Source organism: Budorcas taxicolor, chromosome 2, assembly GCF_023091745.1.
Source record: "Budorcas taxicolor isolate Tak-1 chromosome 2, Takin1.1, whole genome shotgun sequence".
In the NCBI taxonomy this organism is placed as follows: domain Eukaryota; kingdom Metazoa; phylum Chordata; class Mammalia; order Artiodactyla; family Bovidae; genus Budorcas; species Budorcas taxicolor.
In genome coordinates this window covers 40,225,024-40,283,431 of record NC_068911.1, presented here as the reverse complement: position 1 = coordinate 40,283,431, position 58,408 = coordinate 40,225,024, and the positions used below count along the sequence as shown (strand labels likewise).

Below are 58,408 nucleotides of genomic sequence, written 5' to 3'. Positions count from 1 at the left end.
AAGAGAGATCTTAAGCGTTTTTATCACACACATCAGGTAACATGTGAGGTGATGGATGTGTTAATTAACTTCACTGTGGTAAATATTTTACAATGTAAATGTATATATCAAACTCATTGTATACCTTCAATATACACCATTTTTATTTGTCAGTTATATCTCAGTAAAGCTGGAAAAAAAAGATAATGGACTGGATCAAGGTATACACAAAACAAGTTTTTCTATGAGGTGATAATGTCTTAACTGAACACATTATACCAGTTTTCTCTGCTTTAGTTCTTGCTTGAAATAGTCCATAATGAAGTTTTCTCTTTTTTTAATCCATGCAATCAATATATGCCTTCATCCTCAAGGTAAAAATCTCCCAAATTTCAGGGCATAGTGGAGAGTAAAATTAGAGACCTCCTCTACTGCATACCCACAGAGGAGATGATCGCTGAGGCTTTGTCATATATATAGATGCAAAGATATTACTTTGCCATCAAAGGTCCTTATAGTTAAAGCTGTGGTTTTTCCAGTAGTCATTTATGGATGTGAGAGTTGGACCATAAAGAAAGCTGAGCACTGAAGAATTGATGCTTTTGAACTGTGGTGTTGGAGAAGACTCTTGAGAGTCCCTTGGACTGCAAGGAGATCAAACCAGTCCATCAGAAAGGAAATCAGTCCTGAATATTCATTGGAAGGACTGATGCTGAAGCTGAAGCTGCAATACTTTGGCCACCTGATACAAAGAACTAACTCATTGGAAAAGACCCTGATGCTGGGAAAGAGTGAAGGCAGGAGGATAAGGGGACGACAGAGAATGAGATGGTTGGACGGCACCACCAGCTTGATGGACATGAGTTTGAGCAAGCTCTGGGAGATGATGATGAATAGGGAAGCCTGGCGTGCTGCAGTCCATGGGTTTGCAAAGTGTTGGACATGACTGAGTGGCTAAACTGAATTGCTATATTTCACGGGCTTCCCCGGTGACTCAGTGGTAAAGAATCCGCCTGCAATGCAGAAGCTGCAGGAAATACGGGTTCGATCCCTGGGTTGGGAAGATCCCCTGGAGATGGGAATAGCAACCCACTCCAGTATTCTTGCCTGGAGAATCCCATGGTGGTCCATAGCATCACAAAGTCCATAGGGAGGTCAGACCCACCTCCCAGAATATTGGAAATAAAAGCAAAAATAAACAAATGGGACCTAATTAAAATTAAAGGCTTCTGCACAACAAAGGAAACTCTAAGCAAGGTGAAAAGACAGCCTTCAGAATGAAGAAATAATAGCAAATGAAGCAACTGACAAAGAACTAATTTCAAAAATATACAAGCAACTCCTGCAGCTCAATTCCAGAAAAATAAAAGACCCAATCAAAAAATGGGCCAAAGAACTAAACAGACATTTCTCCAAAGAAGACATACAGATGGCTAACAAACACATGAAAAGATGCTCAACATCACTCATTATCAGAGAAATGCAAATCAAAACCACAATGAGGTACCATCTCATGCCAGTCAGAATGGCTGTGATCCAAAAGTCTACAGGCAATAAGTGCTGGAGAGGGTTTGGAGAAAAGGAAACCCTCTTACACTGTTGGTGGGAATGCAAACTAGTACAGCCACTATGGAGAACAGTGTGGAGATTCCTTTAAAAACTGGAAATAGAACTGCCTTATGACCCAGCAATCCCACTGCTGGGCATACACACCGAGGAAACCAGAATTGAAAGAGACACATGTACCCCAATGTTCATCTCAGCACTGTTTATAATAACCAGGACACGGAAGCAACCTAGATGTCCATCAGCAGATGAATGGATAAAAAAGCTATGGTACATATACACAATGGAGTATTACTCAGCCATTAAAAAGAATACATTTGAATCAGTTCTAATGAGATGGATGAAACTGGAGCCGATTATACAGAGTGAAGTAAGCCAGAAAGAAAAACACCAAATACAGTATACTAACACATATATATGGAATTTAGAAAGATGGTAACGATAACCCTGTATGCAAGACAGCAAAAGAGACACAGATGTATAGAACAGTCTTTTGGACTCTGTGGGAGAGGGAGAGGGTGGGATGATTTGGGAGAATGGCATTGAAACATGTATAATATCATATATGAAATGAAAAAAAAGAAATTGTATGATAACATATCTGATACAAATTTAAAAAATAAAGTAAAAGCAAAGTCCATAGGGTCACAAGGAGTCGTACATAACTGAAGCGACTATATATATATAGTATTTATGCACATAGTTCTCTTTTTCCTTTTAAAGACCATGAACGAGAGTCTTCTGATCCTCCAGCTCTGGGCTTACTTCTCCTACTTTCCCAGGCACCTGGGGTCCTGTCATCCCTTCTCAAATCAGGAACTTCATCTCAATGCAGCATCTCCCACCATCATATGTGGCCTGCCGAGAACAGTGACCACAGAGCGATCCAAGCTGCCAGTGTTTCCCTCTCTGACGTCTCTCCCTGCCTTATGGAAGGGAGTGTCCTCGGGGCCCTCTCGGTGGGGTGGTGGGTGTGCTCATAAATATGGCAGACTCGCTGAAGCACTTCTAACTTGCAGAGTCTGAGTTCCTTTCTCTACATGATGCCAGGGACAGTCTTGAATCCTAATCCCCTTAAACATAGGCCACCACTGAGTTCAGTGCTTAGCCAACCAACCAAGAGACACTCAGCTGCATGAATAACATTTAAACACAGGCTTTAGCCACTCCTTTGCAGTCAGCCTGCTCTCATGTTTCAGGAGTGTATTATCCTCTGTTATTTAATAAAAGATCTTTCTGCTAAAAAAAAAAAATTAAGAAATAGACACAGGCTTGCTGGGACATACGCCCAGAGCAATAACTTCACTAGATTCAAAAATCACATCCCATCGTCTTTATCCTAACATCGTCAGATCCATTCCCAAACACATTCCCTAGTTTTCTGCCAGCATCATTCTTTTGGCATATGAATGAGTTCCTCCCAGGCCAGCCTTTTGTACTTGTTCCTGCAGCGTGCTGATCTAACTGTAGTTATGGGACAACCAGCGTTAGAGGGTAACAAGGCTGGCTGGTGTGGGCCTTGAGGAGAACTCTCCTCCCCTTGCAAGACAACCACTCCAGGTGAGATTTTTATGGTATATTCATCAGAGGAAAGCTACTTTCCCCAGATATCAGAGAACAGTCTGCTTTCACTGGCAAGGGAGACTCCAGGTGACTCAGGGGTTCAAGATCTTAGCTTAGTCCAAGACCACCTAAACTTCCCCAGGCATTGGCTCCACTCCTTCGTAATCAATGCCCTTCCTTTCACCGAAAAGGTCTCTCGAGGCTGTGAGCTCAACTGACAGTGTCACCCTGCAATATACATTATTCAGTTATGTGTTTCATTTTCAGCAATGTCAGCCCTGCAGCTATACGATTATTTTATGGCTGACAGAAAATATCCCTGGATCTCTGGGCATGACTTAGGCTGAAAGTTTAAAGGCCTGATCTTGTCATTTTCTTTCTTCAAACAAACAGGCGCACCCAGGGGAGGCCTTCCCACATCACAGTCCTTGTGGTCACCTGCTGCAACAGTCAAGTGCAGCAGCCACGTGGTCCCCCAGGGCACCTGCTTCTGTCGGCACTTCATCATAATCAACCACGTGATAGGCGGCTTGATCACGGTGCTGCTGCATGTCAGGAGTTACCAGTTTCCCATTTTCCGCTGGCAAGGAGCTCAAGTCCAAATTCATTACCAAACCAGGGTCCAGGCAGCAGTCAATAAACCCTCCAGTGGGAGGGTGGGAGTAATGGGAAGAGATTGTTATAAGGATACAAAGTTTTAATTATAAGATGAATAAGTTGTGGCGATCTGATGTACAGCATGGCAACTATAGTTAATAATACCTTATTGTATACCTGAAATTGTTAAATGTAGACCTTAAGTGTTCTCAACACACACACACAAAAGATTATTTTGTGAAGTGATGGGTGTGTGGCTCGGCATGTGGGATCTTAGTTCCCCACAATGTTCATGAGCTGAACACCCACCCCACGACTCCCATCCCTCACGCTGTCTTTAAAACCTTTCCCTGAAAGCCATCTCTGGAGTTTGAGCCTTCTGAGCACTAGCTTCCTGGACTTCTTGCTTGGAGTCTGTAATAAACTCCTTCACCACAACTCAGCATCAGTAGATTGGCTTTGCTGCACGAGGCTGAGCCGACTCAAGTTTGGTTCCGTAACAATCTCATTCTTAGAGTGTTTCCAACTATTTTAGGACATATTTCCTAGAAAAGCTGAGACAGGGATTTTTGTGTAATCGGTTCGTGAAGGGAACACTCTGAGGAGGCATCTGTAAGGGAGAGGAGGACACAGGATAGACAAATGGGCTAGTTTTTAAATTTATCTTTCCGGCTTCATTGTGGGAGCCAGTTCTTTACAATCAGTCATAATCTCTCCCTAACTTTCCCCAGAAAGACAGACTATAACAGAACTCTGATGAGTACAGTGGGGTCCGCCTCTTTTGGATGAGTAGGGTGCCCCAATCCAGCCACCAAGAGAGACACGACCTGGCAGGCACCTCCCCAAGCCCTCTTCTGCCTCCCTCTTACCCCCACCTTGGAACCTAGATCCCAGATGACCCAACATCCTGAGAGCCTCAGGAGTGGCGTCACTAAACTTTCCAGCTCCCCTGTCTCACTCTCAGAAAGGAAGTCACATCCTCACTGCTGCTTCTTGGGGAGCGGGGGACCTCACCTCTAACTGAGGTATCCCATGACTTCCAGCTTTCTTTCTACTTTATAAAGGAGATGAGGGGCTCCCTTCCCTGCTCATCTCCCCCAGGAGGGAGGAAAGCCGCAGCGGATGCAGGTGGGGACACACAGGGTGGGAGGAGGCGAGGCTCCTGGCTGGGGATCACCCCTGGATACAGACGGAGCACCGTATAGGTCCCCGCGCAGGGCCAGAGTTAGCTGAAAATCCATCTCCAAGTCTCCGCTTGTTGCTGTCGTTCAGTTTGTAGAACCGAGACTGATCTCATAAGAAAGTGGGTTCGAGTCCTAGTTTTGGGGGCAATTCTTGGCCTTGCCGGCATCTCAGGAATTGCAAGAAAATTCCTAGAGGAAGACCCCGCGAGCCGTAACTAAGACCTACTGCAGCCAAATAAAAAAAAATTTTTTTAAGTTCCTAGAAAAGGATCACTAAGTTTCAGCTTTTAAATTCCAAAACACATACAATGAAACGAAAATGAAACAAGATGCTCTGCTGAGACTCAGTGTGCCAGTCTCCCTGGTCTAGCAACTTCGAACTCAGAAGGAAGCCCCGTGGTAAGAGGATTAGTTTATATGGACCTTGTCGTCTCTAAAATCACTTTTGCGTCCCTCTCTAAAATCACTTTTGTTTAGCTGTAAAGCCCTAGGGGCAAAAGCTGCGCCCAACGTGGGGCTCGAACCCACGACCCTGAGATTAAGAGTCTCATGCTCTACCGACTGAGCTAGCCGGGCTCTTGGGGAACGGTGAGCTAACAGTTCTCCTGAACTTCGCTGAACCTAAAACTGGTAGGGACACTCTGAATCCCGCACACACCGCCTCTCTCTGTTAAGGTGTGGGAGGCGCCGGGTTTCAATCACGGGCGACTTCTCATTTTCAAACTCTCAGCCCCTTTCAGGAGAGGTAGCATGGCAATCCACTCCAGGATTCTTGCCTGGAGGATCCCAGGGACGGGGTCGCACAGAGTCGGACACGACTGAAGCGACTTAGCAGCAGCAGCAGCAGCAGCAGTATTAAGCCGATCGGGAAGGCTTGATGGCCTCGCCTCCGGGACAAGGCGGAGTGGGGGTGGGGTGGGGGGATGTGTATCCCTTGCTCGTGCAAAAATTTGGAGCAGCTGCCCTTCGGGGAGAAGTGAGCACCACCCCCAGTTCTGACCCCTACATCAGGTTCCAGATCCGTGAGGGTTTCCTGCGGCCGAGCCCAGACCAGGAGGGACCCGGAGAAGCTTGAGGGTCACCCCGGACAGGCCGGTTGGGAGGTGGCCGAGTCTCATTCTCCTTGTGTCGCATGTTGGGTGAAATTTCTGTCCTGGGGTCTACCATGGGAGACCACATTCGCCCGGCCGCACGGTCCCTCCCCGCTCCTCCTTGTCACCTGCCCCCTCCTCTAGCTGCTGCGGACTGGGTGGCCCTCGTGGCCGGGGAGTAGGGGCGGGGGTCTGGCTCCGCGGCCCGGGGGCCCGAGCGCGCGGGAGCCCCTCACCCCGAGATTCCGGCCGCGCTGCTCCTCCTCTCCTTCTCGAATCGAAACCAAAACCATCCCCAGGATCTGGCTGCGGATTATCAGCCCGGGATCCGAGGGCGGAGCCGCGATCTCAGGCCTCCAAGGACAGGCACCAGGAGCCACTGTATCGCCGGCTCGTTGGTCTAGGGGTATGATTCTCGCTTTGGGTGCGAGAGGTCCCGGGTTCAAATCCCGGACGAGCCCAGCTCTTTTTTTTCCCCCTTTCCCTGGACACCAGCTAGTTTTCGGTTTGAAGACTCCGGAACTCTACGGAATCCTGAGCGACTGAATCGTGGTTCCCGCCGGCCGCGATCCGATCGTCCGCACTCGGTTCTGTTCTGCCAGGTGGCCATCACTGCGCTGGGGTCGCACGCAGGGGCGGCGGCCTCCTCGAGCTCTGGGTCTGGCGCTGGGGGAGGAGACCGAGATGGGTCAGTCTCGGCTCTCGGGAGACCAGCTCCGTGTGCCAGACGGTCACTGGACTGGGTGATGATGTGACGTGGGGCGTGTGTTTATACTTTGGGTAATAAACTCAAATTTTATGACCCAAGTAAAGGACAAGCCCACGTTTCAATGTCTTTCCTGTTTGAGGGGCTGCCCAAAGGGGCTTCCATGACCCAGGCAAGGAAGGAAACCGCGGAGGAGACTAAGCATAGGGCCGCAATAGACCACCAGCCTCCACCGGGGTCCGGGGGGCGGTGCTCCAGACACCGGGTCTCCTCTCCTCCTAGAAGAACCGGGGTGTTTTCGTAGGTTTTATTATTATTTTCTGAGGCCAACAGACCAAGCCACTGAGAAGATGGCTTATCACAGTTTCCAAGAGGAGGCGGCACGTCTCCGTGGGGGGAGAGGGGACGGGGAAAATGTGGGCAGGACACTTTCTTGTGGTTTCAGGGAAGGTGAAACAGGTCAGGCAGGGAAGACAGGTTTAAATGGCTGGCTGAAATAAGTTCAGTGGGCTCGCGGGCACAGGTGCTGTCCCTGGTTGTCTGTTTCCTGGCCTTGAGGTGATTCTGCAGGTGGATTGTGGCCCAGAGGGTGAGAGTTTGATAAAAACAGGTGGTCATGGGCTGTGGACCCTGGATTGGTTGGTTTACCTTTGAAAAATGCCTGCTGACAGGGGAATTGTTTGCTATATCGAAGAACTGACCAGATCGGTGGGTCTGGAAGATCCCCTGGAGTAGGGAATGGGAACCCACTCCGATATTCTGGCCTGGAAAATTTCCATGGACGGAGGAGCCTGGCAGGCTACAGTCCATGGGGTCGCAAAGAGTCCAACACGACTGAAAAACTGGGCACAATTGACCAGGGAGGAAGGTTCAAGAGGGAGGGGACATATACACTTATGGATGATTCACATTGATGAATGGCAGAAACCAACACAACACTGTAAAGCTATTATCTTCCAATTAAAAATTCAAAAATAAAATTTTAGAATGTAAAAAAAAAGAAAAAAGAATTGACCAACCTTGGGAGAGGCCTTTGCTTCAGAGTCAGCAAGGCTCCAGACATCTAAACAACAGAATACAGAAAAGACATGGCTCATACAGGAAGGGACTGAGACTTTGGTTGGAATCTGAGGGCCCCCAGTCTAGGCGGCTTTCTGATCGCAGGCCCAGAGTCGGGCCTCCCCAGGGTATTAAGGCACAGAGCCCCTGCCAGGCGAGCTGCCACAGGGCCAGAGCTGCCCAGCACGTGCAGAGGGGGCAGGGGGCTGGTGACCCTCTTCTCTGATTTAATCGCCCCAGTTTCTCTGGTTAAGCCTGGAGTCTTGCATGTTCGGTGCCCCTTTCATGCCTCCTGACTCTCAAGTTGGAGAAGGAAATGGCAACCCACTCCAGTACTCTTGCCTGGAGAATCCCATAGACGGAGGAGCCTGGTGGGCTGCCATCTATGGGGTGGCACAGAGTTGGACACGACGGAAGCGACTTAGCAGCAGCAGCAGCAGACTCTCAAGTCTCCTAGTGAGTGCATTTCCTGAACAGAACCTTGGGTCCCATTTGGGTGTCCAGGGAGGCCTCTCTGGCCTTTGAGGCCTAGTGGGTGTCAACCAGGGTAACCAGGCTCCTTGGCCAGCACTTTGTTCCCCCACAGACAGAACCTTTCACGACTCCCATTCCTTGAAGGGAAACCACCACTGCCTCCAGCAGCAGGTCCACTCCTCTCTGTGTCGGGGTGCCCCTCCCTCCGACCTGCCTCAACCCACTCCCCACTTGGGCACCCAAGGTCTGCTGTCCTCTACAGAGAGCCCTGAGTCTCGGTCCTGCCTGCAGCTGGGGTCTGACTGTCATCTGTCCAGGGAACAGGAAGTGAGCACTGCAGAGGAAGCTCCCTGTGGAGCTTTTTGGCATCAAATCCCCAAGGAGCCCCGTTGCTTTTTCTGGTCACTTTAGGGCTGAAACAGAATGCCTGGCAGAGCAGGTGTGGGTCCTGGGCCTGTGAGAATGGATCATGGGGCAGGCGCAGTGGGTGGTGGACCCAGACCCGCTGGATGCGAGTGGCCAGAACAGGCCTGGGCACTGAGGTCAAGTGTCCGTGTGTGTTCAGTGGACAGGGAGGCACCATGACCCAGGTCACACCAGTGGAAACAGCATCTTGGGGCATCTTTTCTGAGCAACTTCCTCCCTTATTCCTTTACTCCCTACTTAAACCCCCACTCATCGCTGGGGCCCCTTCCTGGCTGCGGTCTGCACTGGGATTCGAGTCTGGAACTCTGGAGGTGGTTCTCTGGGCTGGACCAGCTGTGAGACCGGCAACCCCTCGGCAGGTGTTTCCAGTGGGTGCTGGGGGAGCCAGGCAGTCCCGGAGGTGTCTAGGAGCCCGCGACATCAAGGACGGGATGCGAACTCTACTCCCAGCTTCATTCTGCAGCCCAGGCCTCAGCCTGGTGACAGAGGCGATCTGGGGGCACTCTGCTGAGCTGATTGCCTCAGTTTTCCTTGTACAGAGAAGGATAGGGGAGGAGCCGAACCCTCCAAAACCTGCATTGGAACTCACCAACTTGCAGCCTCAGCGTGGGGCAATGCGGAAAGTCCCATGTCCCCCAAACCCCTACTCCCACCCCAGTCCACGGAATCAAATCCTTCCACTCATGACACTCACGGAGAAAAGGGAACCATCCATGGACTGAGGAAACAGGGACAGTCCCAGACCAGGGAGGACAGAGCCAGGTTGAGTTCAGCAGGAGGGGAGAAGGCTCCCATCATGTGGCTCGTTGGTCTAGGGGTATGATTCTCGCTTAGGGTGCGAGAGGTCCCGGGTTCAAATCCCGGACGAGCCCTGCTTTTAATAAAAGGCTGTGTCCTGGGGACTCAAGGCTGTGTCCCGGGGACTCACTGTTGTCACATTCACCGGATATGGCTATTCCCACCTCAGCTGTCATCCTCATCCTTCCGGGGACTCACTGTTGTCACATTCACCGGATATGGCTATTCCCACCTCAGCTGTCATCCTCATCCTTCCTTCCGAGCAGTGGTCTGGGCTGCTCAGATCTACAGGGCCACTCCTGGTAGAAAGAAGAACTCGGTTCTCCTCTGACTCCCAGAAGAGCATCCTGGTGTAAGTTGAGCTTTTTATGACCGTGGACATGTTGTCCTGCAGATTCAGAGATAATAGTAGCTGGCTCGCTTGCTCCCCTAAATAAACCAAAGGAAAAACTGGTGGGTGGGTTTGGTCTAGAAGCCAGGTTCAAATCTTTAATGGATCTATTTGTAGGATTCCTTTGGCTAAAGAAGTTGAGGAACCTGGTGAGTTAGCGGATCCACTGTAAGGAGTGGACACTTCGGGCTTATGAGGGCTTGGGCAGGGTGGCATGGTGCAAGGGCACAGGCTGTGTGACTTCACCTTTGGTGCATTTTGTTCCTAAACACCTAGAGATCCTGTCAAAAAGACGCCCAACGTGGGGCTCGAACCCACGACCCTGAGATTAAGAGTCTCATGCTCTACCGACTGAGCTAGCTGGGCGCATGTGAGGGGAAGACTCCAGCCAAGCTTCAGGAACTTGACTGGCTGTGGATCACCCCAAATGACTGGGTGGGGTACGTCCCTGGGTCAGCAGGGATGTGGAGTCCTCTCAGGGCTTTCTGTGTGTTTAGACTGCCCAGAATTCTCCGAATCCGCAGCAGGAAGGCAGCCTTGGGGGGGGGGGATGGGGGAGTCAGGGAAAGTGGGGAGAGTCGAGGGGAGTAGTGGGGCTGGGATAGAGTGGGGGACATGTGGGGTGAGATGCCACACTGACAGAGGGACAGACAGACAGCTGTTCAGCAGCCACCAGGAGCCCTGCAGCTGGCACAGAACCGAGCGTGGACCTCCCCAAGGCGATCCCGATACTCCTGGACGAGGGGACCAACTGAAATCGGGCAACGGCAAGGGACCCACCACTGCATTTGCACAAACAAACCCGTGAACTGAAAAGAATTCTTAGACATGCTGGATTCTACTGGGTTCTATATTCACATAACACCATCCATGCTTCCTGCACATTATCTAAAATAAACTTTTTTTTATTTAAAGTTTTATTTTGTCCCAACCCTTCTCGGTCTGTCCTTTGGGTGATCTTGAATTGTTGTAACCAAGGACCTGGTGGTGGATTGCTGGAAGGGGTTGGAGACCCCGGGGCACCCACCAGGACACCTACCCTGCTCACTCCTGTTTTGGCCAGTCTCCTGGGATTCAGAATCAGAAGTGAGGTGGCCCTGGAGGAAGAAAGCAGATGCTTGTTCCGCACTCGTGAGACCTGTGTAGGTTGAGGATGAGGCTACCCTGCCACATCCCCCTCCCAGCTTGCCTCTCTAGAGCAGAAAGCTACTTCAGATATACAGTGGACTGGGAGTGAGGGCAGAGGTTATCTGCTCCCCCCCTCCCGCTACCCCAAATTCTGGAGACAGGGTGCCTCCGAGAATTATCTGAGGATTCCCTGAGATTTCAGACTCCACCAGTCCCCATGTGCAGAGCTGGCCTGCATCCTGAAACCAGCCAGCCAAATGCAAAGGGAGGTTAGGAGGCAGCAGGAGCCTGCAGGCACTGAGCACCATAGAATACTGTGGCGCCATCCTTAATGCTGTTGGATGTGCACATGGCATTAGATTATTTTAAAATGGAGGACTTAATTTGTAGAGTTAAGGAAAAAAACTTTTATGGGTGGAACAATGTCATACACAGGTTTCAAATATGCACAGAGATAGGGGACGCTCCAGTGTGTGTGTGTGTGGGGGGGGGGGTGAAGGGTTATGTGATTCTGCTCCATTTTTTTTTTCAAAACTTTAAAAGTAAGGTTTATTTTGAAAACTTTATTCTTTGATCAAACAATGGAGAGGTGCAAGTACATCCTTTCTAAATTGTATTTATTTTTTCATTTCTCTTTTTCTTTTTTTAGTTACTATTTCTTCTAACACTGTTTAGCCCCATCTTTCTCTTCTTAGGTCTTTAAGACTCCAGTACTATATATTTTGTTAAAGCCCCACCAAGCCTTGAGGCTGTGTTACTTGGTTTATTTTTTTAAGTTTATTTTCTCTTTTCTTGAGATTGGGTAACATCTATTGTTCTATCTTCAACTGATTCTTCTGTTGATCCTGCCATTGCCTGTCAATTAAGTTTTTTATTTTGATTATTGTATGTTTCAGTTCTAAGCTTCTCAGTTGGTTATTTTTTATCTATTTATTTGAGACTTTCACTTTTTAAATTTGTTTTAAGTGGCTTGTAATTGCTCTTGAAGCATTAGTACATGGCTACTTAACCACTTTTACCTTCCTTGGCTGATGGTTCCAACATCTGAGTCAGCTTCTCTTGATTGCCATTTCTCCTTCAAGTTGACATTTTTCTGGTTCTCAGTTTGATCAGTGATTTTCAATTGCATCTTGGAGTTTCAGCATTATGTTATGAGACTCTAGATCTCATTTAAATCTTCTGGGTTAGCAGCCTTCTCTGACAAGGCGCCCTCTGGTAGGGAAAGAGGGAGTCACCCTGTTGCTGTCTGGTGAGGGCAATTCCCACAGGATGGGACCTGCTGGGTCCCACACTGCTGGGCTGGAGTGAGAGCTCATACTGTCCACTAGGCTTTCGCCGATGGGCCCTTGGAGGAGGCAGGAGGGGCGCCTCCTACTGCTCCCCGCGTGGACAAAGAGAAGGCCGGGGGGAACGTTAATGTCCATCATTAGAAGCTGGATTAATGCAGGGCGGGGGAAGGGGGGACGCTGCTACTAGGTGCTGGGCCAATGGCCCTGACGTTTCAGGTCCCAGGAGGGGAAAGGGGAGGTGAGGAGACACTTCGGCCGAAGTTAAGGGGTCCATTTCCTCAGGTGGATGCCCGGGGCAGTCCTGCCCAGCCTCCCTATTATCTCCTTTCACCCATGGGAAGGGGGGTGGTAGTCCAGGGGGCTCCCCAACCCCGCTGCTGCTGCTGCTGCTAAGTCGCTTCAGTCGTGTCCGACTCTGTGCGACCCCAGAGACGGCAGCGCACCAGGCTCCCCCGTCCCTGGGATTCTCCAGGCAAGAGGAGTGGGTTGCCATTTCCCTCTTCAATGCATGAAAGTGAAAAGGGAAAGCGAAGTCGCTCACTCAGTCTTGTCCAACTCTTAGCGAGCCCATGGACCGCAGCCCACCAGGCTCCTCCGTCCGTGGGATTTTCCAGGCAAGGGTACTGGAGTGGGGTGCCCTTGCCGTCTCCGCCCGACCCCGCACCGGTCATTAACAACAGCAGCAGCACAGCGGGGCTGCCAGAGGTTCCCCCGGCCGGAACGCACCCGGGAGCCTTCGCAGACCAGGGCCGGGAGGAAGCGCCGCTCTTCACCGCGCGGCAGCGTTGGCGCGGCGCGCCCCCTGGCGGCCAGCCGGGGAAAACCACCTGCCAGTGCCGCGCGGCACAGGGACGCGCGCAGGGTTCGGCGTCGCAGGCGGGAGCTGTGGCCGCCGGCTGTGCCTGGGGCTCTCTCTTCATAATTCCCACCCGCTAAGCTATTTAATGTGGAGCCCAAATTCAGGACTCAGATTGTGGACCTCTAGCCCTTCCGCTCGGGCTAGCGGGCTGAGTGGATGGGGCGGGCGGGTGATGGTACATCAGACCACACTTGATGTCCACAGGAGGCCCTGGAATAGGTACACTGGGAATTCTGGGGATAAAAAGCTGGGCTCGTCCGGGATTTGAACCCGGGACCTCTCGCACCCTAAGCGAGAATCATACCCCTAGACCAACGAGCCACAGTAACTCTTACTTTGCCCATTCCATATTATCGTCACATCACTTCCCTGTCCAGCCTCAGGGCCACGGCTACCCGCTTCCGAGCCGCTTCACAAAGGCCTCCGGTAAGTTCAGTTCTCTGGCGTTTAGAAGACGAGAGTGCAGTGTCGCCGCCCGTGTGCGCACCAGGTCCCAGAGCCTGATCACTCTGTGCATCTGGGACTCCGTTCTGCCTCCCCTAGTCCTGGCTGGACCGGCAACGCCAGGCCACCATCACTGAGGCCTCCACCGCAGAGGAACTTGAGAGTCCTTTCCTCTCTTTGCCAATAAAGCCTGGGGACTGGGGACAGAGCTGGAGCCGCAGTGCCTGGATTCCTCTGGTCCTGACAAGACCACGAGCTACACAGCTGTCAGTCTTCTGCATGGAAGAGAATTATATTCAGAGAAATGTGGGTCTCCTGAGGCTTAGGGGCCAGGTGCACTGGTCACCCCAGAGAAGCAACTAATGTGGCCTGGGCCTTTCTCAGGGCGCTCCCGCGGGAGCTTCCATCCCTGAGCTGGTGGCCTTGTCCACAGGCCACCTGCCACCACCACCATCCCCGGCCCCCTGCCCTGGAGGCTCTGCCCTCTTCAGAGCTCGGCAGAGGGCCTGCTCTTCCCTGTATACCCAAGCCCAGGCCCTAAAACATTCAGAAGAGCTCACGGCTAGATTCTGCTGGGACTTGTCAGACCTGAGATACCACCCTTGCATGTCCCTGTTGACTCTGTGACCTCAGTGACCCTCCTCCCCACGTGCATTCTGACTCACCCCACACACTCCATGCACCATGCCCTGTGCTGAGAACTCTGCAGGGGCCAGCTCTGAGGGCACCAGCCCCAGTGGGGGAGACCATGACCTTTGAGCAGAGACACACACACCTGGAAGGGCAGGGAGGCTGGTCCAAGTGCTGACCTGGGGCAGAGAGAGGAAGGGAAGACGTAGGACAGAACAGAGGGGTTGGGGTTGACTGGAGTGGGTGTTGGAAGAGGGGCTGATGCAGGGTCCATGGGTGGAAGGATGGGAAGACTCAGCCTTGTTGTGGGGGAAGGCTCAGGGCCTGCTGGGTCTCGCTGGCCTTTTAAGCCAGGGATCGTGGGCCTGGGTTCCACTGGGAGCGGGGACAGTGTGTTGGGTCTTGGAGAAGGTTTCTATTGCCCGGGTTTGGGGCAAATGGAGCTTCAGCTTTGGGTATTAGCATTTCTGATCTCCTCCAATGGACCTTCAAAGCTAGAGCTGTCACTTGGTACTGCGGGGGGGGAGGGAGGCAGGGAAGGGGTCCCTGGAATGTCCCAGTCTAGTCCTTCTGACTTTTCAGTAGCGGCAGCTTTTCTAGACTCTGGAACTTTGGGGGGAAGAGGAGAGAGGTCAAGAACAGAATCCCACCCAGGATGGGTTTTCCAAGCTCAGAAGGAATGGTAAACAATGTGCCCCCCATCCCAGAGAACTTCTGAACAGACGAACCATCCTGGGAGGGACCCAGGATCAGTTTCTGATTCTTCCAAGATTGTCCCAAGACACCGGTGGTCGTGGGCAGAGCATTGGCTCCCTGGAGTCACAGATGCGAGGACCCTACAACAGGGGCAAAGGAGGGCCCACGAGCCCTCCCCTCTGGGACTCTGTGGTGCTGTGCATAGATCAGAAGAGGCCGCAAGGGGCTGATCCTTAAGGTCATTTTAAACCGCTGAAGTGATACATAGATAGGAGCTCAATCATGAGTTAGATTCCGGATTATATAGGCAGAGGGAGCCATGATCCAGACTCCTCTGAGCCATACTTGGACCCAGGAGAGGGGCTGTTCCTTGCCCCCACCCTCAACCCCCGAGGACCACCCTGACAGACCCTGACCCAGGGCTGTGGCTAATGGCCCCAGGCCAAAAATTCCACTTCAACAGTAAGAGAAAGAATCCCTGTCTGCCGACAACTGCATGAGAAAGGGGGTAGCGGGGAGAGGCGGCGGAGGGCGCGGGGAGGGGGACGATGCCCGGCTGGACATCCAGGGACTGTGCCAACCACCTGAATGCCCAGAGGGCAGGCTTCGGGACACCCACACCTGTGACGATTTTTTTTTTCTTCTTTTTTTTGCACGACCCGCCTTTGGGACTCAGCTGCGCGGAGTCAAAGACGACCCCATTTAAGCTCGCCTAGCTCAGTCGGTAGAGCATGGGACTCTTAACCTCAGGGTCGTGGGTTCGAGCCCCAAGTTGGGTGGGTGCTTTTGGATGATGAAGAGGCCGCACGGGTGGAAAATACTAAGAATTAACCATTTCCAGAGGTTTTTAGCGATACAGGCAGCCAGGGGACCTACGTTGCCATCAACCTGATCGGTTCCCTGGATTGTCACCCATTTCAGCCGCAGACTTCCGTCTCCACCTTGAGCGAGACGGTTCAGACCTTCGGCCCTCCAGCTAGCTTTTGAATACCTGGCCCGAGAAGATGCCTAGCCCCTGGATCTTGGGTTTAGTAAACCCCGAGAGACCGGCGTCGCTGCACTTGACTAGGGGCTCATAGAACCCCGGACTCCAGGAACCCCAGGGCCCCCGCCGACCGGGGTGTGGGTGCCAGCGGCGGGGGTGGGGAGGGCGGGGATGGAGGGCAACTCTCCGGGCCCGGAGCGCTCCGGCCAGTTCCAGGCACCGAGGTTTGGGGAGCCCCATTAGGAGGCTCCTCCGAAGCAGGGCTCCCCGCGTGCCTGAGAAGGGGCTGCTCAGAACTTCCCTCCCCAACCCGCCCCTCACCCCCGGCACCGGCAATAGGTGGTCTCTTATTTGGCGGAGACGGCGGGGGCGGGGGGGTGGGGGCTCTCAACTTTGCTCCACTCTCCCCAGTAAAAAGGACATGGACACGGGGCGTTTGGCTTCCGGATTTGGGGGAAAGCGAGGAGGACGGGATACAATTTCCATCAGCGGATTTTCTTGTTTTCTTTCAAGGGTCTAGCCTTCTAAAAGGGCAGGCTGGGTGTTTGGCCGGAGCAGATTTGCTTTCTTTTTTGGTGGGAACCCAGGCTTTTCTTGGAGTGACATCAGCGAGGCTGCCCCTGCCGCTCCCCCGGACCCTTGGAACTCGAGTTCCTAGGACCCAGGCTGCTGCTCCGGCCAGACTAAGGCACACTTAGTCTCAGGAATTTCTCCTGGTGTTCTTAGGTGAAAAGAAAGAACGGTCTGGGGTACAGAATAGTTAGGTCCATATAACCTTAGTAGCTTTATGGGCGGGGGGAAAAAGGCTTACCTTCAGGACCAGTGTTAGTCAGCTGTGGTTGCCCTAACAAATTACCACAATCTGGGCAACTTGTGTGTGTGCGTGCTAAATCGTCTCAGTCGTGTCTGACTCTTCGCGACCCTATGGGCTGTATCTCGCCAGGGTCCTTTGTCCGTGGGATTTTCTCGGCAAGAATACTGGAGTGGGTTGCCACTCAGAGGATCCTCCTGACACAGGGATGGAAACTGCGTCTCTCTGTCTCCTGCTTTGGCAGGCAGTAGCCCCATCTGCAGACAGGTGTGGCTAGGATTCTGTGAATGCTTGCTCCACACGGAAGAATCTGAATTCCCTTACCAGCTTAACAAAAGCTGCGCCCAACGTGGGGCTCGAACCCACGACCCTGAGATTAAGAGTCTCATGCTCTGCCGACTGAGCTAGCCGGGCTGCTTGTTTACCCTGTCTCTTCTTAACAGATCGATCCCTGTCCATAGGTCCCTGCTGTGAACAGCTTGACTTCTCCCAGTCTCCTCGAAAAACTGCCAGGGAGTCTCAGGTTTGAAGGCTGCGAGGGGGCGGCACAGCCTTGACCGTAATTCAGAGACTTGCTTAGCGGGGCGGGGAGGGGCGGGATAGGGGGCGGAGGCTGACCCAGACGGACAGGCATATGGAGGCCCCGGAGCGCGCCCCGCTGAGAGACCGGTGCCTAGGCCACTGAATCCCATGCACGTCCCAGGACCCCGCACGCAGGAGGCAGCCCCACGAAACTGTCTTCTTGCTTTCCAGATATGGGATTAGAACCCAAGCTTCCCCCAACCGTCCCTCCCTCCCGTGAGGGCGAGGGGGAAATTAGGACCCTCTTGCAGACGGGAGGGCAAGGTCACCAAGACAGGTGGCACAAGGCGTTCTTTTCTACAGTGGTCTGGGGGTGAGTCCTCAGGGCCTGCGAGAGCTCCTAGGGCCAAACTTTGGTCCCCTTGACCCCTGCCCCGAATACTCACCACTCAACCTTGCCACCCCCAACCCTACCCCTCCCTGCTTTAGGCGGGCCGCCTGAGTTATCCAGAACGACCCAGGGGACCTGCTACAAGCCTGGGAGAGGAAACCCGGTACCCAGGGGGTGTGACGCAGTGTCCAGCCAGGGCCACCTTCTTCCTTCCTAGTCAGTTTCTGGAATAAGAAAGGGAACTGTGAGGCACCTAGAGCCACATGGGGGCTTTGGGAGCCCAGCCCAGGAGCCCCAGGGTCTGCCCTGGACCCTAGTCCCCCTTCCTGTAGGGTGAGACTTGGCGTTGATCCAAGGTCAGTGGCTGGGGCTGGTCAGTTGGTCTCGACTTTGGGTCTCACAGGGAGCCCCCATGTGGTCCCTGCGACTGGGCCTGGGCCAGAGGGAGGGCCCAGGGGCAGTGGATCCGTGGAGAGGCGACCCCCCGGCCCCTGGGGCCCACAGTGTCGATCTCATTTCTCTCTGGAGAGTAAGGCAGATCCTCCAGCCACAAGCCCCCCTTCCCTCAGGGGAGGGAGGATCTGGGGGACCACCCAAACTGAGTGAGGGAGAGGAGAGAGGAGGAAATGGATGACACCAAGGACAGTCAGTAAGGTTATGATGGCTTGTTGGTCTAGGGGTATGATTCTTGCTTTGGGTGCAAGAGGTCCTGGGTCCAAATCCTGGACAAGCCCACTTGTTTAAGGCAGTTCAGCTTCAAGTTTTATGATGCTCTATATATGTTTGATTCTGGAGATATATATGTAGCATCTAATAAATATACTACTGTGCAGGCACCCTACCTTCTGAGATTCTGGATGACCATGAGTGTTAGGACACCATTCAACCTAGCACAGTGCCTTTTTGAGAAGAATACTATTAATACTATTTTTATGTTCCTTTTAAACAATCATCATTATTTTCTAGTGGAGTGTGTGCACTTGATGGGTCCTGTATAGCTTCTCCAACCTCAGAATCAGATTGAACACCACCACTCTCAGTTCCCACTCACCTTGATTTTCCAGCAGTGCTTGCTTTTTCCACAGAAGCCACAGAAAACCTAACTTTACAAAAATATATATATATATGATATTTGAACTGCAGCATAGTTAAAAGATCTAATTTGAATTCTACTTGTTAGTCAAGTCATTTTGAAAATGTTTTGAAAATGTTTGCTCTCTCTTGTAGCTTTCAGTATGCTACAGCGTGTTAAAAGAATTTTCCTTCTCTTAACAGTTAAAAACATGGGATTGCTAATGTATATTTCTTAGAAGTAGTTGCTGTGAATTGAAATATGGGGCAGGGAGAAAGCAAATGGGAAGTGTGGATTAGAAGAAAGAACTTTACCTTGGGTAGGAGTATTAGTCTTAACAACTAACAGCGTTTATTTCCTTTTCCCTCCATCCTTTCAGAAGTGTATACTCCAGCAACCTTATTTTTCTAGTTCACACATATTGATCTGATATTAAATATTAAATAGGCTTAGGTTTTGCAGAGAAAGAAAAAATGGCTTATACACTGAAGTCATACCTTGTTTTTGTTTTAAAATTTTGGTTTCACTGTTAATGGGGTACATTGGATATAGGTTTACTTTAAAAACAGTTTGGACTTCCTTCAAGATACCTATTTCAAGAAAAAACATAGCTTTCCAAATGGTCACTATGTTTTAAAAAGTCTCACGTATATGCAATTCAAATAATGATGCTTAATTCAGAGTACTTTTGATGTTATATACAGTTTTATAATGTAAATCTAATTATATGGTCTTAGATCAGTTAGAATGGTGTATATTTTTTAGGTTTCAGGATTGCTTGAAGGGCTTCCTAAAATGTTTTTAAGTTCAGTTCTGATTATAAAGGACTTTGAGATTATCCCCCATATTGTCTGTAGAAGTGCAAACCTTAATTGACACTGTGTGGCATGACAGTTCAGCACCAAAACATTATAGTAAGTTCTGCTTATATTTCAGGTGAGGGAAATGATTAATAGTCCCCTATGTTTCTTTAACAATGTTTTATAGTTTTAAGGTGTTTTCTCACTCATTATTTCATTCCATGCTTACATTACCCACCTTTATATAATGGGCAAATCCATTTTATATTTGAGGAAGCTGAGACAGCACTATGTAGTGGAAAAGGCATGAGCTTTGGAATTACATACCTTGGTTCTAATCTTGGCTTTATCCTTTATGATCTAGTGATAATTATTTATTTACTTTTTAGTTCTTTTTATGCAGCAGTTATGTGTTCAAGATTCAGAAGTGGCAAAAGAATCTTATTAGAAATTAGTATAATCTCATTTTCATAAAATATGTGTGTACACACACATGTTTTATATACATATCTTTTAATATTGGCCAGTTATTATATTTGGAGAAGGCAATGGCACCCCACTCTAGTACTCTTGCCTGGAAAATCCCATGGACGGAGGAGCCTGGTAGGCTGCAGTCCATGGGGTCACTGAGAGTTGGACACAACTCAGTGACTTCACTTTTACTTTTCACTTTCATGCATTGGAGAAGGAAATGGCAACTTACTCCAGTGTTCTTGCCTGGAGAATCCCAGGGATGGGGGAGCCTGGTGAGTTGCTGTCTATGGGGTTGCACAGAGTCGGACACGACTGAAGCGACTTAGCAGTAGCAGCATGTGTGTGTGTGTATATATATATATATATATATATATATATATATATCATCATAAAACTTGAAACTGAACTGCCTCGAACCAGTGGTTCACATAGAATGGTGTCTGATGGATATTGACTATTGCTCTTTCTCTCAAAACTTTAAACATCCCTGGAAAATTAACAGTGCCATAAAGGTGCCTCCACACACAGTTTTGGGACTGCAGAACTAGGCCAGAAGTGTTGCCCTGAGTACAGGAGTCACCTGGTTTAGGGACAGAAGTGGCCAGCATCAGAAGGAGCTCCTGCAGGTGGCCCCTTGGGCTGGGTGTGGGGGTGATCGCTATGGAAGGGGCTGCCCTTTGAGCCCAGTCCTTCCCCCTACCCCAGGGGGCCCTGTCTGCCTGAGTGACACCCTGAGCCAGCAGCCCTGCACTCCTAGCCAGCTCTAACACCGAGGGCTGTTGGTCCACACAGACAGTACAGCCAGGCCCTGCCTGCTTGGTTCTGAAGAGAACCCTTTGGGTTGAATTCGGGACCTCTCACATCTAAAGCAAGAAAAGCACCCTCAGAACAGAAAAGTCCCTCTGGCTGGTGGTCCTTGGCGTCTGCTCTCCCTCACAGTCTGACGTGTACCCTCATCTCTGCGGTCTGGAATGCCAGTGTCTGTGGTGCTGAAAGACCATTCACAGACCACTGACAGATTTTCCTAAAACAAAAACCAACCAAACAAAAACCCCCCAAACCAGCTAACCACAGGGGTTCATTTGGGATTTGAACCCAGGACCTCCCACTCCCAAAGCAAGAATCACGCCCCTACACAAGCAAGCCACAGCATATGGGCTCCTAGTTGTCCTTGGTATCATCCATTTCCTCCTCTCTCCCTCACTCAGTTTGGGTGGTCCCCCAGATCCTCCCTCCCCTGAGGGAAGGGGGGCTTGTGGCTGGAGGATCTGCCTTACTCTCCAGAGAGAAATGAGATCGACACTGTGGGCCCCAGGGGCCGGGGGGTCGCCTCTCCATGGATCCACTGCCCCTGGGCCCTCCCTCTGGCCCAGGCCCAGTTGCAGGGACCACATGGGGGCTCCCTGTGAGACCCAAAGTCGAGACCAACTGACCAGCCCCAGCCACTGACCTTGGATCAACGCCAAGTCTCACCCTACAGGAAAGGGGACTAGGGTCCAGGGCAGACCCTGGGGCTCCTGGGCTGGGCTCCCAAAGCCCCCATGTGGCTCTAGGTGCCTCACAGTTCCCTTTCTTATTCCAGAAACTGACTAGGAAGGAAGAAGGTGGCCCTGGCTGGACACTGCGTCACACCCCCTGGGTACCAGGATCCCCCTCCAGGCTTGCAGCGGGTCTCCTGGGTCATTCCGGTTCAGACCACACTGTCCACCCTAAAGCAGGTTGTAGGTTGGGGTGGGGTGGGTAGTGTGAATTGGGGGCGGGGGTCACAGGGCCCAGATTCGTCCTCAAGAGCTCTTGCAGGCCCTGGGGACTCACCCCAAGACCACCGTAGATAAGAACGCCTTGTGCTACCCATCTCTAGTGAGCCTAATCTTCAGGACCCTGTCCTCTGTCTGCAAGAGGGTCCTGATCTTCCCACCCCATGGGAGGAGAAATGGTCGGGGAAACTTGGGTTCTGATTCCATATCTGGGAAGCAAGGAGGCAGTTTCATGGGGCTGCCTCCTGCGTGCGGGGTCCGGGGACTGTGAATAGGGCTTCAGGGGCCCAGGCACTGACTTCCCAGCACTGCACGCACCCATCTGGCCTCCATCTGTCCGTCTGGGTCAGCCTCCCCTTTCCCCCTTCCCTCGGAACCCTAGGCAAGTCTCTGTATTTCAGTCAAGGCCGTCCTGACCCCTCGCAGTCTTCAAACCTGAGGCTCCTTGGCAGTTTCTCAAGTAAACTGGAAGGGGCCAAGCTGTGCACAGCAGGGATCTACGGACAGGGGTGGTTCCTTCAAAGAAAAAAGATGAAAGAGGTGCCCGGCTAGCTCAGTCGGTAGAGCATGAGACTCTTAATCTCAGGGTCGTGGGTTCGAGCCCCATGCTGGGTGCAGATTTTGTTAAGCTGCGTTAGGAGAGTTCCGAGTCTTATGCAACAAGCAAGCATTCACAGAATCCTAGCCACACCAATCACAAGACCCTGGGACCAAATTTCAAGACCTCGACCTAGGAAAAGGAAATGGCAACTCACTCCAATATTCTTGCCTAGGAAACCCATGGCCGAAGGCGCCTGGCCCGCTACAGTCCAGAGTCTTTTCCCACACGACTGAGCAGCTAAGCAACAACGATGACCTAGGGTCACGGAGAAAGCATGGAACTTTCATAAAGAAGGAGACAGGGAAGATCTTCATTTTTTGATGGTTTGATCTTTTGGAGGTGACTGCTGGCTGGGGACAGACTCCCAACCCCAGGGCCAGCTAATTCCTAGAGGAAGTAAACAGTTTGCAAACCAACAAATTTCTAGTCCACACACTGAGTTATCTCTTAATCTAACTTTCACACACCAAGCCAATATTTCCCCTGGCCCCAATCACCCAGGGCTTGATCACCCAGCCCCCACAACCTAAAACCCACTGAACTGTTCAAATAAGCCAGCCACTGTTGATCCCACCCTGCCTTACTTTTCCCATGGAAGGGATTTGCCCAGAACCACAGGAGGCTCCCAAGGTGGTCCTCTCCCACCCTGTGGGGCTTTGGGGATCAACAGGGGGATCCGCCACACTTTTCCGGGCGCACAGGCTGGCAGCCCTGGGGCCAGGCGCATAAGGCGGAGCGGTCACCTCCTTCCCCTGATCCTCCTCCTCCGTAGGTTCTAGGACACAGGCCCCACCTTAGGGGATCGGCGCCTGTTTGATGCCAGTCCCCTGTGCCTGCCTGCTCCGAAGCCACAATCCACAGCCCCACGCTGTCAGCCTGAGGCTCGGAGTCCTCTGGACTGCCGGTGCTCGTCCTGTAAGATGCCTTCCCGCTCATCGAAGCCTCTGGTCCCCGACCCCCCGCCCCCATGTTTCTGCTGCTCACTCCCCTAGGGCGGGGATCAATCCCACTGTGGTCCAGGAATCAACCCTTCCTGATCCTGGCTTAGGGGACCTCTCTTTCTGCCCCTGCTGGCCTGGGTTTCTTGGGTCTCCCCGCCCGAATCCAAGTGCCCCTCTGCCAGTCTACTTCGGAATAAACCTGACTCGCGCAAGGATGGGAATAGTTGTAAAGGAAGGGTTGAGAGGGACCTTGCAGGGGAGGCTCGTTGGTCTAGGGGTATGATTCTCGCTTCGGGTGCGAGAGGTCCCGGGTTCAAATCCCGGACGAGCCCAAGTGATCCTTTCCGGTTTACCCACTGTTTTAGAGCCCGGAGGATCGATAGCGAACCTAGAGACTTACCGGCCACGCGTTCTGCGCTCCACTTCAGGCCCCTCCTTGTTGATGCTGACCCCGGCTCACATTCCTCTCCGGAGCCCGAGCCCGGGAACCTGACCTCACGGTCCCTGCTCCCACGCACAGCTCTGATCCATTCTTCCTTCCCCGCACGCAGCTCTTTCCCGACTGGACACGATTTTCTTCCGGCTGGTCCGAGATGCGCTGGTAAAGGTGTAAAAATACACATTGGCTTTTGAAGACTCCATCCAAAGTAAGCGGTCTGATAATTTGTTGAAATGATACTTTAGATATATATTGATTTAGTTAAAATATACTACACTTAATTTTACCTTTTTGTTACTATTTTAAAAATCTGTGGGAATTCCTTGGTGGTCCAGTGGTTAATCAAGATTCGCCGTTTTCATTGCTGGAGTCTCCGGTTGATCCCCAATAGAGTAGCTAAGATCTGACGTCTAATAAGATGTTAAATAGGAATTTGATAGAAGGCATTCTTCTTTTGTTCCAGAATTCAAAATTCTTCCACTACATACATTCACCGTTGGAAGGAAGGCTTATACATGTGTGTGTGTGTGTGTGTGTGTGTGTGTGTGTGTGTGTGTGTGTGTGTTAGTTGCTTGGTGGTGTTCGACTCTTTGCAACCCGATATACTGTAGCCCACCAGGCCCCTCCATCCATGGGATTCTCCAAGCAAGAACACTGAAGTCGGTTGCCATTTCCTTCTCCAAAAGGAACTATAGAAAAAAAGAAAGTGAAGTAGCTCAGTTGCTTCCAATTCTTTGCGACCCCATGAACCATAGCCTACCAGGCTCCTTCATTCGTGGAATTTTCCAGGCAAGAGTACTAGAGTGGGTTGCCATTTCCTTCATATTGTTATGCAATATGTTAAGTATTGTTAAGCAATGCTTAACTTTTAGTTTAGCTGATTGAATTTCTTACCTGGCAACTTGGAACCCCATGTATGTGTTCTACTGGACAAGATGGAAGCTGCAGATGATTAGAATCCAACCTTGAAGGTTCTACAGTGTTACTTCAGCCCTACATTATTATATGAAGAGGTCACAGCCACAGTCCACTGAGGTTCAAGTGGGGTCAGTCCAAAGACCCCCACTCCTCACTGCAAAGAGTGTCAAATAATTTGTGGTCATTAAAAAAGAAAAAAAGAAAAAAGCTTTATTCAGACTCCCAGATATTTAGAGAAAAAGCCAGTGTCTACCAGTGGGGAGATGGAACAGGGAAAGGGGCACATGGGGTAAGGGATTAATAGGTAGAAACTATTATGTACAAAATAAGCTACAATGATATACTGTACAACACTGGGAATAAAGTCAATTTTTCTAGTAATTATGAATGAAGTATAATCTTTAAAATTGTGAATCACTATATTGTACACCTGTAACATAAAATATTGTACATCAATTATACTTCAATTTTTTAAAGTTTTGATATAATAGAGTGTAACACATTTAAAGTACACAATTTCATACATTTTGATCTTTGTGTACTCCCAAACCATCACCAGAGTCAAAATAATGAACAAATTCATCAACCTCAACATTTTTCTCATGGCTCTGTTATCTCTTCCTTCTACCCCTCAAACACCAGTTTGCTGAGAGTTTTTAAAATCAGGAATGGAGGTTGGACTTATCAAGTGCCTTTACTGCATGTATTGAGATGATCATATAGTCTTTTTCATTCTATAAAAAGTGCATTGATTTTTAAATGTAAACATTCTAGATAGTTTAAAGACATATCAGAACGTTAAAGATCTTGCTCCTCTGTGACGTGTCCCTTACCCTCTAGCCAGCTCCCTTCCTTCCTCACTTTCACCGGTGGAAAGAAACATCCGTCCTCCAACTTTGGGCGTCCTAAAAGGCGCAGCTCTCAGGGATGTGGTTGACAACAGTTTTTGCTGACAGAAGCCACCCCAACATACAGATGCCAAAATGTGACCGATTACCCCGGGTGGGACTCGAACCCACAATCCCTGGCTTAGGAGGCCAGTGCCTTCTCCATTAGGCCACCGGGGCGTGCTCCCTAGGCGCTCTCTTCCTGTCCAGGACCCGCCCCTTCTACATTTGAAGCACGAGACTTCTGTTCCAGTATTTTGCTGCGCTGCTTCCTTTGTTTAGGGACAAGCACAGGCTTGGGATATAGGCACCTTTGTGCCCGGTACCCTAGGGTCCCAGGGTTGCCCAAGTCCCCCCGCGCCTGGTGGGGATGGAGGAGGAAGTCGAGGTGGAGGTGGGGGTGGGGGTGGAAGCCGCCCTGAGTGAGTATCGCCGAACCCCGGACCCTAGAACATCAAGCATAACCTCACCATCCCCTTCGGGATATTGGCACCGAAACTTGCCCCAGGTTCCCTCTCTCGGAGCAGGGCATCCCGCCTCTGCCCTAGTTGCGGTGGGGGGGGTGGGGGGGTGGGGTGGGGGACGGGGGGAGGAGAGGAAGGGCGGGGTCAGGGCGACCAAGAACCAGAATGCGTCATCTTCGTTCTGGCTCTTTGGTTTAAGGATACGGTGCTGGCCTTGGGGGCGACCGGCCCTTCACGACAGTCTTGGGCATCCCTGAGTTTCCAGACGCTGTCGCTTTCAGGAGGGGCAAGCCGGGAAAGCTCCAGGAGGAGGGGATCCATCACCTCTCCCCCTTTTTAGTGCCCAGCACTGGGAAGGCGGTGGCTACAGACTTTTCCTGCTGGAAGAAGTGTCCCTCACCCTCTGCTCGTCTCACCTGGAGACTCAGGGGGACAATGGGACCCGGAAGGGACCTGTGGACAAGGACCGAGTTGGGGAAGGAGATGAGGGAGTTCAGAACCTCCACACTCGTCCTCCGAGCCGCGCGCGGCACCTTGTCCCACGACGACGCCCTTGGGGCTCGAACCCGGGACCCGATCTGGGATGATGCTAAGGAAGACAGGAGGTCGCAGCTTCTCGCACTCCGGGCGTCCAGGCTGCGGACTCTGCGACCCCAGACCACAAATCGCCCCTACCGGAGCAAAAGGGACCAGGTTTGTCTGCTGTGGAGGCTCCAGCGAGTGGGCCACTCGCTAGAGCGAGGGACTGGGGACCTGACTTTCCTCTGCAGACCTAGAACGTGGGCCACGAGTGGAAGACAGCAGCTCCGCGATTCAGCGCCTGTAACCTCCGGCGGGAAGTAGAAAATGGGAAGAAAAGGCGGGGTAGGAGTAGCCCGCCAGTCACCTGGGCTCCGCCTTCCCCTGCAATGCCCGGCTAGCTCAGTCGGTAGAGCATGAGACTCTTAATCTCAGGGTCGTGGGTTCGAGCCCCACGTTGGGCGGGTTTCCTATTTTGGGGGCCCCTGTCACTTGCATAGGCTTTTCAATAACTCCGAATCCGCTTTGGAGAGATCTTCCTGAGAAAGGGCTTCCCTGCTGGCACAGCTGGTAAAGAATCCACCTGCAATGTAGGTAGAGCTGAGTTCTATCCCTGGGTTGGGAAGATCCCCTGGAGAAGGGAAGAGTTTATGGCCCCAGTATTCTTGCCGGAGAATTCCAAGGACTGTATAGTCCATGGAGGGTCGCAAAGAGTCAGACAGGACTAAGCGACTTTCACTTTTCTGAGAAAACAAACACAAAGTCCTAGGCACCTTATCCTATGAGGAGGAAGAAAGGACACCGATTTGGGGTGTGATTCTCCCCTCAGAAGACATTTTGGGCGGAGGGAGCAGGGAGGGTGTGTCTTAAACAAGAAAAGACAGAGCCAGGCCTGGAGGGGTCCCTACCCTATTGCTATCGTGTCGGTTCTGCTCCCTGACAGACTGGGGTCTCTGAGCCTTGGTTATACTCTTCAGCTGGCTTTGGGTGGGTCCACAGGGCCCCTGGTGCCCTCACACCAAGTGAGACTCACATCCTACCCCTCTCTACAGGCGGATTCAAATCCTGGACAAGCCCTTCCCTTGCCCTCAGTGCATTTTTGTGGTGTGCCTGGAATGACAGACTGTGATTCCAGGTGCTTTTACTTTATGATGGAGAGCAAAGGGATTGAGACAGGAGGAAGTAAGTAGTGACAGGGAGTCCTGAGGTCCAAGCCCTGCTCTCCCCCCTTGCCCTGGGTGTCACTTTGGGACACTGTGGACTGGTCTATGTCCCTGACCCACACATCCATGCTTCCCTGCACAGACTCTGTCCCTGAACCTTAGTTTCAGGAGCACTCGAGTAACCTTGCGGAGATCTAAGAAATTTCCTCAGCCAAGTGACTGGTGATCTGGGATTTTGCGCCTCCCTCTAGGTGTGAGTGGTCCAGGATACAAATCCTGGGCAATTCTTTTAGGGTTGGGAGAGGGCTATAGGATCAGGCTCCTCTAGTCCCCATCTGGACTTCAGAGATCTGGACCCACCAAGCCTGGACTCTCAAGGGCCTCTAAGGGCCTCATCTGTAGAGTGGGGATAATAGCAGCTCATGCCTCAAAGATTTATTTGGGATATTAAGTTACTTGATTTTTTGGTAAGTAATTTAGAACAGTGTCTCAAGACTGCAGAACTAACTCTTGCCTGAGCTTCCATCCTGTCTGCCCACCCCAGGCCACCTCCCTGAGCCAGGCAACTCTGGGCTGCTGGAAGCACCGGTTTTCTCCCTAGGGCCCCTCCCATCTCCCTGGGCCCACTCTTGCCCCTGTACCTCACACTCTTCCGCCCCACTTTGGGCAGAAACCTGAAGAGTCTTGTCCCAGATGGCAGCCTCTAGCTCTGGATCCTGAGGGTTCCCATCAGTGATCCGACCGGACTCAGAGTCAGTCGGGGCTCAGCAAAATATTTTGGCAGAAGGAACCCACGGCTCAGGCCTGCTTTCCATCACCCTGAGGCAGGAACTGTGTCCTCATATTCCTGGCGCCACCTCAAGCTGACATACTCACGTCCCCTGGCCTCATAGTGGGGACTGGAGTCAACATGTGGGCCTAAGGCTGTGTCAAAGCCCAGAGAAAGATCGAATTCAACTCAGTACCAGGCAACATCCGGGATCTCAGGCTGCACCTGACTTTGGTGGTTCGGGTTGAGGGCCACGGGTGCAGCTGAAAATACCCATGATCTGAAGCAGACCCTGGCATCATCCTGAGCCGAGACGTGGCTTTAACAGATATTTGGCGACAGCAAGTAGGTGGGCCCATCCTCATTTGGGGCCGAGTGTCCGTCTACATGTCGTGAGATCATCCCCCTCGGGTCTGACCTGAGTTCTGTCCTTGCCGCAGGGCTTCTGGCAGCCACTGAGCCACCAGCCAACCGTCCCACCCTCCGTCAGTACCAAGCCCCACCCCAGCCCCGCACAGTCCTCCCAAGCCTGAGAACACCACAGATTCTAGGCAGTCTAGATACTGAGAATGCCCGGAGAGGACTCCATGTCCCCGCTGACCCCAAGCCTGCCCTCTCCTGTCATTTGGAGTGGTCCATAGCCAGTCACCTTCGGAAATTTGGAGCAGGTAGCAAAGTGCAGCTGCCCGGCTAGCTTAATCTCAGGGTCGTCGTGGGTTTGAGCCCAACCTTCGGGGACTTTTTGGCTGCCTTTTTTTTTTTTTGCTGTCTATTGTGGATTTCTGTCCCACGTGAGCTAGTTTTCTACTCCCAGCTGTCCACTCTTGACTAAAAACTGCCCTGTTAGAGGCTCAGTGAGCTGAAACACATAAATTCCTGATCACCATAGGCGTCTATGCTGGGACCTGCCCTCTCTGTCGTCCTCTCCTTTGAGCGTTTGGGCCTCTCGTGGGGGCTTGTAGACTCCCATTTTTGGAAGGCGAGGGGAGTAAGGAGTTTAGGACAAGGCCAGAACTAATGCCCGTTAAGGCTGCAAGCTCCCCAAATTAAAAAGTGTGAAGACCTAGGCTGTCCCGGGAATTTGACCCTTTTGCTCCTAACGGAGCCTCCCAGTGGCTCAGCCGGTAAAGAATCCGCCTGCTATGCAGGAGACCTGGGTTCGTTACCCTGGGTTGGGAAGATCCCTTGGAAAAGGGAATGGCTTGTGGATGCACTATTCTGGCCTGGAGAATTCCACGGACTGTATAGTCGATGGGGTCATAAAGAGTCGGACAGGACTGAGCGACTTTCACTCAGCACTGAACCAGTGAGCCTTCCCAGGGAAACTCCTCCTCTTCCTCTTCTTGCTCAGAAATAGTGCTCTGTTTGGGGGAGTTTTGGTTCAGGTGTCAATCAAAGAGGGATAAACGGTTGTTCCAGTAGTTGCAGAGTCTGCTTTGCCTCAGGCCCAGGCACCCCGGACAGGTCCTGGAGAGAGCCGCCTGCGGGCGAGGTGCAGGGCTGGAGTCAACAGCAGCCACTTGAGGCCAGGTGGGAGGGGGTCTTCAGGGACCTCCCAAGAGTGGAGAGCGGCAGCTTCCCAGTCTCCCTTCATCTCCCACAGCAGGAGGAGCCAGTGAGCTAACCGTCCGTCTGAAGCCGGAGTTCGGCTGCGAACCCGCCACCTCAAGAACCCACAGAGCGGGTTTCGCAGGTGCGCACACTGACAACTGAGCTACAGCGGCGAGCTTCCCGGGAGTCACCTGCAGAGGGACGGGGGGAGGGGCTGGAGGCGTGTGTGTCGGCTCGTTGGTCTAGGGGTATGATTCTCGCTTTGGGTGCGAGAGGTCCCGGGTTCAAATCCCGGACGAGCCCGTCCTTTTTCTTTAAGAGGAGGACTGAAGACCGACTTGGTGGAAGCTTCGGGGAGACACAAGGCGCGCCTAGGGCCTCTGAGGCCAGGACCGCTGCTGCCCGGCCGGATCAGTCGGTAGAACAAAGCGACTCTCACAGTCAAGCCTCGGGGGTTGGGGGCCCCGCGCCCGAAGAGCGCTGTCTTGATGTTGACCTGCGGGGGCGGGAGCGGGGCGCGGAGCCGGGAGAAGCGCGAGCAGCGCGGGAGGCCGAGGCGGAGGCGGTGTCCCCTGGATGGACTCCGCCGGCGTTTGTTGAGCGATCACCGGGGACCACGTCTTGGGGGTTCGGCCGCCCCCAAAGCGAGCGTCCCAGAGATCGCGGCTCCGGGACCCTCCGCGCCCCAGCCCGCTCTCGAACGCTCCCCACCTGCCCGCGCGACCCGGAGTCCTTCGCCGGCTTTGTCCAGCGGGTCCCCTGCGCTCACGGCTGCGAAGAGGCCTGCGAAGTGACCGGTGAGCGGCGCGGGGACAGAGGCCGGCCGCCCTTCCCGGTCCCGGGCTCTCTGTCGTCCGAGGGCGGAGGGGCGGCGGCGCGGGCCCCGGGCTGTCGGAGCGCAGGGGCTTCTGTCCGTTTTGCCGGCCCGGGAGCGCTGAGTTTCCCCCGCGCTCATCATTCCTGGAAGCCCGCACTTCCCAGTGGGTCTGAATTTGGGGTCTCCCTTCCGCACCACCTTAGTGGCGTCGCCGGTCCAGCTCCAAGACACCACGGCATCAGAGAGGAGAGCCAAAAAACCTTAATAAGTACGGCTCGTTGGTCTAGGGGTATGATTCTCGCTTAGGGTGCGAGAGGTCCCGGGTTCAAATCCCGGACGAGCCCTGCTTTTCTTCCCCACTTGTGGGTCTCAGGGCCCATTCTGTGCCTCCCCTTGTCGTCGTTTCAAAATTTTCATTGAGGCCCAGTGGCCAAAGTGTCTCCACGAGTGTCTCAAAAAGCTACTTTTTCAGTCCGAGTTCCAGGCACGGAAGACGGAGAGAGGTTCCCTTCTTCTGCATCAGGAGTCGGTGGTACGCCGCTTGCAGGTCTCTGAACCGTCAAGCCTGGGCCCCACAGTCCCAGGTCAGAAGGCCAGGATATCGGCGTGCAGAGAGGTGATGCGCTGCTGGCGTTTGCGTCTGGAGCCCAGCCGAACCTCAGATCCAGTCACCCCATGTTCCCGCCGACCCCGGGACTTGCCCCATCCTGTCATTTGGGGGGGTCCACAGCCATCAAGTTCCGACACGTGTCCGCAGAGGAGTCTGTGCAGTTGCCCGGCTAGCTCAGTCGGTAGAGCATGAGACTCTTAATCTCAGGGTCGTGGGTTCGAGCCCCACGCTGGGCGTAGATTTTGCTGCCTATTTGAATTTTTGCCTCACGTGGGTTGGTCTACTCGCAGCTGTCCATTCCCTATTTAAAACTGCCCTGTTGGAGGCACTGGGTGCAGACATACACACCTTAGGAAGCCAGCCTGGGTCCTGCCCTCGGAGTTGTCTGCTCTTTGTAGCGGTTGGGCCTCTATTCGGGACAGCTAGACTCCCATTTCTGGAAGGTGAAGGGAATAAGCAGGTTAGGACAAAGCAAGAACCAACTCACTTTAAGGGTTTCAAGGCTTTTCCTCCTCAGGGAACACTGCTGCTGCTGCTGCTGCTAAGTCGCTTCAGTCGTGTCCGACTCTGTGCGACCGCATAGACGGCAGCCCACCAGGACTGGTCCTAATCACAATACAAAAAAGTGTAAAAACCTGAGCCCCTCCTCCTACCCCTGGACCTGGGAGCCATGGCCAGAAACCGCCTCCCCCTCCTCCTCTCGCTCAGACAACGCTGCTCCGTGGGGGCAGAATTGGATTCAGAAATCTAGGGTTCTTCCAGAATCTGTTTTCCTCAATTTCTCAGGAGGCCCAGGCACCCCCACTCCCACCTCCCCTTCCGCCCCCCCCCCCCCCCCCCCATCGGTTCCCGCGTGAGGCCGACTGCAGGCGAGGTGTTCTGGGCGGCGAGTCTCCTGCCTCCATTTGAGGCCAGAACTGAGCATAGCTGCAGCTACCGGGTCTTCCTCCAGCTCCCGCCGCAAGAGGAGCAGATAATCTAACCGTTTGTCTGCAACTGGAGTTCGGCTGCGAACCCGCCACCTCAAGAACCCACAGAGCGGGTTTCGCAGGTGCGCACACTGACAACTGAGCTACAGCGGCGAGCTTCCCGGGAGTCACCTGCAGAGGGACGGGGGGAGGGGCTGGAGGCGTGTGTGTCGGCTCGTTGGTCTAGGGGTATGATTCTCGCTTTGGGTGCGAGAGGTCCCGGGTTCAAATCCCGGACGAGCCCGTCCTTTTTCTTTAAGAGGAGGACTGAAGACCGACTTGGTGGAAGCTTCGGGGAGACACAAGGCGCGCCTAGGGCCTCTGAGGCCAGGACCGCTGCTGCCCGGCCGGATCAGTCGGTAGAACAAAGCGACTCTCACAGTCAAGCCTCGGGGGTTGGGGGCCCCGCGCCCGAAGAGCGCTGTCTTGATGTTGACCTGCGGGGGCGGGAGCGGGACGCGGAGCCGGGAGAAGCGCGAGCAGCGCGGGAGGCCGAGGCGGAGGCGGTGTCCCCTGGATGGACTCCGCCGGCGTTTGTTGAGCGATCACCGGGGACCACGTCTTGGGGGTTCGGCCGCCCCCAAAGCGAGCGTCCCAGAGATCGCGGCTCCGGGACCCTCCGCGCCCCAGCCCGCTCTCGAACGCTCCCCACCTGCCCGCGCGACCCGGAGTCCTTCGCCGGCTTTGTCCAGCGGGTCCCCTGCGCTCACGGCTGCGAAGAGGCCTGCGAAGTGACCGGTGAGCGGCGCGGGGACAGAGGCCGGCCGCCCTTCCCGGTCCCGGGCTCTCTGTCGTCCGAGGGCGGAGGGGCGGCGGCTCGGGCCCCGGGCTGTCGGAGCGCAGGGGCTTCTGTCCGTTTTGCCGGCCCGGGAGCGCTGAGTTTCCCCCGCGCTCATCATTCCTGGAAGCCCGCACTTCCCAGTGGGTCTGAATTTGGGGTCTCCCTTCCGCACCACCTTAGTGGCGTCGCCGGTCCAGCTCCAAGACACCACGGCATCAGAGAGGAGAGCCAAAAAACCTTAATAAGTACGGCTCGTTGGTCTAGGGGTATGATTCTCGCTTAGGGTGCGAGAGGTCCCGGGTTCAAATCCCGGACGAGCCCTGCTTTTCTTCCCCACTTGTGGGTCTCAGGGCCCATTCTGTGCCTCCCCTTGTCGTCGTTTCAAAATTTTCATTGAGGCCCAGTAGCCAAAGTGTCTCCACGAGTGTCTCAAAAAGCTACTTTTTCAGTCCGAGTTCCAGGCACGGAAGACGGAGAGAGGTTCCCTTCTGCATCAAGACCGGTGATTCGCCGCTTGCAGGTCTCTGAACCGTCAAGCCTGGGCCCCATAGTCCCAGGTCAGAAAGCCAGGATATCAGCGTGCAGAGAGGTGATGTGCTGCTGGCGGTTGCGTCTGGAGCCCAGCCGAGCCTCAAATCCAGTCACCCCATGTTCCCGCCGACCCCGGGACTTGCCCCATCCTGTCATTTGGGGGGGTCCACAGCCATCAAGTTCCGACACGTGTCCGCAGAGGAGTCTGTGCAGTCGCCCGGCTAGCTCAGTCGGTAGAGCATGAGACTCTTAATCTCAGGGTCGTGGGTTCGAGCCCCACGCTGGGCGTAGGTTTTGCTGCCTGTTTGGATTTTTGCCTCACGTGCGTTGGTCTGCTCCCAGCTGTCCATTCCCAATTAAAACCGCCTTGTTGGAGGCACAGGGTGCAGGCACACACAAATTCCTGCTCTCCACTGATGCATTTGAACTGTGTTGTTGGAGAAGACCCTTAAGACTCCCTTGCACTACAAGGAGATCAAACCAGTCCATCCTAAAGGAAATCAACCCTGAATATTCGTTGGAAGGACTGATGCTGAAGCTCCAATCCTTTGGCCACCCGATGCCAAGAGCCAACTCATTGGAAAAGACCCTGATGTTCGGAAAGATTGAAGGCAGGTGGGAAGGGGGAGAAGGGGGTGGGCAGAGGATGATGGTTGGATGGCATCATTGAGTCAATGACCGTGAGTTAGAGGGAGCTCCTGGAGTTGATGATGGACAGGGAGGCCTGGCATGCTGACGTCCACGGGGTCACAGAGTCGGACACGACTGAGAGGCTGAACAACATTGGAAGCCATGCTGGGTCCTGCCCTCGTCCTTGTCAGCTCCTTGTAGCGGGTGGGTCTCTCTCTCATGGGGGCTTGTAGACTCCTATTCCTGGAAGGTCAAGAAAGTAAAAAGATCAGGATAAGGCAAGAATCAACGCCATTTAAGGCTCACAGGGGTTTTTCTCCTCAGGGAACACCGGTCCCAATTTAATAAAAAACAAAGTGTAAAAACCTGAGCCCCTCCTCCTTCCCCTGGACCAGGGAGCCGTGGCTGGAACCGCCTCCCGCTCCTCCTCTAGTTCAGTCACGCTGCTCCGTTGGGGCAGAATTGGATTCAGGTGTCTATTAACTAGAGGAATATAGGATTCTTCCAGAATCTGTTTTGCTCGCCTCCCTCACTCAGGCCCAGGTATCCCCGATCGGTCCCTAGGTGAGGCCTCTTGCAGACGAGGTGCCCTGGGCGCGGAGTCTCCTGCCTCCATTTGAGGCCAGAACTGAGCAGAGCTGCAGCTGCGGGGTCTCCTCCAGCTCCCGCCGCACGAGGAGCAGATAATCCAACCGTCCCTCTGAAACTGGACTGCAGCTACGAACCTGTGACCTGGGGTTCGCAGGTGGGGATGCAGACAACTGAACTATGGCGGGGAGCGTCATGGAGTCACCTGCGGAAGGAGGGGGTGGGGGGGGGGTAACCCTGGTATGTGTGGCTCGTTGGTCTAGGGGTATGATTCTCGCTTTGGGTGCGAGAGGTCCCGGGTTCAAATCCCGGACGAGCCCTGCTTTTCTTTCCCACTTGCGGGTCTCAGGGCCCTCTCTGAGCCTTCCATTGTCGTTTTAAATTTTTTCATTGAGGCCCAGTAGCCAAAGTGTCTCCGTGAGTCTCCTAACAAGCTACATTGTCAGCCTGTGCTGGAGGAACAAGGAACGGAAGACAGAGATGGTCTCTTCCTCTGCATCGGGAGTCCGTTCTTCGCCGGTGGCAGGTTTCAGAACAGTCAAGCCTGGACCCGAAGGTCCTCGGTCAGGAGGCCAAGGCTTCGGCGTGGGGAGAGGCGATGCACTGCTGGCGTTTGCAGCCGGAGCCCACCCCCCACCTCAAATCTAGGCACTCCACTTACCCACTGACCCTGATTCCTGCTCCATACTGTCGTTTGGGGTGGTCCACAGCTGGTCAACTTCGGAAACCTGGCCAAAGGTAGCTCCCACCAGTTGCCCGGCTAGCTCAGTCGGTAGAGCATGAGACTCTTAATCTCAGGGTCGTAGGTTCGAGCCCCACGTTGGGCGTGGCTTTTGCTGCCTGTTGTGGATTCCAGTGCCACGTGTGTTGGTTTTCTGCTCCCAGCTGTCCATTTCCAACTAAAAAGTGCCCTGTTGGAGGCACAGGGTGCAGACACACAGAGATTCCTGCTCACCATAGGAAGCCACGCTGGGCCCTCCCTCGCCTTGTCTGCTCCTTGTAATGGTTGGGCCTCACATGGGAAATTATGGACTCCCATTTCTGGAAGGCCAGGAGAGTAAGTTCAGGACAAGGCAAGAACCAGCGCCCTTAAAGGCTGAAGACCTAGGCTGCTCTGGGAATTTGACCCTCTTGCACCTAATGGATACTCCTACCCCTGGACAATGAGCGGTCCTTTGGAACCTCCTCCTCTCGCTCAGAGACTGCTCTGTTGGGGGAGAAATTTGGTTCAAGTGTCGATTAAGTAGAGGGATATAGGGTTGTTCCGTAGTTCCAGAGTCTGTTTTGCCTCAGGCCCAGGCACCCCTCGGTCCCTAGGAGAGGCTTCTTGCGGGCGAGGTGTTCTGGGTGGGGAATCTCCTGCCTCTATTTGAGGCCAGAATTGAGCAAAGCTGCAGCTGGCGGTTGGAGGTGGGGTCTCCCTCCAGTTCCCGCCGCACGAAGAGCAGATAATCGAAACGTCCCTATGAAACCAGACTGCGGCTGCAAACCCGCGACCCCGAGATCCCCCAGAGCCGGATTCGCCGGTGCGCACGCTGACAACTGAGCTATGGCAGCGAGCTTCACTGGAGTCACCTGCAGAAGGACTGGAGACGGGGAGGGGAGTGATGTAGTGGCTCGTTGGTCTAGGGGTATGATTCTCGCTTTGGGTGCGAGAGGTCCCGGGTTCAAATCCCGGACGAGCCCCACAGCCTCTTTTCTTTAAGCGGAGGACTGAGGTTTGGTCTGGTGGAGGCGTCAGGGAGACACAGACTAGACAGCGTCCTCAGAGAGCTGGACATGCGGTAGCCGCTCCTGCAAACAGAGTGAAGGAAAGTGTCTCGTAGGGTGCCCTAGGGCTCCAGGTCTCTGATTATTCGGGAGGATCACTGCTTCAGCCCCCGATCAGCCCTACTGTAACTTAAAGTTGCATTTTAGTGGCGGGGAGGCGGGGAGAGAGAAAGAGACTCCCGGGCTTCCCTGGGCACAACTTCATTCTTGGGTCGGGGGTCTCTTCCCCGGGGCTTTCCCTGATGAGAGGGGGAAGAAATGGGGCCAAGTATCCGGAAGGGCTGCGGAGTGGCTGGACGTCGAGGGAGGACATAGGGACTGCAGACTCTGCCCAGACCTGACCCCCGACTCCTGGACACGGGCTCTCGCTGCTCGGAGGGAGGCCTCTTCCTACTCCCCAGCCCTACCGCAGGGCCCGCCTCCTCCCCCAGCTGGGCTGGGAGGGCATCGTGACCCGTCCTGGTGCGCGGTCTGGTTGATGGGCTAACCCGCCCCCCTCTAGGGACCACCCCCAGATCAGGCCATCCTAGGGCATCTGAGGCCGGGACCTTTACTGGATCAGTCGATAGAACAAAGCGACTCTCACAGTCAAGCCTTGTGGGTTGGGGGCCCCGCGTCCGAAACGCGCTTTCTAGGTTTTGACCTGCGGGGGCGGGAGCTGGGAGCCGAGCCGGGAGAAGCGAGAGCAGCGCGGGAGGCCGAGGACGAGGCCGAGGCGGTGTCCCCTCCGTGCACTCCGCCGGCGTCTGTTGAGCGATCACCAGCGGCCGCGCCTTGGGGGTTCGGTCGTCCCCAAAGCAAGCATACCAGAGATCGCGGCTCCGGGACCCTCCGCGCCCCCGCCGGCTCTCGAGCTCTCCCGCGCACCCCGGAGTCCCTCGCCGGCTCTGTCCAGCGGGTCCCCTGCGTTCGCGGGGGCGAGGAGGCCTGAGAAATGACCGATGAGCGGCGCGGGGACAGAGGCCGGCCCCCCTTCCTGGTCCGGGGCTCTCTGTCGTCCTTGGGCGGAGAGGAGGCGACGCGGGGCCCTGGATTGGGGGAGTGCTCAGTTTTCTCCGCGTCCATCAGTCCTGGGACTCGACACTTCCAAGGGGGCTTGAAATTGGAGTCTCCATTCCTCGTCAGTTGCGTGGCATGGCCCATCCAGCCGCGAGCCCACCGGCCGGATCCCACCGGCAGAATCCCACCGTAAGCAAGTGGCTCGTTGGTCTAGGGGTATGATTCTCGCTTAGGGTGCGAGAGGTCCCGGGTTCAAATCCCGGACGAGCCCTATTTTCTCTCCCCAATTGCGGGTCTCAGGAGCCACTGTCTGCTTCCCCTTGTCATTTTAAGGCCCAGGAGCGAAAGTGTCTCCACAAGTCTGGCCACAAACTACTTTGTTAGTCCAAGCTCCAGGCACCGAAGACTGGAGAGGTGTTTCCTTCTGTACATCAGGAGCCAGTTCTTCCTCGGTTGGAGGCCTCTGAACTGTCACGCCTGGGCCCCACAGTCCCTAGTCAGGAGGGCAGGGCGTCCACTTAGGGAGAGGCGATGGGCCCATCACTCTAAATCCAGTCACTCTACCTGGCGTGGACTCAGGCGTCTCCCCTCCTTCCTTCCCGGAAGTCAGCAGGAGTCCCGGGACCTCCGGCACCGCTGGGTACCCAAGGTCCTGGGCCCCAGCGCCGAATTCCCTCCGCCCTGTACTGCGGAGGCCGCCCTTGAGGTGCAAGAGGTGGACACCGGGACCCCCAACCCCCTGCGGGGTCTCGGGTACTTGCCAGGATGTCTTCAGCATATGCTGGAAAGAGTGCCATGGGATGCCACAGTGGAAAATACAAGGAAACTAGGCATCATGAGCAACAACCAGTGAATGATAGATATGAAAATAAAGTTGGAACGATGCTAAGATTATCAGACACAGACTATAACACAACTATCCTTACTATGTATAAAAACATGAGACAATAATGAAAATGTATTTGAGAACTGAAGCTATGTAAAATGCTCTAGAAGAATGAAACAGGACTATATTTGTCTAAAAATACGCAAAAAGTGAAACAAATCTCAATAGATGTATGCAATGGTTTAGAAAGATGAAAGAAATGGTAAACTAAAAATACATCAAAACAAATAATATAAAATAAACAAAAACCCTAAAATATCCTAATATTGCAAATTAAGCAACACACTTCTAGAAGTTATATGAGTTAAGGAAGAAATTACAGTGGGATTTAAAATACTTTGAAGTAAATGATAATGAAAAATACTACATACCAAAACCTTTAAGACACAGCTAAAGCAGTAGTTAGAGGAAAATTGATAGCCTTAGATGTGTATAATAAAGAAGACAAGCTGAAAGCTAATGACAAGAAGTTAGAAAAAGTACAGCAAAAAATAAACCCAGATAAATTAGAACAAGGGGAGAAATGATGAAGCGCCGAAAATAATGATGTTGATGGAGAAGGAAATGGCAACCCACTCTAGTACTCTTGCCTGGAAAAGTCCATGGACAGAGGAGCCCGGCGGGCTGCAGCCCATGGAGTTACATGACTGAGTACGCGTGCATGAGGATGGAGGAAGATGGTTGATAGCAATAAACTGGTAGAACTAAAAAAAAAAGATAATAATGATGATGAAAACAAGCATACATTAGTGACTAATGACAAAAAGTTAATGCTATTGATGAATTCTGCAAAAACTGATTAAGAAATAATGACAGAAGACATTTATAACCCATGTTAGAGAATGACTTTACAGTTATTGGATAAATTAAGAAGATAATAAAAGTGTATTCTAAATAACTTTGTGAAAGCTGTTAGTACCCATAACTTGCCCAAATTATCTACAAAATACTGCAGCAAATTTCAAGTTTGTGGTGAAACCTTGAAAATATCCTATTTGAGGTTAGAAATGCAACAAGGATGCTGACACTCTCTACTTCTGTTGAACATTTTATCGGAGACAATGAGTCACCCCATACATTGCTGGTGGGAATGTAAAATTGTACACTCATGCTGGAAAACACTGCAGCATTTTCTTTAAAAACTAAACTTATAACCACCATATGACCCAGCAATTTGGGTATTTATCTCAGAACAATGAAGGCTTCTGTTCAGACAGAAATCTGTACACAAGTCTATAGTTGTTTTATTTGAAACTGCCAAGAAACTGGAAATAATCCAGATGTCCCCTCAGGGGTCAATTGTGCAGTTTGCCCTAGGTTTATGCTGCTCTCTCCGGGCAACTTGGCCCAGCTCCTCCTCCCTAAGCAGGTGGGCGGGTGGGCACAGGGGCCAGACTGGGTTCCCCAGCTACAGGGTGCTGAGGGAAGTCCTGGACTAGAGGAACTGTTGTCGTAGAAGCGGCTGTAGGTGGAGAGTGGAGCTTGAAGCGGGGACTCCCTGTGAGGCCCAGGAACCTTTGGCTACTGACCACCTGCCCTGGTGTCCACATCTAAGTCAATACCCGTCACCTAGGTCCCATCACCTTTACATTACCCCATCAATAGATGCAAGGGTAAAGTTTCTTTGTGGTTGTCCGGCTAGCTCAGTCGGTAGAGCATGAGACTCTTAATCTCAGGGTCGTGGGTTCGAGCCCCACGTTGGGCGTTGTCTTTTCTTGGTTTGGACCTTTTGGAGTCCGGAGAAACTCAGCAGGTGAGCATCAGTGAGCATCAGATGGATACCAGGATACTACAGCTGGGGGAGCCCCTTTTCCAAGCAAGGCAATCCTGTGACCTGCCATCAAAAGGCACTCAACTGCCCACCCGGACCCACAGATCCTTGCTGGCTTTTAGCCCTGGCTTTGACCCCAGCTCCTCCTCAAGCATGTTCCTGGCTGCAATAAGTGTCAGCAAAGTGACCTAAAGGCCAAGCTGGGATGCTAGTATAGCCCGCCTTTCCTGGCGTTGGGCTCATTGTAATCTGAGCACAGGGACCACTAGACTTGGTTGGGGTGTGGGGGTGTGGGTAGGGTGCAGGGGCTGCTTCCCAACTTGCCGGCACAGGAACCTCTGGAGTCCTCCCCTTGCCCACTAATCTATGAGCTCAACACTTTCCCATGGGTCTGAAATTGGAGCCTCCTCCCCGCCCCACCTCACTGGTCTCCCGAATTCCATATCCGGGATGCTACGGAGTTACAGAAGAGACCCAGAGGGTAGAATTTGTGTGGCTCGTTGGTCGAGGGGTATGATTCTCGCTTAGGGTGTGAGAGGTCCCGGGTTCAAATCTCGGACGAGCCCATTTATTTCTGTTTTTACATGAAAATAGCTCTTCTCTAGAGATTTGAGAACTATGCCAAGTCCCCAGATGTTGTACTTCAAAGCTCCACACTTCGAGAGAATTAGAGAAAACATTTAAAAGCTTCAAGCTGTTTCCAGATACTTTTAAACTTTTAGTAGGAGTCTTGGGGATTCAGCGGTGTGGACATCACAGTGCAGGGCAATGCCTGTGGGGCTTCGGTCAGGTTAAGGCCGGCAGGGGAGAAAACCTGGAACAGTCTCCCCAAATCACCTACCTTTCAGGCTTCGAGTCCAGCAATTAATTACTCCATTGAGACTCAAACATCCCTGCTAAGTGTCCAGTAATGTATTGGGCCTGACTCCGGCACCCAAGGCCCTCCTCCTCTTTCTTGATACCATTCTCTCCCTCCTTCTCTCCCCTCCTGTCACTCCTCACTCCCAGGTCTGCCCTGGTTCCACAGCCCCAGGTCAGGGAAGGGTTCCGGGAGCCCGGGCTGGGCACGGAGACCTGGGGTCCATGCTGTCAGGATCGGGGTCCTGTTCCCCGCTCTGAACCTCAGGCTGTTTTAGGCCCCATTTTTGGCGGCTGGGGGTCCAGGTGGAGTTTGAGTTTGACCCTTAAGGAGTTCCAAATCTAGAGAGCTGCTTTCAGTAAAGCGCAAAGATTCCCCACTTCCAGGGGCAACCACATGCCAAGGTCAGTCACCCTGTAGGTCAGGGTCACCACGGACGGAGACCAGGGCCATCTCTCAGGCCAAATCGCCTCTTTTTCCAGAGTCTGCTGCAGAACTCCAAGGCTGATTTGACTGTTGGATTTGATTTCCTGGAGGGAGAGGGGGAACCATCTCTCTCCAAATTTGTTAAAAACAAACAAAAACACTTTAACTTATTGGTTAAAAAACTATAAACAGTTTTAAAGAAGTTATAAAGAAAAACACCCTGGCAGAGTCGAGGTTTCCAGTAACACAAATGGGTTTTGGGGACCAACCCTCTTTCTAAAAACAACTGAAAATGTTGGATATAACAAACAAACAAACCTCAAAGCAGTGAAGAGCTTGCTTTTGGAAAAGTCAAGAAGGGCCTTAATTTAAACGGATGTGACGAACCAGAGGGATGATTGGCGGCCCGAAGTTGCCGTGGAGCAAGAACACCTGCCAATCTCGGCAAACGTGACGGCCTTGGGCTCCGGGAGACCGAAGCAGAGCCCAGGATCTGCTCCTGGGTCCCCCCTGGAATCTGTGACCCCCAGAGATGAGTATGAACAGGAACACACCCGTCCCGCCCCAACGCCGCCAGCTGCTTCTGCAATGCGAGTTCCCCGGCGTCTCCTCCTCCCGGCCCCTTTTACTAAATAAAATAAAAGGCGAGCCTGTGCGGAGACGGCGCGCACCCGTGGGACAAAGTACACCCGAGGCACAAGGGGCCCACGTCTACAGCGTCCTGTTTCCTCTCAGTGTCCGCCGTGTTGTTCCCATGCTGGTTTCTCCCCGGTTTCCGGGCTGGTGGCTCCAGCGCCCCCGACTCCTAGCCCGCTGCTTCATCCGGGCGGGTGGCCAGACTGCCAGGACCAACAGGACAAAAGAGATTAGAAGTCGCGGCAACTGAATCAAAGTTTGTCCTCTGATTCTGTCCTGGATTTTTTTTTTTTTTCCAGCCATAAAGGACTTATTGGAGGAGATTGAAGGAGATTGAATCTGGACTGTGCATGGATAATCTTGTTGCTTGAGTAACAAAGGATGAAATCGGGATAGGAGGTGACGAGAGGAGAATCTGAGGTCCCGGGAGCTCTCCTGAGGGGCTGCGGCGGGGTGGGGGTGGGGGTGGGAACTTGAGCGGCTCTGGATTCTGCTGACTTTTTACCCTTCAGATTAATTAGGAACTTCAGTGAAGAAAGAAAGGTGGGTGGCGAGGGAAATTGCAGGGGGTGTGTCCCGATCCCGCGGACTTCCGCTTTGGGCAGCTCCAAGGGTGTGGTTTGGCCTGGAAAAGCGAGGTCGGGCCGGGAGTATTCTGCGGGCTGGCGGTCTCCCGGACGTTGCCAAGCCCTGGGTGACGATGCCCAACGCAGGAGACTGTGGGGGAGGTTCTGACTGCCGCCTGCGGCTGAGCCTCGGCGGGCGCGGAGGGGTCGCCTCGCCGGGCGCGGAGGGGTCGCCTCGCCGGGCGCGGAGGGGTCGCCTCGCCGGGCGCGGAGGGGTCGCCTCGCCGGCTCTCGGTGTTGGCCCCGCACGCCTTCTTTCAACCCGGCGCTCCCCCGGGTCTTCTGTCCAGCCGCGTCCCCGGAGGACTGAACGTTTATCACACACACCGCAGGGTGGTCCTGCCCAACGCTCCGCGGACTGATGCAGCCAGGGACCCTCACTGCTCGCTGCATCTGTCAGCAGCAGGACAACCCAGGGCGTTCTGGAGACGGAGACTCTCACTGGAGGAAGCCGACAAACCGGACTCCGCGGAGCGCGCGGGAGGAGCCGCGGGAATGCAGGAAGAGGAGGGCCAAGCGGGAGGCGAGGGCGCGGCGCGCCCAGAAGCTCTGCCGCGAGCGTCGGTTGTCGGTTTCGCTCAGGACTTTGTTCCTTGGCGACTTGAACAGAGACTGGGACCTTGTAGGGACTCAACCAGGTTTCTAATAAGCACTCAAACCAATTCCTGGATTACTTTCTAACTACTGGCGACTAGTTATTCCTTCTTCCCGAGTTCTTGGAAACAATCCTGGCAGCAGCCCCAGTGGCCTAATGGATAAGGCACTGGCCTCCTAAGCCAGGGATTGTGGGTTCGAGTCCCACCTGGGGTAGTAGGAGGGATGATCTATCTTTCCTTAGATGGGAAGATGCATTTTGGGTCATTAGATTAATAGATCATAAGATACAAAGATTCCCCACAATCTCTAACAAGGAAGGACAAAGACGGTGTTCCTGTACGTCTAAATGGGAAAAAAACGTGTGGTTACACATACATCTTAATGTGGGAATATGTGTGGTTTCATTCGAATTTTGCAAAGCAGTCTATTCTTTGATCCTCTAATTCCAATTCTTTGAATCTGTCTCAGAGATAAAACTACTGATGTTAAGTACAAGGATGTTTTATTGCAGCAGAGTTTGATAAATAATAAATAAAAGGGAGATGGGATTGGCCATCTGTGGGAGACAGATGGAATATATTTTCCTTCATTAACACTGTTCAGCCTCAGAAAAGAATGTTCAGTCTATCCCAGTGGACTTGAAAGTTTTTGCTCTGAAAGGCGTGCTCTATGCATTTCTTACCTAACAAACAGTAACTCCCAAGCTGCAGCTGTTCCTGCTTGACTGTACAGAAAGGAATCAGGTGTGGAAGGACCCAGGAAGGAAGGGGAGAAAAAAAGCGACTCTAGCAAAATGCAGAAATACACAGATCAAAAACTAAACAGAAAATGTGGACAGCAGACCTTGCCCCTTTGAAATGTAAGAACTGAAGGGGCACTTAGGGGAGAATTGGAAGTAAGGGGGGGGGGCAATGATAACGTTGACTTGATCTAGGTTAGGACTGTGGGTGATTTTCTGCCTGGACTTCTGTTATTTCAGTATAGCTACTTTTGTGACTTTTTATAATCACACGCCAGGAGAAAGCGCCCCGTGTCCTCAGAAACATCTCTTTTCTCTTTCTTTCTTCTTTTAATAACTGAAGAGGGCAGGGCAAGTTTCCTAACAGGGAAGAGAGAATCGCCCCTTAAAAGACTCCTAACGCACTTCCTGCTTGCCTGTTGTGTTAAAAAACTGCAGGCATCGAGTCTGGTGAAGAAGGAAACAAACATGAACAGCAGCAATTTCCTTTGATCTGGAGTCTGGCCCCCTTTCTTCCTCTTTCTTAAAAATCTAATTTGTCAACTGCGGTATCCTCAGTGCTTGGCATACATTGAACGTTCAATCAACACTTGAGTGAATAGATGACTGTTAGGCGAGTGACCTCTGGTTTGTTGGGACACGTTTGGGGTCCAGAGCTTATGGGAAGATGCATGCTCCCCGCCAGGCGGCGCAGCGCAGCTCGGTGGGTTTCGCTGGCTCCTGGCCCAAGGAGTCCCCGCTTCCACTGAACTCTCATCCTCCCGCAGCAGCTGTCGGTGGTGCTCCCACTTCATCTTCAGGATCTTGTCAGGTAGTAGGTGCACACTTTCTCCTGAAGGGAGGAAAGGTCCCCATGAGCCTGGCTAGCTCAGTCGGTAGAGCATGAGACTCTTAATCTCAGGGTCGTGGGTTTGAGCCCCACGTTGGGCGTATAGTCTTGTTTTGTGTTTTTCCTTTTTGCAGGGGAAGGCACGAAAGCCAGGGTTCTTTTAAATACATACCAGAAGGTGTCTTTGAATGAAAATTCTTAATTTAGCAAGACTAAGAAAGATGGTATCTATAGTACTGTATCAATTTTTAAAAAGGGCAACCAAAAAAACAATTACAAAAAAGAAAACAGAATAAAGAAAGACAGCCAGATATACTGCCTCCTGAGCGAATCCTGGAAGCAGCAAATGTCACATTTGTAATGAACAGTTTTCTAGTAGGGGTTTCCCTCATGGTCCAGGGGCTAAGACTCTGTGCACACAATGCAAAGGGGCCCGGTTGGGCACTAGATCCCACATGCCTCAACTAAAAACACCGCATGCCTCTACTAGACCTGGTGCAGCCAAATAAATAAATATTTTAGAAAATTTTTTTCTAGTAGCTTCGTTATATTCTTAAAAATGAAGTCAATGTTAATAATATATTTTATCTTATCTGTGCTTAGTCATCCAGTCATGTCCAACTGTTTGGGACCCCTTGGACTGTAGCCCACCAGGCTCCTCTGTCCATGGGATTTTCCAGGCAAGGATAACAGGAGTGGGCTGCCATTTTCCTCCTCCAGGGGATCTTCCCCACTGAGGGACTAAACCCATGTCTGCTTGTCTCCTGCACTGCAGGCAGATTCTTTACCTGCTGAGCCATAACTAAGTTATTATAATTTCCCACATAATAATATACAAATTATCAATGAGATATATTATAGTCTCAACCTCAGTACTTTCGAAATTTTGAATCAGATGGTTCTGGGGGGGTGGGGGGAAGGGGGGTGGCCTGTGCATGGCAGAATGTTTAGCAGTATCCTTGGCCTCTAGATGTCAGTAGCCTCCTTGTGACAACCAACAATGTCTCCATACACTGTCCAAAGTCCTCTGGGAGGCAAAGTTGTTTCTGCTTGGAGTCATTTGTCTAGAGAACCGAGGGCATACATATTGGTACAAACAGTTCACGCATGGAATCTGACAGGAGGGCTAACTTAACAAGGGCCAGATGGCAGGGTCATTTCATCCTGAGACAGCCAACTCAGAAGGCAGCCTGGTAAGGTCAGGGAATAGGCTGTGTACAGGGGACTTTACTAACAAAGCAAAGTTGCTGGACTTTGCTGTACAGTCAAAGCTATGGTTCTTCCAGTAGTCATGATTGGATGTGACAGTTGGACCATTAAGAAGGCTGAGTGCCAAAGAACTGATGTTTTTGAACTGTGGTGCTGGAGAGTCCCTTTTACTACAAGGAGATCAAACCAGTCAATCCTAAAGAAATTCAACCCTGAATATTCATTGGAAGGACAGATGCTGAAGCTGAAGCTCCAGTACTTTGGCCACCTGAAGTGGCCGACTCATTGGAAAAGACCTTGATGCTGAGAAAGATTGACGGCAGGAGGAAAAGGGGACAACAGAGGATGAGATGGTTAGATGGCATCACCGACTCAATGGACACGAGTTTGAGCAAACTCTGGGAGATAGTGAAGGACAGGGAAGCCTGGTGTGCTGCAGTCCATGGGGTCGCAAAGAGTTCGAAAAGAGCGACTGAACAACAACAAGAGGACTTCACAAATACGCTGATATGTTGAGACTAGCAGGAGCCAGAATTCTTGCTGGTGGAGTTGGATAGAGAAGGCTTCAACAAATCCTATGGTGTTGCACTGGAGTTGGAGGTATTACTAACGTTTTCTGGTAACTTGGTAACTGTTGTTTCACTGGTAAAGAGGGTTGTGGTAGTGACTTCATAAAGTGAAGTGGAAGTGAAAGTGAAAGTGAAGTTGCTCAGTCGTGTCCAACTCTTTGTGACCCCATGGATACCAGGCTCCTCCGTCCATGGGATTTTCTAGGCAAGGGTACTAGAGTAGGTTGCCATTGGTGGCCGGGAGGGTAAAGCGTCTGCCTGCAGTGTGGGAGACCTGCGTTCGATCCATGGGTTGGGAAGATGCCCACTCCAGTATCCTGGCCTGTATAGTTGATGGGGTCTCAAAGAGTCAGATACGACTGAGTGAGTGGCTTTCACTTTCACGTTATCATCTCAATCCTTGCATCTCCTTATATTTAGAAGAGCACTAAATCCCTTCATGGTGACATCAGATCCTCACTACTAGCAGAAGAGTCCATAAAAGCAGGTCTTAAGTGGTATATTTTCCTGCCTGCCATCAGCATCTTTTCTAGTTCTATCAGTTTTCTGTATTTCTTAACTGGCATAGTCTATATAACGAACTTTTTGCTTTTTGCCGTGTCCGTCCGTCTCAAGAAGAGGAGCTGCCGCCCTTAGGCTCATAAGCAAAGGATGGACGTGTGGAACCGCTCCAGCCTCTAGGTCAGGAGGAACAAGCAGACTCCCCACCGAACCCAATAGGCCGAAGGCCCGCAACGCCTTCAGTTAAGACGGGCTCATTCACCCCAAGACTGCGAGCGCGGAGCCGCCGCTGACTGCAAAGAGGTCGGGTGGTGATGGAGCGGAGTTCCGGCCCGCGAAAGCAAGCCCCTTTCTACGTGCGGACCACCAGCCCCACGACCGCCCGGGCCATCCACCGCAGCCGCCCGCACTTGATCTGAAACAAGTACCGCCGGAGTTGCGCGCGGCCGCCATCCTCAGAGCGCGCGCCATCCTGCGCAGCCCTCAGCCTGTGATGGTGCAGAAGAAGCGGACCTGCCCTACCCACAGCCCTTGGATGACTCCCTTTCCCGAAGCAATGACATTATCGCCGACTCTCCTAAAGAAAGAGGGAGGAAAGAGGGAGAGGGAGAAGGAAGAAGAAAAAAGAGTAAATGCTAAGTTCATTCCTTTAATTGTTCATTTTCACCTTCAGTTATTCAGGAGATCCGGTTTGATCCCTGGGTCAGGAAGATCCCCTGAAGGAGGGCATGGCAACCCACTCCAGTGTTCTTGCCTGGAAAATCCCATGGACAGAGGAGTCTGGAGGGCTACAGTCCATGGGGTCGCACAGAGTCGGACAGGCCTGAGGGACTAACACTTAAACTTATTTATGGCAAATTACCTTAAAATTTTCTCTTTTAAAAATAGCGTTAATACTGATTCACAAATTTTGACATATTTAATATTTTATAATCACTTATAGGGCTCCCTTGGTTCCAATTAGGAAAAGGAGTACTTCAAGGCTGTATACTGTCACCCTGCTTTTTAACTTACATACAGAGTACATCATGAGAAACGCTGGGCTGGAAGAAGCACAAGCTGGAATCAGCATTGCTGGGAGAAATATCAATAACCTCATATATGCAGATGACACCACTTTTATGGCAGAAAGTGAAGAGGAACTAAAAAGCATCTTGATGAAAGTGAAAGAGGAGAGTGAAAAGGTTGGCTTAAAGCTCAACATTCAGAAAATGAAGATCATGGCATCCGGTCCCATCACTTCATGGGAAATAGACGGGGAAACAGTGGAAACAGTGTCAGACTTTATTATGGGGGGCTCCAAAATCTCTGCAGGTGGTGACTGCAGCCATGAAATTAAAAGACGCTTACTCCTTGGAAGAAAAGTTATGGCCAACCTAGATAGCATGTTGAAAAGCAGAGACATTACTTTGCCAACAAAGGACCGTCTAGTCAAGGCTATGGTTTTTCCTGTGGTGGTGTATGGATGTGAGAGTTGGACTGTGAAGAAAGCTGAGTGCTGAAGAATTGATGCTTTTGAACTGTGGTGTTGGAGAAGACTCTTGAGAGTCCCTTGGACTGCAAGGAGATCCAACCAGTCCATTCTAAAGGAGAGCAGTCCTGGGTGTTCTTTGGAAGGAATGATGCTAAAGCTGAAACTCCATTACTTTGGCCACCTCATGCGAAGAGTTGACTACTCATCGGAAAAGACTGATGCTGGGAGGGATTGGGGGCAGGAGGGAAAGGGGACGACAGAGGATGAGATGGCTGGATGGCATCACCGACTCGATGGACATGAATTTGAGTGAACTCCAGGAGTTGGTGATGGACAGGGAGGCCTGGCGTGCTGCAGTTCATGGGATCACAAAGAGTTGGACACAACTGAGCGACTTCACTTTCACTTTTCACTTTCATGCATTGGAGAAGGAAATGGCAACCGACTCCAGTGTTCTTGCCTGGAGAATCCCAGGGATGGTGGAGCCTGATGGGCTGCCGTCTATGGGGTCACAGTCAGACACAACTGAAACGACTTAGCAGCAGCAGTGGACATGGTCCTAGCCTAGTGCATTGATGAAGTTAGAGGTCATGGGTGTTTAACATAAATTACCTCATTTAATCTCACAGTTCTACAAGGTGATTATTATTTATCCTTTCTACATAGAGTGAAAATTTGTAATTCTCTGAAGATTGGTAGCTTTCTCAAAGTTATACAACTGATGATATGGGTCTGGAATTCAGTACCGATCTAGGTGATCCAAAGTTTAACCCTTATCCACCTTCATGTGCATTTCCCAGCAAGGCTAGGTGGGGGATAAAATATAGAATTGGGAGTTTTCTCTAGCAGAAGGGTTGCGGCTACTGACGGTCCCCAAGATTGCATCATTTCCAGTGTTGCCAAGTCCTGAAGCAGCAATTATATAATTCTGATGACAGGTCTTTATTATCAGTGTTGGATCCAAAAAAAGCCCACAGAGGAGAGGAGACAGTGACTATCTGCTCGTCTCTAATGAGGCCCTCAGGGCATATGGCCCTAGTGGCCATCTAGTCTCCTATAAAGAGCTGGCCGTGTGATACCCAAACATCCTTTTGCACAAACGGCTGTGACTGTGCACCCGCATCCCCTTGTTCATGCAGACTCAGCCTAAAAACCAAAGATGAGGCCCTCTCCTTCAGAAAAAAAATCTCTCACTAGGTCTAGAAAAGAGAAGCAAACATGGGAATTCTGGGGACCGTGAAGACTACCATTCTTCCCAGGTAAGAGTCAGATGGGTGGGACTTCATCAATCATTTATTTATTTATGTAAATTTATTTATTTACATCCCTATGACGTAAAGCCTCAAGGGGGCACTCCTCATTACATCTGCCTTTTAGCGGCTTTGTAGAAACAGTTCTGAGCTCATCTGCAGTTCCTGCTTGGGCATAGCCAATATATTTTATCTGTTTATGAGACCCTGAACTGTGAGGAAAACAAATGGACTGAGTTTCTGCCAATCCTCTGGGTTGTTTCCATTTTAATTTTAGGAATTTGAGTTCAGGAGCTCAGCACACATAGCCAAAAAGGCTGGCTCAGAGCTCTGTAAATTGCTTCAGAAATTTGAGCCCAGGAAGGAGTAGCAGTGATACTATCATTACCACCTTGGGAGCAGTTTTTGATTGATCATTATATCATCTGCAGAGCAGGTGTGCTAGGAATGTGTAACAGCTACAGATTAGAGTAAGGGAACTAAAAAATATTCTCTAAGGCAACATCACCAATGATATTAATATCAATGACATCAGTACTCTGTTTCAGGGTATATGCTTACTGTATGTCAGTCTCTATGTCAACCATTTACACTTGTGTTATCCAGTACTCATCATAAATAATAAAGTCTCTATTAATATTCCTGTATCTGTAGTGTTTCTGATGCTTACATTAAAAAATACATGATTATGATAGAAAGTTTAAACATACACAAAAATTATGGACAAAACCACTGTCACATTTTCTCAGGGTCCTTCTAGAGGTGCAGCACAAGCATATGGAAACAGCCCTCATTTTGCTAATACAAGAGGCACAAAACATACCCGGAGAACAGTGCTAATGCCTCAGCAAGGTGTTAATACCACGGCTTTTCTCCTTGCATTCTTCTTAACTGCCCCATTTTGACCATCATTTTCCAGGCTTTTGAATTTTTCCTGCTGCTGTCTGCTTTTGGGTCTAGGCTCCCAGCCCCATGGGAGAGGCCAACCAGTCAAGAGTCTCTGAGTTCCTCCTCCTGGGGCTCTCCAGGCAGCCCCAGCAGCAGCAGCTCCTCTTCCTGCTCTTCCTCACCATGCACCTGGCCACGGTCCTGTGAAACCTGCTCATCCTCCTAGCCATCAGCGTGGACTCCCGCCTGCACGTCCCCATGTACTTCTTCCTCTGCAACCTGTCCTTGGTGGACACCTGCTTCTCCTCCACCACTGTCCCCAAGGTGCTGGCCAACCACGTACTCGGGAGCCAGACCATCTCTTTCTCTGGCTGTCTCACGCAGATGTACTTTGTTTTCATGTTCGTGGACATGGACAATTTCCTCCTGGCTGTGATGGCCTATGACCACTTTGTGGCTGTATGCCACCCCTTACACTATTCAGCAAAGATGACCCCCCAGCTCTGTGCCCTGCTGGTCACTGGGTCGTGGGTCACTGCCAGCTTGAATGCTCTGTTGCACACCCTGCTGATGGCTCGACTCTCCTTCTGTGCAGACAATGCCATCCCCCACTTCTTTTGTGATGTGACCCCCCTCCTCAAGCTCTCCTGCTCTGACACACACCTCAATGAGGTGATGATACTGACTGAGGGTGCCCTGATCATGATCACCCCATTCGTTTGCATCCTGGCTTCATATGTCCTTATCACCTGTGCTGTCCTGAGGATCCCATCCACAAAGGGGAGATGGAAAGCCTTCTCCACCTGTGGCTCCCACCTGGCTGTGGTTTCCCTCTTCTACGGTACCATCATTGCTGTGTATTTCAACCCTTCATCCTCACATTCTTCTGAGAAGGACCCTGTAGCTACTGTGATGTACACGGTGGTGACCCCCATGCTGAATCCTTTCATCTACAGCCTGAGGAACAGGGACTTGAAAGGGGCCTTGCAAAAAGTGATTGGCAGGAAAACATGCTCTTCTTGATGATGGTACCATAGATCTTTCATTGGAAGTTGTGTAAATCTTTGCCAATTCACTGAAATGTAGCTGTCAGTGTCTACAAAGAACTCAGAATAAAGAAATACTCTCAGCAGATACTTATCAATGACCTGGGACTTAAGTACAACCCTTTGAACAGGTAATTGCATTTATTTCTAGTTACTGTATTTTAAATTACTTTGCAAAAAGGTCAAGTTTTCATTTCTAAGTGATCACTTTAAAAAGTTACACATAACAAATATTTTTGCATTTCCCTTCTGGAAATGTTCTCAGAAACCACTATTGGTTTGCAATCTCGGATGTATGATATTATCAGCCGTGGAGCTTTGAAAGTATATATACTAATGCTGGACTAAACCTTGACCAATTAAATTAGTATCTTTGTGCTGGGACTTGGGCATTAGTAATTTCCCCCCTAAACTTTCCCTAGGGGTTCTAATGCACTTTAAAAAAAAGTTTTGTTTGGTTTTTGGCTGTGGTGGGTCTTCCTTGCTGCAGCTGGGCTTGCTCTAGTTGTGGGGAGCAGGGGCTGCTCTTTGTTGTGGCACATGGACTTCTCATTGCAGTGGCTTCTTTTGCTGCAGAGCAGAGGCTCTAGGTGTCCTGGCTCAGTAGGTATGGCACATGAGCTTTGTTGCTCCACAGCATGTGGGATCTTTCTGGACCAGCAATCGAACCATTGTCCCTTGCTTGAACGTGTATTCTTAACCATTAGACCACCAGGGAACCCCAATGTACTTTCTCAGTTGGCAATCAGCTGAGTGACTGGAGTGATGCATTTACAAGCACCATCTGGACTGCTGGCAATAAGCAACCTAAGAATCCCCTGGGTTGCTGCAGCCACAGACAATAGAATGAATTCTCCCTCAGAACGTCCAGAAGGAATCAACGTTGCCAACACCTGGATTTTGGACTTCTAGCCACCAGAGCTGTGAGATAAATTTGTTTAAAGCCATCTAGTTTGTGGCGCTTTGTTATGGCAGCCCTTGGAATCTAATATGGTATCCCCACAGAATTGCTTGTCTTTTCCTGTATAACCGTCTTCTGCAGTTATTTGCATTCTTCTTGGGTCTTCCCTTCTGGCAATAAGGATTGGGTCATCTTTTTTGAAATTGTGAAGAAGTAAGAAATTTATGCAAGTTTTGCTGTTGCACTCCAAAGTGCAAAAATTGCAGCCATTGTGTGTAATGAGTGCTTAGTTAAGATGGATGGCATTTCATTTGTACACTCAGCATTGGGCATTGGGTCTGGTTCATGTAAAGTGTAGGATGTTTGATGAAGAGTAAGTAGCTTAAATCAATTTCCTCGAAGTAATTATTTTGTTTTTTCCTTTTCATATTCCCTACTTCAGTTAGACTGTATTTCCACGAGTGCAAAGACCAAGTTTAAAAATTTTTTTTCAATTGGCATGTAATGGTTGCTCTAGAATTATTGTTTGCCTGAATAAATGATTATATGATTGAATCAGTAAAGGGAAGTCACTGGAGAGGTAGACGAGAAAGTTTCCTGAAGGAGTTGATGGGTTTGGCTCATATCTCCACCACCTTTCAAGTGTTATGGAAGCCTATATACATGTTTTAATGTAGTTTTTAATGGTTAATTTTTTCCAAAACATTTTCACAAAGATTAACCCTCTTGTCCTGCTTTCCGTAATTTTTCACTTCTCTCCTCGAGCCCCCACCATCCCCTCTCTCGACTCCCTCATCTCCCTTCAAAAGGCCCAATGACCTCTGCAGAAACTGTGCTCAAGCTTCTTCCCTTGCTGTCAGTACACTAGTCCCCACCTCCACCCCCCACCCCTGCCCCGTTATTCACAGTTTCACTTTCTGCAGTTTTAGTTACTCATGGTCAACTGTGGTTTGAAAAATATTAAATGAAAAATTCCAGAAATAAACACTTCAGAAGTTCTCAGTTTCACACGATTACAAGTAGCCTGATGGAATTTAATGTCACCTCTGTTCTGTCCAGCCCAGGACATGAATTATCTGTTCATCCAGCACATCCTGACCATTAATCACTTAGCAGTTCTCTGGGTTTTCAGGTCAACTGTCGTGGTATTGCAGTGCTTGTGTTCAAGTCACCCCTTATTTCACTTATTAACAGCCTCAAAGCACAAGAGTAGTGATTCTGGAAATTCAGATTTGCCAAAGAGAAGCCATAAAGTGCTTCTTTTAAGTAAAAAGATGGAAGTTTTCAACATGATAAGGAAAGGATGAAAAAAATATGCTGAGATTGCTAAGATCTACCGTAACAATCTTTTTTGAAATTGTGAAGAAGTAAGAAATTTGGAAGGAATGATGCTAAAGCTGAAACTCCAGTACTCTGGCCACCTTATGCGAAGAGTTTACTCATTGGAAAAGACTCTGATGCTGGGAGGGATTGGGGGCAGGAGGAGAAGGGGACGACAGAGGATGAGATGGCTGGATGGCATCACCGACTCGATGGACATGAGACTGAGTGAACTCCGGGAGTTGGTGATGGACAGGAAGGCCTGGCGTGCTGCAATTCATGGGGTCGCAAAGAGTCGGACGTGACTGAGCGACTGAAATGAACTGATGAAATTTGTGCAAGTTTTGCTGTTGCACTCCAAAGTGCAAAAATTACAGCCACTGTGTGTTCAGTTCAGTTCAGTCGCTCAGTCGTGTCCAACTCTTTGCGACCCCATGAACTGCAGCACGCCAGGCCTCCCTGTCCATGACCATCTCCCGGAGCTCACTCAGACTCACGTCCATCGAGTCCATGATGCCATCCAGCCATCCCATCCTCGGTAGTCCCCTTCTCCTCCTGCCCCCAATCCCTCCCAGCATCAGAGTCTTTTCCAATGAGTCAACTCTTCGCATGAGGTGGCCAAAGTACTGGAGCTTAGACAGGTACATTAAAAAAAAATTATTTGTTTATTTTCGGCCGTGCTGGATCTTTGCTGATGTGTGTCGGCTTTTTTCTGATTGCAGTGAACAGGGGCTACTCTCTAGTTGCGGCGCTCAGGTTTCTCATTGCAGTGGGTTCTGTTGCTGCAGAGCACAGGCTCTATGGTGCACAGGCTTCAGTCGTTGCAGCACTTGGGTTCAGTTGTTGTGGCTTCCAAGCTGTATACCACAGGCTCAGTTGTTGTAGTGCATGGCTTAGTTGTTCTGCAGCATGCGGAATCTTCCTGGATCAGGGATCAAACCTGTGTCTCCTGCACTGGCAGGCGTATTCTTTACCACTGGGCCACCAGGGAAGCCCTCAGTTCAGTTCAGTCGCTCAGTTGTGTCCGACTCCCTGCGACCCCATGAATCGCAGCACGCCAGGCCTCCCTGTCCATCACCATCTCCCGGAGTTCACTCAGACTCATGTCCATCGAGTCCGTGATGCCATCCAGCCATCTCATCCTCGGTCGTCCCCTTCTCCTCCTGCCCCCAATCCCTCCCAGCATCCAAGTCTTTTTCAATGAGTCAACTCTTCGCATGAGGTGGCCAAAGTGCTGGAGTTTCAGCTTTAGCATCATTCCTTCCAAAGAAATCCCAGGGCTGATCTCCTTCAGAATGCACTGGTTGGATCTCCTTGCAGTCCAAGGGACTCTCAAGAGTCTTCTCCAACACCACAGTTCAAAAGCATCAATTCTTCGGGTCTCAGCTTTCTTCACAGTCCAACTCTCACATCCATACATGACCATTGGAAAAACCATAGCCTTGACTAGACAGACCTTAGTCGGCAAAGTAATGTCTCTGCTTTTGAATATGGTATCTAGGTTGGTCATAACTTTTTTCCCAAGGAGTAAGCATCTTTTAATTTCATGGCTGCAATCACCATCTGCAGTGATTTTGGAGCCCCCCAAAATAAAGTCTGACACTGTTTCCACTGTTTCCCCATCTATTTCCCATGAAGTGATGGGACCAGATGCCATGATCTTTGTTTTCTGAATGTTGAGCTTTAAGCCAACTTTTTCGCTCTCCTTTTTCACTTTCATCAAGAGGCTTTTTAGCTCCTCTTCACTTTCTGCCATAAGGGTGGTGTCATCTGCATATCTGAGGTTATTGATATTTCTCCCAGCAATCCTGATTCCAGCTTGTGTTTCTTCCAGTCCAGCATTTCTCATGATTACTCTGCATATAAGTTAAATAAGCAGGGTGACAATATACAGCCTTGATGTACTCCTTTTCCTATTTGGAACCAGTCTGTTGTTCCATGTCCAGTCCTAACTGTTGCTTCTTGACCTGCATACAGATTTCTCAAGAGGCAGGTTAGGTGGTCTGGTATTCCCATCTCATTCAGAATTTTCCACAGTTTATTGTGATCCACACAGTCAAAGGCTTTGGCATAGTCAATAAAGCAGAAATAGATGTTTTTCTGGAACTCTCTTGCTTTTCCCATGATCCAGCGGATGTTGGCAATTTGATCTCTGGTTCCTCTGCCTTTTCTAAAATCAGCTTGAACATCAGGGAGTTCACGGTTCACGTATTGCTGAAGCCTGGCTTGGAGAATTTTGAGCATTATTTTACTAGCATGTGAGATGAGTGCAATTGTGTGGTAGTCTGAGCATTCTTTGGCATTGCCTTTCTTTGGGATTGGAATGAAAACGGACCTTTTCCAGTCCTGGGGCCACTGCTGAGTTTTCCAAATTTGCTGGCATATTGAGTGCAGCACTTTCACAGCATCATCTGTGAAATGAGTTACATTACTGTGTGTAATGAGTGTTTAGTTAAGATGGAATGGCATTTCATTTGTATATGATATTTTGAGAGAGACAATATTCACATAATTTTATTACAGTGTGTGTGCTTAGTTGCTCAGTCATGTTGGACTCTTTGGTACCCAGTGGACTATAGCCTGCCAAGTTCCTCTGTCAATGGAATTTTTCAGGCAAGAATATTGGAGTGGGTTGCCATTTCCTTCTCCATTTATTACAGTATATCATTATAATTGTTATATTTTATTAATTTTTATTGTTAATATCTTATTGTGCCTATTTTATAAATTAAACTGTATCACAATTATGTTAGTACAAGAAAAAACACTATATATATGGTTCAGTAGATCCATAGTTTCAGGTATTCACCTGGGGTCTTGGTTCATACCCCCCAAGGATAAGGGGAAAACCACCGTAACTACTGAACAGAGTCAGCTTCACCACTTTAACTAATGTCTGGTTGGTGTGTATATTTGACACTAAGTTCAGTGGAATCAAACATCAGTAATATTTTCAAAATCTAGTTCTTTTCCTATCTTGGCTTCAAGAAAGAATTGCCGTCTTAGATATTTTCTCTTGATCAACGGAAGCCCTAAATTATTTACTGATCTTGTCTTTAAACTTTGATATTTTGTTCCAAGATTTGTTTTTGCATTGATTTTTCTTTGAAAAAACACTGCGATACTCTGGTTTCTTTTCAGAACATATAACTCTTCCGCCTTTTATTAAAGATTTCTGTGGAGAAAAGCAATTCTGAGTTTTTAATCCAACTTTTTGAGGCCCTGCACTTGCAAGGCTGAAAAAAACCAAAACAAAACAACAAAACCCCACTGCACTAAAATACGCTTTACTTTGGACGTTAAACTTTCGGGGGTCCCGGAAGTTTTGCATCTCCAGCGCCCCACCCCACCCCACCTTGGTGTAAGGAGTCTGCCGCCCTTTACAGGACGTCCCTATGCTCTCCCCTCAGGCGCATGCGCAGCGCAGGAGGCGCGGACACGGCAGGACCCCTTGCCGGAAGCACGGAACAGGCCCTCGACTGGGCCAGTCAGAGGCGGCGTGGACCGGCTTGCCTTGCTCCGCCCCTTGCCGCTCCGCACCCACGTGCTCCTGCCCATTAGAAAGGCGGGAGGCGGAGTCTCAGCTCTGCGCTGGCGCCTTGGGAAAGAGCGACCGATTCTTTCACCGGAAGTGCCGCGGGCTGGGACCTCCGGTGTGGAGCGGAGGTTCAGCGATGTAGTAAATGGTTCTGCCTTGACCCTAAAATGCTGTAAAGAGGCCCTTTGGGGTTGGTGCCTGCTAAATCTGGGCAAGTGGCGGATCCCATGAGCCTTCCACACGTCACCTAGGCCCGGTCCTTTAGGTGTCTGTTCCATCTCTCTGGCGTTCCCGGTTAGGATGGGTCCCCAGGTGTTCAGGATTCCTGTCTCCTACTTCCAGAAGAGCCCGAAACTCTAGGAAGTCAACGTCTGAGTTCCAATCTGGATGTCCTTTCAAAAGGCTAGGTGGACTGGGAAGCCAGCACCGCAAAAACCAGTGTACCCTATTCAGGGTAAGGGCTCCTTTTACTCCATTGCTGAGGGCTTGCTACCTCCCAGTGTGATCCGAGGACCTGGCGTCACCTGGGGGATTGTTAGGAATGCCTAAGCTCAGGCTCCATCCCAGACTTCCTGAGTCAGAACCTTCACGTTAAAAACATTCTAGATGATTTCTGTGCACGTTAATTTTTGAGAATCTCTGCCTTCGGCTTCCCGAGATTTCTAGTCTAGGAGGCAGTGTTGATGTATATAATTGCTTCAGCAG

At 51.2% G+C, this 58,408-nt stretch overlaps 1 protein-coding gene and 25 non-coding genes across 26 annotated transcripts; 21 read left to right on the top strand and 5 right to left on the bottom strand.

Moving 5' to 3' along the window:
• Positions 1–5,392: 5,392 nt before the first annotated feature.
• TRNAK-CUU (transfer RNA lysine (anticodon CUU)) lies at positions 5,393–5,465 on the bottom strand. The gene has a single exon. It is a non-coding gene; the product is annotated as a tRNA-Lys (tRNA).
• Positions 5,466–6,369: 904 nt separating this feature from the next.
• Positions 6,370–6,441, top strand: TRNAP-UGG (transfer RNA proline (anticodon UGG)). Its single transcript has one exon. It is a non-coding gene; the product is annotated as a tRNA-Pro (tRNA).
• A 3,004-nt stretch (positions 6,442–9,445) lies between these two features.
• On the top strand, positions 9,446–9,517 carry TRNAP-AGG (transfer RNA proline (anticodon AGG)). Its single transcript has one exon. It is a non-coding gene; the product is annotated as a tRNA-Pro (tRNA).
• A 610-nt stretch (positions 9,518–10,127) lies between these two features.
• On the bottom strand, positions 10,128–10,200 carry TRNAK-CUU (transfer RNA lysine (anticodon CUU)). Its single transcript has one exon. It is a non-coding gene; the product is annotated as a tRNA-Lys (tRNA).
• A 3,159-nt stretch (positions 10,201–13,359) lies between these two features.
• Positions 13,360–13,431, bottom strand: TRNAP-AGG (transfer RNA proline (anticodon AGG)). Its single transcript has one exon. It is a non-coding gene; the product is annotated as a tRNA-Pro (tRNA).
• Positions 13,432–17,017: 3,586 nt separating this feature from the next.
• TRNAK-CUU (transfer RNA lysine (anticodon CUU)) lies at positions 17,018–17,090 on the bottom strand. The gene has a single exon. It is a non-coding gene; the product is annotated as a tRNA-Lys (tRNA).
• A 5,144-nt stretch (positions 17,091–22,234) lies between these two features.
• On the top strand, positions 22,235–22,307 carry TRNAK-CUU (transfer RNA lysine (anticodon CUU)). The gene has a single exon. It is a non-coding gene; the product is annotated as a tRNA-Lys (tRNA).
• A 1,187-nt stretch (positions 22,308–23,494) lies between these two features.
• Positions 23,495–23,566, top strand: TRNAP-CGG (transfer RNA proline (anticodon CGG)). Its single transcript has one exon. It is a non-coding gene; the product is annotated as a tRNA-Pro (tRNA).
• A 2,019-nt stretch (positions 23,567–25,585) lies between these two features.
• On the bottom strand, positions 25,586–25,658 carry TRNAR-CCU (transfer RNA arginine (anticodon CCU)). Its single transcript has one exon. It is a non-coding gene; the product is annotated as a tRNA-Arg (tRNA).
• Positions 25,659–26,852: 1,194 nt separating this feature from the next.
• TRNAK-CUU (transfer RNA lysine (anticodon CUU)) lies at positions 26,853–26,925 on the top strand. Its single transcript has one exon. It is a non-coding gene; the product is annotated as a tRNA-Lys (tRNA).
• A 3,250-nt stretch (positions 26,926–30,175) lies between these two features.
• TRNAP-UGG (transfer RNA proline (anticodon UGG)) lies at positions 30,176–30,247 on the top strand. The gene has a single exon. It is a non-coding gene; the product is annotated as a tRNA-Pro (tRNA).
• Positions 30,248–31,033: 786 nt separating this feature from the next.
• TRNAP-AGG (transfer RNA proline (anticodon AGG)) lies at positions 31,034–31,105 on the top strand. Its single transcript has one exon. It is a non-coding gene; the product is annotated as a tRNA-Pro (tRNA).
• Positions 31,106–31,534: 429 nt separating this feature from the next.
• TRNAK-CUU (transfer RNA lysine (anticodon CUU)) lies at positions 31,535–31,607 on the top strand. Its single transcript has one exon. It is a non-coding gene; the product is annotated as a tRNA-Lys (tRNA).
• Positions 31,608–32,511: 904 nt separating this feature from the next.
• On the top strand, positions 32,512–32,583 carry TRNAP-UGG (transfer RNA proline (anticodon UGG)). The gene has a single exon. It is a non-coding gene; the product is annotated as a tRNA-Pro (tRNA).
• Positions 32,584–33,369: 786 nt separating this feature from the next.
• Positions 33,370–33,441, top strand: TRNAP-AGG (transfer RNA proline (anticodon AGG)). The gene has a single exon. It is a non-coding gene; the product is annotated as a tRNA-Pro (tRNA).
• A 425-nt stretch (positions 33,442–33,866) lies between these two features.
• TRNAK-CUU (transfer RNA lysine (anticodon CUU)) lies at positions 33,867–33,939 on the top strand. The gene has a single exon. It is a non-coding gene; the product is annotated as a tRNA-Lys (tRNA).
• A 1,178-nt stretch (positions 33,940–35,117) lies between these two features.
• TRNAP-UGG (transfer RNA proline (anticodon UGG)) lies at positions 35,118–35,189 on the top strand. The gene has a single exon. It is a non-coding gene; the product is annotated as a tRNA-Pro (tRNA).
• Positions 35,190–35,623: 434 nt separating this feature from the next.
• On the top strand, positions 35,624–35,696 carry TRNAK-CUU (transfer RNA lysine (anticodon CUU)). The gene has a single exon. It is a non-coding gene; the product is annotated as a tRNA-Lys (tRNA).
• Positions 35,697–36,483: 787 nt separating this feature from the next.
• Positions 36,484–36,555, top strand: TRNAP-UGG (transfer RNA proline (anticodon UGG)). Its single transcript has one exon. It is a non-coding gene; the product is annotated as a tRNA-Pro (tRNA).
• Positions 36,556–37,837: 1,282 nt separating this feature from the next.
• On the top strand, positions 37,838–37,909 carry TRNAP-AGG (transfer RNA proline (anticodon AGG)). Its single transcript has one exon. It is a non-coding gene; the product is annotated as a tRNA-Pro (tRNA).
• A 2,247-nt stretch (positions 37,910–40,156) lies between these two features.
• TRNAK-CUU (transfer RNA lysine (anticodon CUU)) lies at positions 40,157–40,229 on the top strand. The gene has a single exon. It is a non-coding gene; the product is annotated as a tRNA-Lys (tRNA).
• Positions 40,230–40,789: 560 nt separating this feature from the next.
• Positions 40,790–40,861, top strand: TRNAP-AGG (transfer RNA proline (anticodon AGG)). Its single transcript has one exon. It is a non-coding gene; the product is annotated as a tRNA-Pro (tRNA).
• A 2,718-nt stretch (positions 40,862–43,579) lies between these two features.
• On the top strand, positions 43,580–43,652 carry TRNAR-CCU (transfer RNA arginine (anticodon CCU)). Its single transcript has one exon. It is a non-coding gene; the product is annotated as a tRNA-Arg (tRNA).
• A 1,383-nt stretch (positions 43,653–45,035) lies between these two features.
• On the top strand, positions 45,036–45,108 carry TRNAK-CUU (transfer RNA lysine (anticodon CUU)). Its single transcript has one exon. It is a non-coding gene; the product is annotated as a tRNA-Lys (tRNA).
• Positions 45,109–50,982: 5,874 nt separating this feature from the next.
• LOC128066523 (olfactory receptor 1F1) lies at positions 50,983–51,921 on the top strand. Its single transcript, XM_052659557.1, is given in 1 exon segment — positions 50,983–51,921. A coding segment is annotated over 1 exon segment (939 nt).
• Positions 51,922–57,286: 5,365 nt separating this feature from the next.
• On the top strand, positions 57,287–57,403 carry LOC128044101 (U5 spliceosomal RNA). Its single transcript, XR_008199069.1, has one exon. It is a non-coding gene; the product is annotated as a U5 spliceosomal RNA (small nuclear RNA).
• The last annotated feature ends 1,005 nt before the right edge of the window (positions 57,404–58,408 follow it).